Consider the following 72,089-nt stretch of genomic DNA (forward strand, 5'->3'; position numbering starts at 1 on the left):
TTTCTTGTCCACTTGCTTGCAGGTTGAAAGGACGGATCCAGGGGTCTACTGGAGAACCTTGGCCGGGGGTCCAAGAGGGCCTCATTGGTAGGGAGGGCTACCTTCGTCAGTGTAAAGTAGTGCAGGATATTGAGCAGCTTGTGCTGTTGCTCTCTCACTTCCTCCAGAGGGATCTGGAGGGAGTCTGCGATCCTGCCAAACAGTTTCTGGAAATGTTTGAAATCGTCGGCTGACATAGGGGGTGGAGGCATGCTAGTCTCACTGAGGGAAGAGGAAGAAAAACGGAGTGGTGGTGTAATCTCCTCCTGTTCTTCTTCATGGTCCTCTATTGGGAGTGGATCGGCCTCTGGTGGTCAAGAAACTGATGAAGATGGCAAGCATGGGTGTGTCCGGCTCTGTTCTATAGGAGGGTTTGGAAATTGTGCTCTGTACATGGCCCATGGACCCCAATATGGCCAATGTAGAGGGATTGGCAAGTACAGTTGCATCCATGGCGGGCCGTGGTTTGGTTCTAGTTTGTGAATAATGAGGATGTGTAGAGGACGCTTTTTGTGCCTGTTCTGAATATGAGGATGGGACTGAGTATTCCTCCTCCTCTTCCTCACTAGGGAAAGGTGGTACTGTCGTCAGAGGGGAAAGGGAGCAGTGCTGTGACTCTGGAGAAAAGGCATGAGTGGAGGGAGCTTATGTCTGGGTAGCGGTGAATCAGGCATATCAGATACCAGCACATCTTTAGGGTATCTGAACTCCTGTGGAGGAGGGAGGAGGAGCATCATCAACACTAATGGTTGTGTCGGTGCTGAGAGAGGTGTGCATTCTTTGGATCGGCCAGCAGATAAGAGTAGAAGGCTTGCCTGGTGCCAAGGGTCTTGTCAGTGCAGGAGGTCGTATTGGTGTCGACGGTTTACTTGGTGCCACAGGTTTGGTCGGGGCTGATTGGGATGTCGGTGCTAATAAAGATGTTGGTGGCCACGGTTTTGTTGATGCTGCGGCACCTAAGGTTGATTTGGTGGGGTGGTCGGTATCATTTTTTTAAGGTCTCTCACTGCCTTGCGGTCACCTGTGGGTCGATGTGTTTAGGGTCCTTAGACTCTCTTTAGCTCTGGTACCAGAGGTACTCAGATGGTCACGGGAGCTACGTCTCACCCCTGAAGATATAGAGAATACTGACCTTGCAGAGGACGGTGTTCCGTCAGGCGGTTCCTCAGAGAGCGATGTGGTAGCCCGTTTCTTCCTGCAGTTGCGGGAAAGAGAGGATTTCCTCTTAGAAGGATGCAGTAAGTGAGAGTCGCACGAGGGGAAGTGCCTGGACTGGATGGAGTCTGAGGCTGGTCACAAGGATCTCTCCATGAAAAGTCTCAGCCAGATGTCTCGGTCCTTTCAGGCCTGGGCAGCCAAGTTGTGACAGTGAGTGCACTTCTGTGCAATGTGTCCTTCCCCAAGGCAGCAGATACACTAAGGGTGTCTGTTGCTCATGGGGAAGACTGCATGGCATGAAAGGCACCTCTTAAACCCAGATGATCTGAGCATAAGTATGAGGGAAAGAGCTTTCTGATAGGGAAGGGCAGGAAGCAGGAAAATGCAATCTAAAAAAAAAATGTTTTTGCCAGAAGAGGATGGTTAAAGGAAATGATTAACTACTAACCTAACAGATAAGGGTGCTATCTAATAACTCAGAGGATAGAAGGGCTCTGCTCTGGATTCTGTCCCAGATCAAAGGTGGTTGAGAAGGTTGGACCGCACAGCACTATATAAAGATGCCCCTCACAGTGCGAGAAGGGGAGGAGCACATGTGCAGTCCAATGGCCACTGCTACTGAAGATCTCCAATCCCAGTTGTAAGGGCTGCTGCCGCACCTACAGTGGAACACCCATAGGGACATCATTTGAAGAAGAATCCTGGGTTTGGCAGGGGACCCTCCAGTCAGCAACACGGCTGAACGAGCCTGGCTGCTGGGGACAGGTTGAGGATGCTCCTGCTGCCAGCTTCATGTACCACCTTCATGAGGGATGGATGCCTGGGGAGGGCACTGTGCACAGCCTGCAAAGGAGGGTGGTGGTGGTGGCTCCTACCATGAACAGCGGAGACTGGAAGGGGGAAGGGGAAAGGTCAGTGCCCTGTATCGTGGGGGTCCCCCAACCTCTCACTGCAAAACAGCATGTCAACACCCCACTTCTGGCAACAGAGATGGTGGGGGCAACTCAGTGTACAAGGGGAGTCCCCAATATTCCCCGCTGCAAAATAGCAACACCTCTCCCCCCACCACCTGCAAGCCAGATGCTGAGGGAGGAAACCTTCCAGCTGTGCCCCTACTGCTGCCCTGACCCCAGCTTCTCTACCCCCCCCCCCCCAAAAAAATCCCTCTTCCATACCCTTCCCCCAAACTGCCCTCCACATATGTTCTCCATGCAGGCTCTGTCAGGCAGGCAAGTGGATGGGGCTATTTGCCCTGGAGCTATGCTGAAGGGCCTGGACTGGGAGGAGAGTGGAAAAAGGTACCCTATGAGTATTGACCCCCTACTGACTCCAGTCCTTGAGCGCATCCCCATCTGCTTTCCCTGTGCAGGCTCGATCAGGCAGGGCGAGTGGATGGGGATGCGTACCCTGAAGCTGCAGTGAAAGGCCAGGGTTGGGAGTGGAAAGATGCAGTGGGGCAGGGGGGTGCAATGCTCATACATGCCCCCCCCCCCCCAATCTCCATCTCTGGATGTGATGTCACAAATGTCGCTCTTACGGAGCGGCTATGTTGCTGTTACCAAGTGGAAAAATAGCAGTAAAGGAAAGTGTTCCCAGGGGAAATGTTGCTCGTTAGCGGCAGTTGCTCTTACAAGGTGTTGCTGCAAACGAGCTTCTACTGTAGTACACTTTATAGCCTTCCATTTTGAAAGAAAGTAATTTGAATTCTCGTCACTAATTTATAATTAAGGCACAAAATCTGAAACAGTACTGTAAATTACTAATGTTAAACATACATCAATAAATTAATATTTTATTGTTTAAAAATGCTGTCTTCTCTTCATTACATTTAGATTTGGTATATTTAAGTTACCTAACATTTTTGATTATATATTACTTATATAAGCAGCATTCCTTAACGCCTCAAATTTTAAAAAACACTATTTTGTATTTAGATGAACTGTCATTAATTCTGGTGTCTTTTTTGTCTAGTTTAATCTACTTGTCTTCTGAAGTCTCTACACTAATTTGCACTGACCAAAGAAGCCAATCAACTGCAATCTTGTTTGCTGTCTACCAGTCAACAAGTCTGTGGCTGCTTATAACAGTATCTAATATTTAGGCTTCTGGAGCAGCCATCCTCACCCCCATTTATTGCAAACACAATATTGCAAAAGGTCTTTAAAATAATGTTTGGACAATATGTTAATGAGTTGACAGGATCCACACAAGATTGCTGGCTCAAACTCTAGCATCAGCAACACTAATCATATAAGATATAAAAAGCATTACACACCTAGCTTCTAATGAATGTACTACCAGCATGTGATACCTGTTGCTAATAGAGCTTCTAGAATTAAATGCTAACATTGCTGCTAAAATGTAATGCTAAGTGTTCGTTGGGGTAGGAGGGAGTGATGAATGGCCAAAAGTGAGGGGAGCGTGGAAAAGGGAGGGAGGATAAAAAAGGGAAAGTGAGGAAGGTATAGAACAAGAAAGAGGAAACAGGAGAGAAAAAGGAAAAACAAACAACAAAATTGCAGGTAAACACAGAGGAAAAGAATCTCAGACACAGCAGGCATAATTAGCGGAGTTGTCACAACTTACACCAGGGCTGATTTTAACCTAATGTCTCAAACAAAAATAGTAGATCTAGAAGAGCTCAGACAAGTCCTGGAAAATAAAACGAGGGATAGCGAAGGGCAGAATAACCTGATTATAAAAAAACCTTCAAAATTATACTTTAATGTTGACGTTTTTGTTTGGGGTAATCAGTGGGTGACTGTCCCACTCCAACAAATTTCTGAAAAGAATCACTGAGTGCAAGTATATCTCAGGAGTCAAAGGACTAAGAAACTCAAGAACTACTGTGGTCACCACTTCACTAAATGACCAATTATTTCTAATTTATTTACATTAGCAGTCACTGGAAACAGTAATTTAACTCAAAGAACTCAGTTCCTTGAATTTAAAGATTAGCATTCATTCCAATCCAGTGTTTTATCAACTGGTGTGCAATAGCTCGACTCGGTGGCACAAAGAAAGAACGCTGGTTTCCTTTAATGAGAACGTCCACGACCTGCAATACATAGATTTTGTTTTGGTAAATTAATCTTATAAACACACGGAATCTATCATTTTATGAAAATAGGAATTTCCATACTGGAGTGATCTAGTGGTCTTCTCCAAGTCCAGTATGGAGGCCATTACCAGATGCATCAGAGGAAGGTGCAAGAAAAAAGAGGGAAGGCTTTTTAACCCATCAGGCAGCAAGTGAATTATGCCCTAAAGCTTTCAAGCTTATTATTCTAAAGTAACTGTGTACACTCTCACTAACCATACACATGACTAATCTTTTTGTGTAGCTGATTGCTAGGGCAGGAATCACCAGATGGCACTGTTACACTATCCGACAAGTTCTTTTTCTTTGCGTGTGAACAAGCTTTTAGTCTGGGGAAAAAATGTTGTGTTGTTTATTTTTCTGATACAGATTTTTAGGTAGCTGTGGTAAGCAGTAATGGAATTTGCTAATTAAATTCTTGAGGCAGAGTTGTTCCTGAAAAGCAGGTATTGGTGTTTGGGCTGAGATCCCTAGAAAAAGGGGTTACCCCACATGCTGTTTGTGACCACCTGTGTTCAAAACCTGCATATACTGTTTAAAATAAACAAGTTGCTCTAAGAATATACCCAGACTCCATGCCACTGATTTCTTCTTTAATGGGAAACTGACTTGCAAAGCCCCAACATTTGCTACTGCTCTGAAAGACGCGTGACACTATTAAGATCTTGGCCTAACGGTCCCTCAGGGCAATGAGCTGCAGAGATTATATGGTGTGTTTATTAAAAGCATTTCCTTTTATCAATTTTAAATTTGCTGTCTATTTTTGTGAATGGCTCCCTTGGTTTTGTATTATGAGAAACAGTAAAGAGGTGCTCCTGATTTATTTTCTCTATATCATTCATTAATTTATACCTCTGTCATGCCCTCTCTTATTTGTATTTTCCTTAAACTGAACAATCCTTTTCAATCTTTCCTCACATGGAAGACTTTTTGTGCCTCTAACCACTTTCACTGCTTGTCTTAGTACGACTTTGTATTCTGTTGTATCTTTTTTCTGATGGAATGACAGGACTTGAACATAGTCCAGTTGAGGGTGTATTGTTGATATATATAGTGGCATTATAATATTTTTATTATTATTTTCTATTTCATTCTTTTTTCTACCATTTGGAGTGTGGGGCATTGACCTCCAATGAGAACGGAGAAGGTATTTTCACTGAATTCTCTGCAAGAATGCCTTGGTCTTTTACAACGTGGTCACATTTAATTTAAAACCCAGAAATGTGTACATTAGTTAAAATTACTCCTTCCAATGTGCATTACCTTACAATTACAGTAAGACAGTCACATAGTACCATCACCTTATAAAATTGTGATTTACATGCTATGGACATATTTGCACTATTTTAAAACTAGTTTCTGGTAGATTCTTTATAATTAAGGATAAGATATTGTCATGGAAGTCATGGATCCTGTGACTTTCAGAGACTTCCGTGACATTTTCTGCTTCAGCCCTGTGCTCTAGGGTGGTGGGCGCCCCAGAGCTGTCAGTCCCTTCCCCTCCCCCCCCCCCGGCGGTTATTTTTAGTAAAAGGTCACAGTTTACTTTTACTAAAAATAACTGTGACAAAATCTTAACCTTATTTATAATACACAAATCTCTTACAACATGTAAAGCCAAATTCAGAACTGGTGTAAGGCTATGAAACTTCACTGAAAGTTTACATTTGCCCCATAATCTTTCAATCATCTTTTGAGAAATCTCTATTGTATTTAAAGTGTCCAGTTCATCCTACTTTCTGCTTTATGAAAATAATTGGCAAACAGATACCTGAAGTTAGGCTTCTAAATAAAAGTGGCTTGATTTTCAAAGGTGCTGAGCACCTGCACCTCCCCTTGACTTCCATAAAATTTGTGGGAGCTCAGCACTTCTGAAAATTAGGCCACTCTTATTCAGCGTCTACATACAGGTTTAAGAAGCTAATTTTAGACACTCCCTTTTGAAAAATGTGAAAATAAATTATTCTCCATTTTCATTACAAATTTAGACGGAGAAACAAAAAAAAGTAATGCACAGGAAGGCTAGGTTTAGGCCCTATGGTATAGTAGAATACTAATTTACTGAACTCTGATAACCCCAACTTGCCTATTCACTAAACTACAGCATGTTGCCTTGTAAAAATGGAGGTTTACATAGGATTTCAGTACATGGGGAGTGGAGCTGCATGCTTCACTCCTGCACAACTTAGGTAATACAGAAGACTGAAAACATCAAGGAAATTTACAGACTGAAGACAGGAGAATCCCAATATACTAAATTTCTGATTATTCAAACTGAAATGGAGATGAGTAGGTGATTCAGATAACTGGAGTACTGCTGTATTACTCAGGCTGAACTGGATGCATACATGTGTTTTTCAATAAACTTTATTTTAATTTCTATCATGAGCATACAGGATATAGCCCCCCTCCCCAGTCCAGTTTTAATATGCTAATAAAACACATGACTGCATAGCATATAAATGCTGCACTGATGCTACACACTGACTCCTCCTTCCTTCAGATAGTGAAGAATTCCATAATAAAAATAGAGCAGGGATCTGTAGGAGATGGAAGTGAAAGCAATATGAAGGTGGAAAAGAATGCACATATCTTTCCCCTTAACTTATTTCCATACTTTTAAGGTTTTAGGTGGAGGGATATGGCCTGATGCCACCTTCACTGTTGCTGAATGTAGTTTTTGTTTGTTATTTATACAAATTTATAGACGCACATTTGCTTTACTTGTATAAGACAATAAGGACCTGACAGCAAAGAACTTGCCGTTTAAAGTTTATATAACAATGTAAATGCTATCCGACAGAAAAGGTGGCAGAAGGAATTCAGCAACAACAACAAAAAAGCCTCATGTAATTTGTTTTATAGTTATGTTTAAAATTCCATCCATTGTGTTTTTCATTAGTTTTCTAGTTTTACCCATTTAGACTCTGATCCTTGAGTGTGCTGCACAGTACACAAAGCATGCCCATGCACAGTGAACTGGATGACTGGGGCCTACAACTGTGTGAAAAAAATATGCCAAAAAATAACAAATTCTCTTTTTTAATCTCTAAAAAAAAAAAAGTACAAGTATTTCTAAAAATTTTTTTAGAAAAAGCTCAAAAATGAATGCTACTTAACAGTTCTCTTATCTAGATCCAAACAAAACTCAAGGAAGTAATAGAAAGGTACTAGAATAACTAACAATAGATACTGTCCAAAGAGAAGCACTGAATAGTTAAGCATGGCAAGAATGTCTTAAATGGGCTTGCAGTGGGCACAGCATTCATCACGCAGTCTTTTATGAGTAGCTATCTTTCTCTGGCTATGTGTAATTTACAATTACAATGTAATCACTGTATGATGTGGTGCGTACAAACACCTATTCAACTTGCTGAAAAAGGGTGCATTCCTATTGTACACCAGAACCGATACAGTCACCGAACAATCAATGACAGAAAGAAATTAAATTGAACTTTACCTGTTCTCTAGTGAACCAACGGGCATCCTCTATTTCATTCTTGTTGACTCTAATTTCTGTAGACACTGCAACAGCTAAGCAACCAATCATTAGGGAGGAGGGCATTGGCCATGGTTGACAAGAGACATACTGAACATGGCCAATTTTGACTCCACTCTCCTCCTCTACTTCTCTTCGAACAGCATCTTCTATTGTTTCCCCTAATCAAAAAGGGGAAAGAACAAGCATCTGGTGAAAATTCTCCAAGCAAGGATTACATTCTGTGCTTTGAACTGACTCAAAAGATTTAAAATTGCCTTGAACAATTATCTACAGGGGTCCAATTCCCAGAATGGGACACAGATCTGAAGTATGAGAAGCAGAAGTGTAATAAAAGAAAGGCAGGCACTAAAGCAACATTTTCAAAATGAATAAAAGTAAAATAAAATAAATACTATAAAAATATCAGAATACCAGCATCGTAATGTGTATTTCCCATGTAAAGCTACCATTACTCCTTGAAATTACTATGCAAAATGTATAGAAAATATAACACACTTTACCTCAAATTAACTTTGAAACAAATAATCATTTGCTCACTATAACAGGTAAATAATTTTGTTAACTTTAATTTAAGGTTTGTACTATGACTAGAATAGTGGAATGTTACAGTTTAAAATTTAACTAAGCCTTTCAAAGTATGACAATCAACAGTAAAAAGATGGTGGATATTTAAATACACTCAAACACATGCCTACATTACCCACTCTGACACATTCTTCCTCTCTTCAAGGAGCTTCCTTTGCACCTCACAACATATAAAGAAACACAAAACAGACACTAAATTCCTCTAACTCAAATTGTAATGGAAAAATTTAACTCCACCCTCAGGAACATTAATATTTATACACTGTTGGCATATGTGCACTGGATAGGTTTATAATTTATTATTTGTACATGGGAAATGGCTGAAGTCAGTTAATTTTTTCCTTAATTTTCCTACCTTCTGGCTCTTATTTTTGAGCTGTCAGGTATGACTAAAACATGAATAAATGTCACCTTTATTCTGGAAGATCTCTAGCATAAAGAAATACACCACTCTTTTACCAAACTGAATGGTGACCAGTACCCCTTGGTACAGTAATATAAAACTCAGAATTCTAGCTCTATTATATCTTGACAGTTCCTCTTGCTACTTTTCTTTTGTGGATAATATCCAATTATTTTCTTCCATCTTTGCTTTAGATATGCAAGTGACATCTTCCCTGCCCGAATTAAATTATAACACAGGCATTACTGTTATATGAGATAACTCCTAACCTCTTCCTTAAATTCTGTGGTCAAAGGCTCCTTAAAGTAGATAACCCATGCATCAACATAGGGTCTTATCTGCAGATATTTCCAAAATTCCCTTCTCTGAAGTTTAAACTGGATCTGCAGTCACTGGAATTTCTCTCAGGCAGATCTTAATATACTGTGCATCTTTTGTGTTTTCTATTCTGACTAGTAAGAGGCTAGCCAATTAATGCAAAAGGTTGAGTTCAACCAACTAGGCGCTTAGCTGCCAGATAAGAGGCTGTCCTTTCAAAATTTACGTTTGTTCTCCAACACTTGATTGTTAAAAGGTTTCTCAAGTAAATAATTAGCTGATGGGTGAACCTGGAAGAGTTGGGAAGTTCATTGGTTGTTTATCCAAACTAGCCAAATCTCTTTGATAAGCAAAACTGGTATGAAGATAGCATGAAAATATGCTGGCTCATGAGATTTCCAATAATACAGTCTTTAATTCAGCCTGGAAATACTCTAACGGGTGTCCTTGTATTTCAGAACTTTATGTCCACTCAAAACCAAAAAGTGCAAAGAGGTACGATAATGCAAAATACAAGGGAAGGTGGGACAAGTGAGGAAGTGAAAAAAAAAATCTGAACTTTTTAAACCTCTAAAATAATATTTGAGTCAATTCTTATTTTATCTGAACCAGTTCATTCAACCATATAGCAGAAGTCAGTCACACAGAATTTTTGGACCTAGGTATGCATTATGGTCTCTTTAGTGAATAAGACATATTAGAGTAAGTGTTTCATGAAATAATTTTTGCCCCTTTTTTCCAAAACAAAGGAAAGTCAATACAGAAAACTATGTTTAAATCACAGTTGTGGATAGTGACAAAAACCAAGTAATTCAATATTAAGCCTCAATCTCTGTCCTTAACATGTGTAGCCAAGTGCCCTCCTTCTCCCGTGCTGTTCATTTGTACCAAAACCTCATAGTAGTGAATGAGTACAGTTTATTTGTACTAAATTCTCTAGACAATAAAGGAAAAGAGGTTTCAGCTGAAAGGGATGCCAACAAACTGAAAATCTCATTTCTGTCTGAAAATTTTGTACCCACTATAATTATGTTACTACCTGAGACTATTATTGCTGAAAACAGCCAGCAGAAAAAAAGTATCTTCACTTTACCTTGTGCATTTTACAAAGCTTTTTCAACTTTCACTGTTCCTCTGTACAGTCAATTAGGCCTTGATTCTGCAAAAACTTAAGCACATGCTAAATTTTAAGCATGAGTAGTCCTGCTGAGTTCAATTTCAGTTTCTTCCTGGCCAAAAATATCCTCATAAATACCATGAGGGGAACAGAAAAAAAATCCTTATATAGTTGCGTAAAGATTTTTTTTTTTAAACTTAGGGCATGGAATGCTCTATCATAAAATGGAATTTTTTGAAATTAACCTAAAAAAATATTCAAGTTGACAAATGTTCCTTTAAAAAAAAAAATCAACTGCCAATATGTAAGGTGTGTAGAATATTTATTATAAAACATGCCTAATAGATAATATACACATTTAGTTGACCTAATGTGGATCAAACTTCTGATATTCTTTTCAAAATACAGCACTATTTAAAATCAATTTGCATGATTGAATTTGCCTTTTGAAAAGCTCCAGGCAATTTCAAGGGTAAGCTGGGATAGAAATACAAAATGAATTGACATCAAAGCCATGAAGAAAATCTCACCAGGCTCTACAAATCCAGCAAGGCAGGTAAACATGCCAGGAGGAAACCTCTTCTGCCTGCCTAAAAGGCACTGGTTCCCATCTGGATGAAGGACTTGCATTATCACTACAGGATCTGGAATGCACGTGAAAGAAATACATTTAACTTTTTTGGGGCTTGAAATATAGTAAATTGCAGGCATGTATAATTCGTTGTTCAATATTCATGGTGGAAATACAGATATAGTACAGTTAAGAGCTTGAAAGTCCAATTCTGTAGATGCCCCAACGCAGGTATTATCAGGGTGTTTTTTTAACAAGATCTCTATTCACCTATTTTTGTAATACACAGGCCTAATGGGGGTACTTAACTAGCCAAGGTTTGAGAGCCAGGATATAAATTACCTGCAACTGTATGCAATTTGTAGAAGTACCCACAGCATTAACCTAGTTACACATCCAACAGAAAGCAATAATTTCAGCAGCAAGAATGATAAGCCATCACCTCTTCCTCAGTCACAGATCTACGGGATGTATTTCCAAATGAAAAGCACTATAAAAGAGCTAGATATTATTATTATAATGACCTAAATGTTGTCATGTTTTTTCATTTTTACCCTTTTATTTCCTTCTCTTGGTTTCTAGTTCTCATTTTCTCCTTTGGATTTTTTATCCATTTTCCCTCTTCTCTCCCTGTTTCTCTCTTTTTCTTTCTTTTAATTTTCTGTTTTGTTTTCTCCCTTCCATCAGTCATATCTACATTGAGCCTCCCCTTTTTCTATACCGGTCTTTGGTTATCTCTTTCCCTTCTTGGTTGCCTCTCCCTGATTTAAGCATCCTAATATCTATGTTTTCTTTTTGCCTTCCCTTTCTCTCTCTCTCTGCCTTGGTATTCATCCTACTTGCTTTATCTTCCCTGCCTCACTGATCCTTCTTCTTGTATTTTCCCCTCTGTTAGAATGACTGATTTATCAATCTCACTAGGCAAATGCTTATCAAAGATTGGTGTCTTATTCAAAAAGTACCTGCCATGGAGCACATTGTAGTATTTCGAGTCCTGCTGGCTACCAGCTTTTTTCAGAAAAAGGTACCACCAACAAATGCTGGCTCAGCAATCTTTCATTTAATCTTACCACTTTTCTTAGTGTGTTCTGCGGTAGACTGTAAAGAAAAAATTACTAATGATTTTAGTAAGTTGCACTGCAGTCCACAGAGCACAAGAGAAGAGTGGAGTAGGTAGGATTAATAAAAAGGTGAAGCAACAGACAAAAGGGGAGAGAGAAGGGCCAGACATACAACATACTATGATTGGGAGGGACACACTACAGAGTGAGGGGAAAGAAAAAGAGGTTAAAGGGTGAAGATACAAGAAAAAAGATGGTGAGACAATGGAATGAGAGGAAAGATGCAGTAACTCAAGCTTTTGAAAGGCTAAGGAGAGGAAGGATGGTCCAGTGATTAAGACAGTAGCTTAGGACCTGGGAGACTAGGGTTTAAGTCCCTGCTCTACCACAGACTTCTTGTGTGATTTTGGGCACGTCACTTAGCCTCTACGGGCCTTAGTTCTCCACCTGCAAAACAGGGATAATAGTACTTCCTTCCTCATAAAGGTGTTGTGAGGATCTAAAGACTGTGAGGTGCTTAGATACTAAGGTAATGGGGGCCATTTAACTAACTTAAATGGATTAAAAAAAGCATAAATTTCAAGAAAATAAATGTGGAAAATATATTCAACATCTACTAAGGGCCAACGGGGAAAGAGAGAAACTAAGAAGGAAAGAAAGGAAAAATATGATGACAAGGCAAAGGTAGGAAAGCTGTTTACTTGTTTAATTTACTTCAAATGTTTTATATTTCCCTGGCAGAAAGTCCACAACTCTGTAACTGGAAAGAAAGGACAGAATTCTCTCATTTGTTACCTATGGGCATGTATCTTTTTACATGACAAGGGTTTCAGGAGCAGGCAATTTCCCCCCTGAATTTTACCTGTTTGTTACAAAAGCTTGCTACTTAAAATAGTTTCTTTAGTCTTTGAAGTAAGTATCCTCTATATTGCACAGCTGTCCCTATTCTAGTTTACAGTACAGTTCTAAACATCTTTTTATAATTAAATGAAATAACCACCTTTTGCACAATATGTACAACATTCAGAATGCCAAGCAAAACAATTCTATAAATTAACCTTTACGGTAAAAAGATGCTAGATTATGGATTTTGGCACAAGCTTAAAACGACAAATTCTCAAACAACTTTCCAAGTGCAGATGTTACATGGATAACAAAAGAAAAGATTGCAGCTCTATGAGATCTCTTGCCAGGGTCACCATTTATCATGGATTTTCTAGAACTGTTGCAGTTTTTCTGGGGCAGACCTTTAAGCACTGATTGCTGAATCATTTTACTGTCTTAAAAATTATTTCAGACTGTAAGATGTAAGCGCATTGTGATGCCACACTGTAATGTTATCTGTATTGGAGTAACACCTAGAGTCTGAGGCCTTTTGTATGAAGCACTGAACAAGTATATAATACAAAGATAGTCCCTGCCTTGAAGGGTTTACAATCTAAGTACCAGACCACAGATAGCAGGTAGATAAAACAAACAGATGGCACAAGGAAATAATAGCATGAAACAAAGGCATGAAAAAGAGTACTCGCAGCAGAAACAGTTGCCTAAGCACCGCAGAACTTTTTTTGTAAGCAACATGGCAGACGAGTTTTTAAAAGGATTTGAAGAAGGATGATGAGGTGGCTTTGTGGATATCTATGGCAAGCCCTTCTTATGATGAAAGACAGCATGAGAGAAAGCTGAATGTTCTTGATGGAAAATTTAAAAAAATGGGACAACCAAAACTGGCATCTTTTGCAGAATGAAGGCTTGCATCAATGTCCCTATATCATCTAAGAGAAGACAGGTTGGGCAGGGTTAGGCCATGAAGACCCTTAAAAGTAAAGACAACTAGCTTATGACTGATGCAGTGGAGAAAGGGGAGCCAGTGGAGGAACAGAGAGAGATGCGTCATGTGGTCAAAGCAATGTCCCAGAAAAATGATTGTTGCATCATCATTTGGAACGGACGTAAGTGGGAATAGATAGGATTTGTCAAGGCCAGAGTGAAGGAGGATGCAATAAGCAAGACTTGAGATGACGAGGGCCTGGATGCTGCGTGGATGAAGAGGAGAATGTTAATAATGTTATGTTAATAATTTGCTTACATTGTTGTAACATAGGATTTTTAGTGCTCTGCACAGCAACACAACAGGCTGAAATTGAATTAAAACTTTGTTTTTTTTGTCATGCACAACTCAAAGAAAGACAGAGAAGCTTGGACTACTTTACCTTGAATAAAACTGACAGAGTGGGGTCTGGGGAGACAGTTGAAAAAAAGACTTGGAGGGACTGAGTGAAGAGGATGGGAGAATTAAAAGGGATTAAGGTACATGAATACAGTGAAGTAAGTAGTGAATAATAAGATAATGTGAATAAGATAATGGAGCAAACAAAAATCAAATAATCAATTTGTAAGCATCTAGAAGATAATAAGCTAAGTAACAGGCAACATGGATTTGTCAATAACAAATCATGTTAAACCAACCTAACATCCTTCTTTGACAGGGTAACAAGCCTTGTGGATGGGGGGGTAGCAACAGATGTGATATATCTTGATTTTAGTAAGGCTTTTGATACCGTTCTGATGCTGTATGATTGAATATGACCATTTATACCACTGTTATGCATTTGCAACAAATCTTGTACAAAGTATATCATTTAAGGTGTCAATGCAGAAGTTATGATTTGCTAAATAAGATTATCTTGTTTAAATCCATGTGAAGTTATGAATATTGGCTATGTATCCGTATCTCAAATGTGTTTGTTCCTGGGGTAACAACAACAAGGTAGCTTACATCCAGTCTCGCCAGCCCATTGTGAGTGGACTAGTCAAGCTTGATGGCCCATTAAGGATACTTCACTCTAACAGTGGGCCATAGAAGAAACTCATCCTGCCCAATAAGCCTTCCTGAGGATGTCTCAGCAAGTATATGGGTAATGGCTGCCCATGTGAGTCATCAAAGCATGTAAGGATATGTGATATGCTCATGTGACTCTGGACTCCATCTTGAGCCAGTAACTTTCCAGGCATATGGCAAAGAGTGTAAAAGACCCCTGAGATATCTCCATTTTGCCTTTCCTACCCTGATTCTCTGGTGTATGGACTTACAACAAAATGGAGCATTTTAAACTATGGACTGAGGACTTTCCAATCTTTTGGAAATTACCAGGGAGACTTTACAAACTAGCAGTCTATTCCAATCATTGTACAAACATAATATAAGGACTTTGCAACTATTTGTATGTATACGATCTATTAACCATTTTTAACTCCTGTCTTTTTTTCTTTTATTAATAAACCCTTAGATTTTAGTTACTAAAGGATTAGCAGCAGCATGATTATTGGGACAGATCTGAGTTATATATTTACCTGGCTATGTGGCTGACCTCTTGGGATTAGAGGAATCTATATGTGATTAAACTGATTTTAAGTAACCATTCATCATAGAGGCCAGTGTCTGGATGGTAAGACAATGGCTGGAATGCCCAAGGAGACTGCATCTGTGACTTCCTGTTAACCAGCATGGTGAGACAGAAGTTTACTTTTGTTACTGGCGTGGTATAATATAAGAATAGAATAACCACCAGTTTGGGGTGAGTCTGCCCTATTTCTCAGCAGTTTGTCCTGAACCTGGTATTCTCAGCTGTGACCCACTGAGGCATGCTGACAACTATCTCATCTGATGTTCTCATAAGCATACAAGAGAAATATAGCTTACACAAACCTACTATAAGGTGGGCACACAACTGACTGGAAAACTGTACTTAGAGAGTAGTTATCAATGGTTCATAATCTAGCTGGAAGAAAATATTGTGCTGGTTCCCGCAGGGATCTGTCCTGGGTCTGGTTCTAGTCAATTTCTTAATAAATGATTTGGATAATGGCACAGAAAGTATACGTGTAAAGTTTGTTGATGACACCAAGCTGGGAGGGGCTCGAGGACAGGATTGGAATAAGAAATGGTCTGAAATAAATAAGATGAAATTCAATAAGGACAAATGCAAAGTATTGCTCTTAGGAAAGAATAATCAGTTGCACAAATACCAAACGGGAAATGACTGGCTAAGGAGTATTGCAGAAAAGGATCTGGGGGCTATAGTGGATCACAAACTAAATGAGAGTCAAAAATGTAATACTGTTGCAAATAAAACAAACATCATTCTGTGATGTATAGCAGGAGTGCTGCAAAAAACACATTAGAAGTATTTTTTCCCCCCTCTGCTCAGCATTAATAAGTCCTCAACTGGAGTAGTGTGTCCAGTTCTGGGCATCACACTTTGGGGAAGATGTGAACAAACTGGAAAAAGTCCAGAGGAGAATAACGAAAATGATTAAAAGTCTAGAAACCATGATCTATGAGGAAAGACTGAAAAAACTGGGTTTGTTTAATCTGGAGAAGAGAAGACTGAGGAGGGCACATGATAAGTCTCAAATAGGTAAAAGAATGGTATAAAAAGGAAGGTGATACATTTTTCTCTTAATCCATTAAGGGCAGGACAAAAAGTATGGGTTTAAATTACAAGGAAGATTTAAATTAGACATTAGGAAAAATTTCCTAACTGTAGGGGCAGGTAAGCACTGGAACAAATTACCTAAGGAGTTTGTGGAATCTCTGTCATTGGAGGTTTTAAAGAACAAAGTTAGACAAACAACTATAAGGGATAGTCTAGATAATACTTAATCCTGCTTCAGTGCAGGGGATTGGACTAGATGGCCTATCAAGGTTCTTTCCAATCCTACATTTCTGATTCTATGATACAAGCCAGTCTTCTTCAGCCAATTGTTTATTTTTATGATATTCTTACCAACTCTTGGGTACGATGTATTGTGAACACCTTGAAGACTGGGACAGTCTTCTTTTAAGCAGGTCGTCTTGTAGCCTCCTTCTTCAATCTTGGTTGCACTGCCACATGTTGGACAGAATTGGTATCGGTTATGCCATGATAGAACAGATCTAGCCTGGGCTACTACTCCTTTAAAAGAATGCACCAAAATGATAGAGTCACATAAAATCAAATTACAAGCCTTCTAATCTTTTAAAATATATAGCACAACAAGAAAATTCTCGTAATTCAACAGGAAAATCAAACTAAAACCACCGTTTAAAATGTCTTCTTGATAATCTCATATTGTTCAAATTCCCTTATCTATTTTTCCTTGTAACTATGTTAATTTAAGGCCTGCATTGTCCTGAACCCTGTGCAGTCATTTACACTAGTGCAGGGCATAACAGTTTCAGGGTAACCGTACCTGTATTCCCCCTCCCGTGATCTCTAGATGGCACCCGCTTAAGGTTTCAGCTCCCGGCAAGCACCTCTTTTGGAGGGAGACCCGTGTCTCTCTCCCTCCTGACCAGGAGTTTTAAGACTATACAGCTCCCTGCCTTACACTGCAATATCCCAAGCAAGCCAGTCTGCCTAAAAGCCAGCGCCTGTGCTTTGCTGTCTCTTCAAGTGCTATAAACAGTGTATTTATTGCCAGCAGCTACAAATTATACCCGAGATTTTTTCTAGGCAAGCACATTTATCCTTAAGGTAAAAGCATTACAGAGAAAACATAAAGAAAACACTAAAGATATTAGGGAGTCACCCATCAGTCTTATAGACTTTCCAATCCTTCTGCAAGAATTGGGGCCCATCTTGGATATAAGGTCCTGTCTGTTTGCTGGTTCAGAAAGATGGTCCTGAATTAATTTAAACTCTGTCTTTTTATATTATAAGCTCTTTCTTTGTCTGTTGGTTTCTGAAAAACCCTGTCTGAACCAGTATATGAAAGCCTTCCCCAGAGGTAGTACTTCTCTGGTGGGGTGTTTATAATTAAGTGATTCGCCTTAATCGCTCCCTATTGTTTTTAGTTCCTGGTGGAGCAGTAGAACCCTCCCCACTTAGAGGTAAATTAAATCCGTGGGCCAGTGTTACATAAACCACTCATACACTTAATGCGACATGTTCCCCACAGATATTGCATACAGTTGCAATATTATTGTCTGGTTTTGCAGACATTAATATCTTTCAACTGTGTATGCAAATTTTTACACAACCAGTTGTAGCTAGTGAAAAAATCAGGTCATGGATCTCTAATTAAAACCCCTGGAAACAACGGTATTTGCCTGTACTAGTTGGCTGTCTTTTTTTAATTCAATCTTTCTATAAAAAATGTTGCACCTTTTATGTGAGGATCGCAACACATACTTCAAACAATTAAACAACAAAACTCTGCTATGTGGAAGATATATATTATTACAGCTTATTATGGGCATCACTGAAGCACACAAATTGGGTAGGGATTTGCTGAAGATCATGCAACTAATCAGTAGGAGAGGGGCAAATAGGAGCCAATACAGGAGCCCTTCCATGGCCCTGCTCCCACTTCCCATTTGCTCTTTTCTGACTAGACAATTGCTAAAAGTTACATTTTGGACATCTTACCAGCTTCTTTTTCAGGCAACTGCAGCAGTGCAGGCATTGGAGGATGAAGAAAATAACAGTCTTCATGCCTCTGTTTAAACTGTTCAGCAAAGGTAGCATCTATGCTGAGGGCAAACCAAGCAACCAGTCCATCTTCTTCATCTTCCTTCAGAATTCCTCCATTCAGAGTAGCCAACTGAAGTTCTACTCCAAGAAAAATCAAGGTGACTTTTTCAGTCTGGCTCATGTATTCCTTTACATCCTTGTGGCACAGCCTGCAAAGCCTGACTTCAGGCTGCTGGGAACCATCTTTCCCTCCACCCAAAGTGACCAATGGGTTTAAATTTGAGAAAAGGATGTATACCGTGGCTGGATGGTTTTGTTTTGTGTTTAACCATTTAGAATCTGTTCTTTTATCACTCCTTCTATCCAGAAGTGTCCTGCTAAAATAATTTTCATACTCTATTGTATCGTTTGGCAGGAAAAAAGGCTTCTGTCCACCCTTAACATTTGCTAGTAAATTAGCTATATGCTTATATCCCCAAAATTTAGCAATGTCTAGTGCAGTCTGGCTCGATTTATTGACAATGGACCTGTCACACCTATAAACAGAAAAGAAAAATGATGGTTACCATAGTGACTGTGATTCTGTAAGAGTCTTGCTGGAACATATTCTCACTGTGAGATACATCCACACTGCCATTGAACTTTGGGGACCTTTAGAAAAGTAGTCCCAATTGGGGCCATGTACGTACTCCTTCACAGCACTGAACATTTAGAAATGTGATGATAAAATGACCATATGTTCCCAACACCTTCATTCCCTCCTGCTCAATCCAAGAGTTGGAGTCTTAGATTCTGAGGCCAGAAGGGACCACTATGATCATTTAGTCTGACCTCCTGTATAACAGCCACAGAACTTCTTCAAAATAATTCCTATAGCATACCTTTTAGAAAAACATCCAAATATTATTTTAAAATTGCCAGGATGGAGAATCCACCATGACCCATGGTAAATTGTTCCAATAGTTAATAACCCTCATTGTTAAAAATGTACACCTTGTTTCCAGATTGAATTTGTCTAGACACTGGATCATGTTATGCCTTTCTCTGGTAGACTGAAACGCTCATTATCAAATATTTATTCCCTAGGTAGGCACTCATAGACAGTAATCAAGTCACCTTGTAACTTTCTCTCTGTTAATCTAAACAGATTGAGCTGCCTGAGTCTATAAAGACAGGTTTTTCTAATCCTTTAATCACTCTTGTGGCTCTTCTCTGAACCCTCTCTAATTTATCAACAACCTTCTTGAATTGGACACAGATTTCCAGCAGTGGTCACATCTATGCTCAATACAGAGGTAAAATAACTTCTCTACTCGTACTCGTGTCACAGGACAGTAGAACTCCGAGAAAATTTGTAACTACCTAATTAACTTTAATGCAATACAACATCAGAAATTAAGGGAGTCCTGGATCAAAACCCAGAAATTGCTCCAGGCCTAGAGAGAATAGATTCCCCTGCAGAAGGAGAAGAACTAAGGCAGATGGACCACATAGCCCTTTTATAGCTTTGGCTCTGAACGTTCAGTGCTGCAAGAGGGAGCTCCTGCAGCTGTAGAGGGCGATGCTTTCTAGAAGGATCCCAAAGATCAATGGTACTAAAAGGCATATTCCACAAGTGAGAATATGCAGAGGCAACAACATCAAAGAAGAATCAGGGAAATAGCCTGTTAGCAAAACATTTCTACTTTCAAGAAAATATTTTTGTTTGTAATCACTCTACTTTTCTGGCCTAATTCATTCAAAGAAGAAACATTTCAGCCTTAGTAGCATCACAATGGACTATCTTGGAAACAAGTGTGACACTTAAAAGAGGCAAAGATTCTGGAACCCTTTCTCAGAGGTCTGCAGAATGAGCATTTTAAAATCATATTTTGGGAGATGAGTTGATCCACAGAAATATCTTTCTCTTACAGAGCTGTCCACAGAATGAAAGAGCTGGAGAAACACTGCTGTAGGGCATATATTAAACTATTCATAAAAAAATGTTAGAATACCTGGGATTTCAGTGCAGATAATCTGTTTCAGACTAGGAGGAAAAGATCACAAGCATAAATAATATGAAACCAATCCATACTCCCATTCAATTTGACTTGTGAATTTTCCTTTTCCGATTAGGATTATTTGTTCATTCAGGGACAAATTCCACCCTCACATATGGACATGCAACACCAGTTCTCTCAACTGGGAGCTAAGCACATGCCCTAACAATCATCTTCTATGGGGAAAATCTGATCCTCACTTTGTAAAATGCTTCAAGTTTAAAATATTTTCTTATAAACCAATTTTAAAATCACCGAGCAACAGCATGCTGTGAATTCTTATATTGAAAATAGCAATTTTGGGAAACAGAAAGTTCTGAAATACTATGATTGGGAAGTCAGGAAAAGAATGCACTTGTTTTTGTAAATACAAACCCCGGTGGATGATGGACAACAGCATCACCATAAATCACAAAAAAAAATAGTAGATATTGGGTCAGATTCACCTGTATGTTTCAACTGCTTTGTGTTTCTCCATGAGCTATTTTCTGTTGGTACTGATGCTTGCTTATAACAATCAGTGGGGAATTTATAGCAAAGATTGGATTGGGAAATATTTTTTTAAACAATGTAAAACAAAATGATTTAATCTTGTAATTCTACTTCCCTGAAGCTTTCACTTTTCAAGAATCTCAGTTCTGAGTTTTAGCTCCTTAGCAAGAGATTGACAAAACTTCCCTAACTCCTAAGGTTTTTTACCCTTGAGGGTAATGGGGCAGAGTGAGAGGTAAGTCCCCTACTTATCATGTTTAGCACAAATGCTGCCCCTCTGAATATTTCAATAAACTCCTTTGACTGCATGGAAAGCAACTCTCAGAGAAAAAAAGCCAATTCAAGATGAAAATATGTGCCTCAGAAAAATGAAAATAAAAGTGGAAGAAAAAATACTTCATAGATTAGTAGACTTTAAGACCAGAAGGGGCCATTAAGATCATCCAGTCTAACACACAGACCAGAGTATTTCACCCCACGAGTCCTGCCTTAAGTCCATTAATTTGTGACTGAATTTGAGCATCTTTTAGAAAGACATCCAATCTTGATTCAGACTTCAAGTGATCGAGAATATACATCCAGGGTAGTCAATTATTTTTTGTCAAGGTCCAAATTTCTTGGTCAAGGTATAGTCAAGGTCCAAACTCCAGAGAAAATAATAAAAATGATAAGTAAATATTTGAGGACTGTTCAAAAGCCTCTGGCGGTCCAGATTTTGGCCCGCGATTCACCTATTGACTACCGTAAGCTACAACTTCTAGTAATCTGTTCCAGTGGTTAATTAGTCTCACTGTTATAAATTTGTCCCTTATTTCCAGTTTTATTTTTTCTAGCTTCAATTTCCAACCACTGGATCTTGTTGTGCCTTTGTCTGTTAGATTAAAGAGCCCCATCTTCTGCCTGAGTAGGTATCTGTAGATTACGATCAAGTTGCCTCTTACCCTTCTCTTCAATAAGATAAATAGACTGAACTCCCTTGAGGCTCAATGTAAGGTGTTTTTGCATGTTTCAAATAATCCTTGTAGCCTTAAAACTCCCTTTAATTTTTCAATATCTTTTTTGTGTGGAAACAAAACTGGATACAGAATTCCAGTAGTGGTTTCACCAATGTTTTATGCAGATGTAATATCAACTCCTTACTCTTCATTTATACCTCCAAGGATCATATTAGTCCAGGGGTGGGCAAACTACGGCCCATAGGCTGGATCCGGCCTACGGGATTGCCAGCCCCGAGCCCCTAACCCCCTGCCTTGAGCTCCCTCCCGCAGTCCACACCCCTCCTGTACCCCTGCCCTGAGCCCCCTCCTTCACTCCACACCCCTCCTGCACCCCAATCCCCTGCCCTGAGCCCCCTGCCACACCCCGCACCTCTCCTGCACCCCAACCCCCTGCCCTGAGCCCCTTCCTGCACACCGCACCCCATCCCACACCCTGCACTCAATCCCACACCCCAGCCCTACATTCATGGCCCTGCATGCAATTTCCCCACCCAGATGTGGCCCTCAGGCCAAAAAGTTTGCCCACCCCTGTATTAGTCCCTCTAGACATAGCATCACACTAGGAGCTCGTATTCAATTCATTATCTAACAAGACTCTAAGTCCTTTTCAGAATCACTGCTTTCCAGAATACAGTCCCATATCCTGTAAATATGATTTTCATTCTTTGTGACTTGATGTGATCTTGCATTTGGCTACATTAAAACACACTGTTTGTGCCCATCTTATCAATCAATCAATCAGTCCAGATTGCTCAGTATTAGTGATCTTGCCTGTCATTTTTTACCTCAAAGAAGGTATCCTGCAAACTCTAAGGCAGGTGTAAGGTTTCCCACCACCTGAGGTAATCCAGTAGTAGGAGAGGGTCACAGTCCATGATGGGCAACGAGGGTGTAATGAGTTAAAAAAAGATGTGGACTGACCACCACTGAGTTTGGCCAATTTGTGGCTGCCAAAAAGGTCCCTTGGGACTGTGGATGGCTTCTATAATTTGCACAAAGCTATCATATGACTTATTTAGCCAGGGACTGGATCAGGTATGGTTGGTTCCAGGAATGGGGGAACAAAAAGGTGACAAAGTCAACTTCGCTTCTCTCTGCTCTGACGCAAAGCACAGCTCAATTGCATTAGAAAATCTGTCCCTTACTCAGGCTTTAGTTTTGAGGGTTTTATACTTCATAGCATTCCAGTCCAGCTTTGTGTTGGATTTACAACAGTATGCCTGTGGTGTCCAAACAAGAGCTTTGAGGCAATCTATGTTCCTTCAATGCTCACAATGTTAGCAGCTATATCTAGCAGTACTGTGGTTGACTTCAAAGCAGACAACTCAACATACACGGTAGTCAGTCTTTGACATTGGTTTGGTGTGCTGACATGGTATGAAGATACTACGTGGTTTTCCTCTCTCCTTAGAAGCCACACTTAGAAGTAAGGCAGTGGTGCACGGAGGGAAGAGTTGAACCAGCTGAGAAATAAGTGCCATGTGACAAAACAAAGAAATTCAGCATTAAATAGTATTAAGATCCTCTAATAAAAAGTGTGGCACAGTGGTGCCCTAACTCGGTTGCCAGTGAGAACAGTCCTAGCACTGGAGTACTAAGAAATACAAGTAAAAGAAAATACCATAGAAGTACTGAGGTACTAGTCACTAACTGTGCCAAGAAAAGCACAGAAACAAAACTGTTTGCACTACAATACAAAGGCAAGTGCTGGATTAAGGTTAAGGCTTTGAGGAAAAAATAACTGGAATATTTAGATTTATTAAATTTAACATATTCAACTTATACATGCAAGGGGAGGTGTGCAATGGCCAGTTTAGGGCATGGCTCATGCTTTCCCTGTTACCACTACTCTCAGGAATGAAAATAACCTTAAGCGATAGGAGAGTTCCACCAGTCTGGCATGAAGAACTGAGTGAGACCCCAACACAGGAGGTAACTTCAGAGAAGAAAGATGTTCATATGGATCTGTATATAGTGGTCATTCAGAGACATTGATCAATGGGGCAGGAAGGACATAATTAGATCCTAAGTAAAGGATCCTCTAACTTTCTTACCCTTTTTCAAGAAGAATTTGTACAATCTCAAAGTGTCCATTTCTGGCAGCATACATCAAGGCTGTCCAACCATTCTCAGCAGCTTCATTGATAAGGGATGGAGAATGATTGCATAGCGCTGTCAATCTGATCTTGTCTCCAGTAGCAGCAAAACTGTGCAGCTGAGAAATCATTTGGTGCGTGGGGTTCCTTTCAGTGTTTGTCATTGTCTCAGCTATGTTAAAAAAAACAGAAATATGTCTGAACAAAATTTGGATTTTATATTATTTAAAAAAGAAAGGATAAAGAAAAAATATAATTTGTAGAACAACAAAACTCACCCACAATTATCACCAGGAAAAATGATACAATCGTAACAATGTCACGTGTAGTGTGAAATTTAAGAAAATCAATTAAATTCAATGTTGATAAATGTCAAGTAATGTACACTAGAAAATATATTCCAAACATACAAAATAATGGGGCCCAAATTAGCTGTTACAGCTGAAGAAAGAGATCTTGGAGTCATTGTGGATAATTCTCCGAAAACCTCTGCTCAACATGCAGCAGCAAGTCAAAAAAGCTAACAGAATGTTAAGAACCATTAGGAAAGGGATAGATAATAGAGTAAATATCATAACACCACTATATAAATCCATGGTACGCCCACACTTTGAATACTGCATAAGTTCTGGTTGCCTCATTTCAAAAAAGATATATTAGTATTGGAAAATATACACAGAAGGGCAACAAAAATGATCGGGGGGTATGCAATAGCTTCCATTTGAGGCGAGATTAACAAGACTGGACCTGTTCATTTTAGAAGAGATGACTAAGTGGGGATATGATAGAGGTCTATAAAATTCTGAATGGTGTGGAGACAGTGAATATGGAAGTGTTATTTACTCCTTCATATAACACAAGAACTAAGGGTAACCCAATGAAATTAATAGGCAGCACGTTTAAAACAAACATAAAGAAGTACTTCTTCATACAACCCAGGCAACCTGTGGAGCTCACTGCCAGGGGATGTTGTGAAGGCCAAAAGTATAACTAGTTCAAAAAAGAATTAGGTAAGGAGGAGGACAGATCCATCAACGGCTATTATCCATGATGGTCAGGTCAGGGATGCAACCTCATGCTCTGGGTGTCCCTAAGCCTCTGACTGCCAGAAGTTAGGACTGGATGACATGGGATGGATCACTTGATAAATTGCCCTGTTCTACTCATACCCTCTGAAGCATCTGGCACCGGCCACTGTTGAAAGACAGGATACTGTGCTAGATTGACCACTGGTCTGACCAAGTACGGCCATTAATTTCTAATGAAATTGTCATCACCAAGCAAGTTTCTTTATATCAAAACTCACATGACAAAATATCTTTCCTTACACATTTTCCTCCACGAAAGAAAACTAACTTTACGAGAGGCTTGAAGATACAGTGAATTGAAGGTAAACACAGGTGCTCAAGTAACAACAGACACCATCAAATACTTCGTAACTGTCTTGGAAGCTGAGACAGAAGACACAGTACTGAAGGGCCCCAGCCAGGAGTGACACCCCTGCTGGCACCACAGTCCCAGCAGCTGAGGTGGGAGGAGAGTCGGCTGTGGACTTGACCCCCTTCCCCCCCACAATCAGGCTATGAACGTCTGGCGTGGCCAAAGGAGCTGGCCCATGCAGCCAGGGCTGCGGACAGCTCTGCTGGCGGGGGAAGCAGGGCAGTTTGAGGTGGAGGGGGTATCCCAGGAGCCATACAGGAAGTGGGGGAAATGAGGGAGGGGTCTGGGGACTCACATGCACGGATGGTCATGGAAATGGAACCATTTCACTCAGAGGTGGTCCCCTTTATTTAGATGGTCAGAAAGGCACACTGACAGGTCAGTTTGGAAGCTTGCACAATCATTGCCTCGTTCTGAATATGCAGGACTTTCAAAGCACTAAATAGCTAATCCAGCAACTCTCACCAGTACTAAATTTATTATATATATAGTTTTATAGCCCCAAGAAAAAAAATAAAGTTTCAGCCTCAGATTTACCAATAAGGAATCTAGATTCTCTATATGTTAAATGAAAACAATAAAGTTCAGAATTGCATGTGGTCTCTAGTGTATATATATATGAAAATATATTTTAAGAAATACTTTAATTGCCATGTTAAAAGGCTCAATTCAATGACAGGCCACAGAGGATGCATCCTCCTGGATACCAATTGTGAAGTATAATGGAATAATACTAATAGGTTTAGCAGATAAAATAAAAAAAGAACAAGTTAAAAATCACTTAGAAAAGTTAGATGCCTGCAGGTCACCAGGGCCTGATGAAATGCATCCCATAATACTCAAGGAGCTAATAGAGGAGGTATCTGAGCCTCTAGCTATTATCTTTGGAAAATCATGGGAGACGGGAGAGATTCCAGAAGACTGGAAAAGGGCAAATATAGTGCCCATCTATAAAAAGGGAAATAAAAACAACCCAGGAAACTACAGAGCAGTTAGTTTAACTTCTGTGCCAGGGAAGATAATGGAGCAAGTAATTAAGGAAATCATCTGCAAACACTTGGAAGGTGGTAAGGTGATAGTGAATAGCCAGCATGGATTTGTAAAGAACAAATTGTGTCAAACCAATCTGATAGCTTTCTTTGATAGGATAACAAGTCTTGTGGATAAGGGAGAAGCTGTGGATGTGGTATACCTAGATTTTAGTAAGGCATTTGATACAGTCTCGCATGATATTCTTATCGATAAACTAGGCAAATACAATTTAGATGGGGCTACTATAAGGTGGGTGCATAACTGGCTGGATAACCGTACTCAGAGAGTTATTAATGGTTCAAAATCCTGCTGGAAAGGCATAACAAGTGGGGTTCCGCAGGGGTCTGTTTTGGGACCGGCTCTGTTCAATATCTTCATTAACGACTTAGATATTGGCATAGAAAGTATGCTTATTAGGTTTGCAGATGATACCAAACTAGGAGGGATTGCAACTGCTTTGGAGGACAGGGTCATAATTCAAAACGATCTGGACAATTTGGAGAAATGGTCTGAGTTAAACAGGATGAAGTTTAACAAAGACAAATGCAAAGTGCTCCACTTAGGAAGGAAAAATCAGTTTCACACATACAGAATGGGAAGAGACTGTCTAGGAAGGAGTACGGCAGAAAGGGATCTAGGGGTTATAGTGGACCACAAGCTAAATATGAGTTAACAGTGTGATGCTGTTGCAAAAAAAGCAAACATGATTCTGGGATGTATTAACAGGTATGTTGTGAGCAAGACACGAGAAGTCATTCTTCCGCTCTACTCTGCACTGGTTAGGTCTCAACTGGAGTATTGTGTCCAGTTCTGGGCACCGCATTTCAAGAAAGATGTGGAGAAATTGGAGAGGGTCCAGAGAAGAGCAACAAAAATGATTAAAGGTCTTGAGAAGATGACCTGTGAAGGAAGGCTGAAAGAATTGGGTTTGTTTAGTTTGGAAAAGAGAAGACTGAGAGGGGACATGATAGCAGTTTTCAGGTATCTAAAAGGGTGTCATAAGGAGGAGGGAGAAAACTTGTTCACCTTAGCCTCTAAGGATAGAACAAGAAGCAATGGGCTTAAACTGCAGCAAGGGAGGTTTAGGTTGGACATTAGGAAAAAGTTCCTGTCAGGGTGGTTAAACACTGGAATAAATTGCCTAGGGAGATTGTGGAATCTCCATCTCTGGAGATATTTAAGAGTAGGTTAGATAAATGTCTATTAGGGATGGTCTAGACAGTATTTGGTCCTGCCATGAGGGCAGGGGACTGGACTCGATGACCTCTCGAGATCCCTTCCAGTCCTAGAATCTATAAAAATAAACCACCCTGGACCAAGGCTTAGAATCAAAGGACTGGAAGGGACCTCAAGAGGTCATCGAGTCCAGTCTGCTTCACAAACTGTGATGCTTACTAATTTCATTTTGCTAGTGTGCCACACAATATGAAAAAAAAAAAAAAAAAGGAATACTCTCAGAAAAAATATACTTGAGATAAACTTTTTACCAAGTCTAAAAAATATATTTCAAAAACATTAAAGATGAAAATATTGACACATGTACTTTTCAGGAAAGAGAACAAAATCAAAATTGTGTATTGTGATCAATCTATGTGGTTTTTTAAAAACATTTCTGGGAACGTTTCTATAAAAACAATTTCTATTAAACTGTAGATTTCTCCCATTTTCACACCTTGCCAGCCATGTTGTACAGGCCAACGACATGGGAATAGAAGGTGCTAAACCCCCCAACCTTACTCTTAAAGAAGGAAGACAGGACTTGGGCTTCCTTCCATGAGGGATGGACAGAGCAGGTTGAGAACCACGGGGATAGAGTATCGGGGGTAGCCGTGTTAGTCTGTATCTACAAAAACAACAAGGACTCTGGTGGCATCATTTCCACCCCACCATCAACCTCAGCCTGGACCAGTCCACACAAGAGATCCACTTCCTGGACACTACAGTGCAAATAAGTGATGGTCACATAAACACCACCCTATACCGGAAACCTACTGACCGCTATACATACCTACATGCCTCCAGCTTCCATCCAAGACACATCACACGATCCATTGTCTACAGCCAAGCCCTAAGATACAACCGAATTTGCTCCAACCCCTCAGACAGAGACAAACACCTACAAGATCTTTATCAAGCATTCGTAAAACTACAATACCCACCTGGGGAAGTGAGGAAACAGATTGACAGAGCAAGATGGGTACCCAGAAATCACCTACTACAGGACAGGCCCAAGAAGGACAATAACAGAACATCACAGGCCATCACATACAACCCCCAGCTAAAACCTCTCCAGCGCATTATCCACGATCTACAACCTATCCTGGAAAATGATCCCTCACTCTCACAGACCTTGGGAGGCAGGCCAGTCCTCGCTTACAGACAACCCCCCAACCTGAAGCAAATACTCACCAGCAACTACACACCACACCACAGAAACACCAACTCAGGAACCAATCCCTGTAGCAAACCTCGTTGCCTACTCTGTCCCCATATCTACTCTGGCGACACCATCAGAGGACCCAACCACATCAGCCACACCATCAAGGGCTCATTCACCTGCACATCTACTAATGTTATATATGCCATCAAGTGCCAGCAATGCCCCTCTGCCATGTACATCGGCCAAACCGGACAGTCCCTCCGCAAAAGAATAAATGGACACAAATCGGACATCAGAAACGGTAACATACATAAGCCAGTAAGTGAACACTTCAATCTCCTTGGTCATTCTATTACAGATTTAAAAGTCACTATCATTGAACAAAAAAACTTCAGAAACAGACTTCAAAGAGAAACAGCAGAACTAAAATTCATTTGCAAATTTAACACCATTAATCTGGGCTTGAATAGGGACTGGGAGTGGCTGGCTCATTACAGAAGCAACTTTTCCTCTCCTGGAATTGACTCCTCCTCATCTATTATTGGGAGTGGACTACATCCACCCTGATTGAATTGGCCCTGTCAACACTGGTTCTCCACTTGCGAAGTAACTCCCTGCTCTCCATGTGTCAGTATATAATGCCTGCATCTGTAACTTTCACTCTACGCATCCGAAGAAGTGAGGTTTTTACCCACGAAAGCTTATGCCCAAATAAATCTGTTAGTCTTTAAGATGCCACCAGACTCCTTGTTGTTTTTACGGGGATAGAGTCTGTCCTGGTCTTTTTAAAGCTGCTCTGGACAGGTGACAGCCGCACCTCGCTGGCACCTGCGTGACAACCGGTTTTTCAACAGGGCAGGAAAACCCACGTGCCCGCGCTGCACCAGCCAGGTTTCCGTTAGGCAGTTTCTGGTCTGATAACCGCTAAGGTGGAACCGTCCGGCTACGAGCCCCCAGGAGCCTGAGGAGGGGGCGCGCCGGGCCTGCAGCGGCGCGAAGGGCCGCACTGCTGAGAGACGAGCGGCGGCTCACATGAAGGCGGGGCTGGGACGGTGGGAGCCTCAGTCCCCCCAGCACGGGCGGGAGAGCAGAGGGGCCGGTTCGGGGCGCTGGACAAACCCCGCTCCCCGGGGCGCTGCCGTTACCGTTATGGAGGAGACGGCCGCAGGCGGAAGAGAAACAAATCTCACCACCATCCGCTTCCGGTCGGGCAGAACAGAAGCGCCCGCACTTCCGGCGGCTCCCGCGTTGCATCCTGGGAACCGCAATTGGCTCCGGCTGGCTCGTTGCTTGCGCCCCGCGCGCCCGGTTGCCTAGCGGCGGCAGGCCCCGGGTCCGTTTCAGTCGCAGCTCGGGCGCCCCGAGCTTGGTTAGTGCAGGGCCCGGGTGCGGAAGCCTGGCTGCCCCGAGCCCGGTCCTCCCATGTGCCCTGCCAGCTGGCGAGAACACGCCGGCCGGGTGTCCATAGCGCCTGGCTCAACCCACGGGCTTCAGCTCTGTGCCTTGCTCCGCCCGCACTAGCAGGTGCTGGGCACTGGGGCCTGGGTCCGCACAGGAACTTAGAGGTTGCAACACTGAGCATTATGCTTAGAAAACATCAGAGGAACAGCCCTGTTAGCTGCAAAGCCTGAGTTGGGAGCCTCGGCTCCCCCCATACAATGAGTGGGGAGAGCTGGGCACCTAATTATTAGGGTTGCCAATTTTGTTTGGATGTATTCCTGGAGATTTAACCATGTGACATAATCTTTAATTCCTGGAGGGTTGGCAACCCTACTAAGAATGGGATTAACAGAAACCAGTATGCTAGGTGTGGAGCTGCCTCAACTAGCCAATGGGAGATGCTGACGAGAGGGGTGCGTAACAAGCCCTTCCTCTTGCACTGAGCTAGGCACCTAAGTTGCAGCTGGCAGGAGGTGCTTGTCTCTGCTAGTCACCCACAGACTGGGAACCCTTCTATTGAAGTCAGATGATTTAGGCACCTAAGGCATTTCTTGTGAGAATGAGATGCTTGCCTTGCTCCACACAAAATGGCTAGAGGCGTGAGGAGGTGATGCTGCTGCCCACCTTATAACTTTTAGACTAGTGATTAGAGCACTCCCCTGGGACCTGGGAGACCAGGTCAATTCTCCCTTGTCTTATGAGAAGAAAATAGGTAGGAAACTCCTCTTCTAATCCTAAAAGAGTGCTGTAACCACTGAGCTATGGATTATTCTGATGAGGCCCCCTCATTCTCTCCTGTTAAAACTGTTCCACTATGTACAAATAATGAAAAAGTCGCTGGTGCAGGAGGACTGGACCCTGCATCTCACACCTTGCAAGTGGTCATGCTAACCCCAAATGTACAGATTCATATTCTCTCTTTAATGACTCTCTTTGGCCTAATGACTCTTAAATATTTATCCCAGGAGCAACAGCTTCACCAGGAAAGTTTGAGAGCGCCCAACGTTAGAATAGCCATAGCTCCATGGTTAGAGTATTCACCTGAGAGGTGGAGAGAGAGCTCTTCAATTCCATCCTCCTATCAGTCAGAGAGGGAATTTGAACTCAGGTTTTTCTCATCCCAGATGACTGCTTTAACCACAAGGCTGAAAGTGGTAAGGTGGATACCATCTTCTCCTCTGGTTAGATTTTGAATGGGATCTGATCTGGTATGTGGCCCCTAAACATGCCAGCTGGATTGGGCCCCATGGATGAGACTCCTCTGCCTATTTTTCCTTGTCCCTGGATTGCAGTGGGACTTAATGGGGAGATAGGGATCCGGACACCTAGAGTGAGACAGCAGTGCACATGCTCAGGGGCAAATATGTAGGCACCTCGGGAATTTTTACAATGGAAATTTAGGTGCCAAGTGAGTTTAGGCACTTACAGGATTAGGTGGCAGCTGAGCAGGGATTTTGTCAATTGCAGTGGTGTCTAAAACTGATTTAGGCACCTTGCTTCACATTACAGAGGGCTAGATGTAAAAGCAAAGTTTATTCTTAAATAATACTGCTCTGTAATTAACTCAATTATGTCCAATTCTATGTGAATTATTTAAATAGTCAATGTTAATGGTTAAATGTTACATGCTTCATTATAAATGATTTAGTGAACATATTAAGTAGTTCAAAATTTATGTGTTTATTAAGTATTTACAAATGCCCTATAGGCTTTCAAGTCCCTGCGGAGTATATTTGGAAGTTGTGCATGGGTCTGACTTGCCCATTAGGGTCATTGATATATAAGCACCCAGGATGAAACTCCTCACAGAAAGAGCTGGAATGCCTTGCAATAAGTGCACTCAGTCAATAAGGGAATTGTGTGGGTTAAAGCACTCTCCTTTGTCAGACAGCTGAAGCTCTGAGTTCCTTTGTGTTGAAAAGCAGTTGTGCAAAAGGAGAGTAAGCACGTGACTGGGCCATACGGTCTTGATGAGCAGCCTTGAAATAAGGATTCTCCAGGTGTAAAACTCTCAGACTAAGGGTATGTCTACACTAGGAAATTAGGTTGAATTTATAGAAGTCGATCTTTAGAAAGTGATTTTATACAGTCGATTGTGTATGTCCCCACTAAGCGCAGTAGGTCGGCGGAGTGCATCCTCAGTACCGTGGCTAGCATCGACTCACGGAGTGGTGCACTGTGGGTAGCTATCCCACATCCCCGCTGCCCATTGGAATTCTTGGTTAAGCGCCCAATGCCTGATGGGGCAAAAATATTGTTGCGGGTTGTTTTGGGTACATGTCGTCAGTCTCCCCTCTCCCCCCTCCTTGAAAGCAACGGCAAACAATCATTCTGTGCCTTTTTTCCTGGGTTACCCATGTAGACGCCATAGCACTGCAAGCATGGAGCCCACTCAGCTCACCGCTGCTGTTGTGAGCATTGTAAACACCTCATGCGTTATCCTGCGGTATGTGCAGAACCTGGCTAGGAAACGCCAGCACGAAGACTATCGTGAGGAGGACATGGACACAGACGTTCCTGAAAGCACGGGATGTGGCAATGGGGACAGCATGGCGGCAGCTTGATACAGTGGAACGCCAATTCTGGGCCCGGCAAACAAGCACAGACTGGTGGGACCGCCTAGTGTTGCGAGTTTGGGATGATTCCCAGAAGCTGTGCAACTTTCGCATCCGTAAGGCCACTTTCATGGAACTGTGTGAGTTGCTTTCCCCCGCCCTGAAGTGCAGGAATATCAAGATGAGACCTGCCCTGACAGTTGAGAAGCGAGTGGCGATAGCCCTGTGGAAGCTTGCATCGCCTGACTGCTACCGATCAGTCGGGAATCAATTCGGAGTGGGCAAATCTACTGTGGGAGCTGCTGTGATCTAAGTAGCCAAGGCAATCACTAACCTTCTGCTAGCAAGGGTAGTGACTCTGGGAAATGTGCAGGTCATAGTGGATGGCTTTGCTGCAATGGGGTTCCCTAACTGTGGTGGGGCGAGAGACAGAATACATATCCCTACCTTGGCACTAACCACCTTGCCAACCAGTACATAAACCACAAGAGGTACTTTTCAATGGTGCTGTAAGCACTGGTGGATCATAAGGGACGTTTCTCTGACATCAACATGGCCAGGAAAAGTGCATGACGCTCGCATCTTTAGGAACTCCGGGCTGTTTGAGCAGCTGCAAGAAGGGACTTACTTCCCAGACCAGAAAATTACTGTTGGGGATGTTGAAATGCCAATAGTTATCCTTGGTGATCCAGCCTACCCCTTGCTCGTGAAGCCATACACAGGCAGCCTGGACAGTAGTAAGGAGCAGTTCAACTATAGGCTGAGCAAGTGCAGAATGGTGGTAGAATGTGCCTTTGGACCTTTAAAAGCTTGCTGGCGTGGTTTGCTGAGTAGGTTAGACCTTAGCACAACCAATATTCCCATTGTTATTGCTGCTTGTGGTGTGCTCCATAATATCTGAGAGAGTAAGGGGGAGATGTTTATGGCGGGGTGGGAGGTTGAGGCAAATCGCCTGGCGGCCAATTTTGAACAGCCAGACACCAGGGTGATTAGAAGAACACAGCTAGGCGTGCTGCACATCAGAGAAGCTTTGAAAACCAGTTTCATGACTGGCCAGGCTACGGTGTGACAGTTGTGTGTTTCTCCTTGATGCAAAACCTCCCCCTTTGTTGAATTTACTTCCCTGTAAGCCAATCCCCCTCCCCACTGGCAAAGGAAATAAAGTCCCTATTGATTTGAATCCATGCATTCTTTATTTATTAAAAAAAGTGAGATCACTGACAAGGTAGCCTGGGTGGGGTGGGGAAGGACAAGGCCACATTGCTTATTGTAGCCACACTACAAATCAAAACTGTTTGAATGACAGCCTTCTGTTGCTTGGGCCATCCTCTGGAGTGGAGTAGCTGGGTGCCCGGAGCCTCCCCCACCCCACATTCTTGGGCATCTGGGTGAGGAGAATATGGAACTTGGGGAGGAGGGCAGGAGGTTATACAATGGATGCAGCCGCAGTCTGTGCTCTTGTTGCCTTTCCTGCAGCTCCACCAGATGCCTGATCATGTCTGTTTGCTCCCCCATTAGCCTCAGGATCTGCTCCTGTGTGTTCTGATCACATTCACTGAATGCTTTCCTGGCCTCTGCCACCAAATGCCTCCATGCATTCAGCTGTGCCCTATCAGTGCAGGAGGACTGCGTGAGCTGGGAAAACGTCATCACGAGTGCATTTTTTTCTCCTAATTTGCGATAACCTCAGGGATGGAGATGATACAGGGAGCATAGAAACATTTGCACCTGCAGGGGGGATAAAAAGGGAGAGTAAAATTTAAGAAGTTACATTTCTGAGAACAAAAGGGAGACTCTTTCACAGTGAATCAAGCAATTCACAGAAGACAGCACATGTGCTTTAGGTACAAGGTCACATTTTGCCTTTTATATTGAGCGCCTGCCGGTATGGTGACACATCACACACAGCTGGGCAACAGAATTTGGTTTCCAGGTAGCCATGATAAGCCAAAGGGTACGCAGGGTTGGCTTCTTCTGCCTTCATAACATGTGGGAATGGTTTCAAACTGCAGTGCTCTCCTTTCCCATAGCAAGCAATGCCAGTTGGGTTTGCTGTTTAAAAGGAGGGGCTGCGGTTTTGGGTTGGATGTGCAGCACACCCCTCCCGCCACCGCGTGGCTATTCTCCGGGATGATCCCTTTTAGCCAAGTGCAAACAGCCCAGCATGAACGGGGTCCTTTTACTGTTCCCTTATAAAAATTCTCCTATTTTAACTAGGTGACCATGAATGAGATCACTCTCTTGAGGCTGACACAGAAAGATAAAGACCGAATGTTGCATGAATGCGACCAAAACCCAGGACCATTTGCTGCCATGCTTTGTGTTGCAATGATTCCAGACTACTTGTTACTGGCTTGGCATGGTAAAGTGTCCTACCGTGGAGGACAAAATAAGGCAGCCCTCCCCAGAAACCTTCTGCAAAGGCTTTCAGAGTACCTCCAGGAGAGCTTCATGGAGATGCCCCTGGAGGATTCCCGCTCCATCCCCAGACACGTTAACAGACTTTTCCAGTAGCTGTACTGGCTGCTAATGCATCCCAATTCTTCAGAGCAAATCAAACATTAAACACAATTGCTTTTAACCCCTGTAGTGTAGTTACAAATGTGCACTCACCAGAGGTGCCTTCTCCGCCTTCAGGGTCCGGGAACCCATCTTGGGAGGGTATTGGCTCCAGGGTGATGAAAAGGTCCTGGCTGCCGGGGAGAATGGATTCTCCGCTTGCCTGCTGCGCATTCTCTTCCTCATCCACAAAATCCTCCTCCATGTTGCGTGAAACTCCCCCCTTGCAGGTGTCCACAGACAGTCATGGGATACTGGTAGGGTCCCCCCTAGAATGGCATGCAGCTGATCATGGAAGCGGCATGTATGGGGCTCTGACCCGGAGTGACTGTTTGCCTCCTTTGTCTTGTGGTAGGTTTGCCTGAGCTCCTTAACTTTCATGCGGCACTGCTGCGTGTCCCTGTTTTAGCCTCTCTCCACCATGCCCTGTGCGATTTTGGCATATATATTAGCATTTCTTCTTTTTGATCAGAGTTCTGCCTGCACAGATTCTTCTCCCCATACAGCAATCAGATCCAGTGTCTCCCATTTGCTCCATGCTGGAGCTTGTTTGTGATTCTGGAGTACAGCAGTCGATTTTAAGAGCCCTTTAGGTCAATGGAACGGGGTTGGTTGTGTAGCCGCATTGCTTATAAAAATAGACCTAACGCGGCTAAGTTCGACCTAACCTCGTAGTGTAGACCAGGGCTAAGGTAGAAAGAGGATATTGTGCATTAGGCAGAGATATGGTTGATACCCCGGAGAGAAAGAGAGGTGCAAGACTTCTGGGCAAAAACGTGTTACCTGATGTTTCTACAGGATGGAGTTGCTGTGTGCTGTCTGTTACCACTACTGTTCAAGGGAACAGGACTTGTACACTTTATAAATAAAATTACATTATGAAAATATCTGACTCTGCATCACTGATTTATGGTCCAACCCAGAAACTGTTTTGCAAGGCACTGAATTCTGCTACTGGTCAGTAAAGTGGCATCAGTATCAAGCAAATACTATAGCTTGGAATATTAGGCACAGTTTAATAGGCTTTAAGTTGTTAATGTTCCTTTTGGCTATACCTTTATTATCCCACACACGTGGCAACTTGAAATAGCATTTGTGATGGGAGTATAGCTAAACGAACTCATACCTCAACACTCAATAACCTGTGAGAGACTACATTTCTCTTGCTCTTAAAATGGCTGATTTATGTTCTCTTAGGGTACAAACAAACACACAAAAATCACTCATGTCAATGGTAATTTTATCTGCGTCTTGAATTTATTTTACTATGTGTTTTAGGATTTTTCTTCTTGCATGTGCATGCTAATATACCTATATATGTTAAACTACCCCAGTATCAGTTTATTTCTGAATAAATACTTATAATTTGTTACTTTGGTTATGTCTACACTATGCAGCTTTTAGCGACATGGCTGTGTCGCTACAGCCGTGCTGCTAAAAGGCACACAGTGTAGCCACTGTCTGTCAGCAGAAGAGAGCTCTCCTCCTGACAAAAAACTTCCACCCCCAACAAGCGGCGTTTCCGCGTTTGCTTTGTCGGCAGGAGAGTGCTCTTCCCGACAAAGCGCTGTTCACACCAGCGCTTGTCATCAGCAAAACTTTTGTCTTTTGGGGGTGTGTGTGTTTTTTTTAACACTTCTGAAAGACAAAAGTTTTGTCGTTCAGTTGCCAGTTTAGACAAACTGCCTTAGTGCCATATTCTGGCCCCCTGGGCAAAGCCTTAATAAATAGGCTTCGGGCTATAGATCTGCGTAGAAGCTGCATCTATGAAATCCTCCTCGCAAAGGGTATGGAATGCTCCTCAGAATCTGCTAGGCCCCATGAACCTCCTCCCTGATTTATAAAGGTTGGGTCTGCAATTATATCTCCCACGGTCTACCTGAACTCCTCTATTCTGTCTTGCTGAAGAGAACTGCTGTGGAACAGTTCCCCTGAATGACCTCTCCATGGTCAAATCTCCTCCCCCCGTAGAAAGGAACTGTGGCAATTGTACAGTCATTAAGGGCCTTCCTTACTGATATAGGGGTAGGTAGCAGGATTTGGGTCTTAAATCATAAGCTTTTGGGGGGGGGGGCGGGGGGAGATTTTGCTGTTAGTTATGACCAGTATCTTAGCTGTTGTAAGATTCTATGTACCACAGTAATGCTATATAGATAATGATATTTCATTTTGTTGTGTATTTAATAAATTAGCCACCATGACACAGGAATGTGCCTGAAATGGAGCAAAATTAACATCACTTGAAAGATTTTTGTGGGCATGTTGAGGTTAATTGATACAATAAATTCATCATTGAGTTGTACACATTTCATGTCAGTTACTTGGCTTGATTTCTTCTTCTGAATATTTAGACTAAATAGCACTTCGGTGTCTTTATTGTATTTTAATCCATTTAGAGTAAAGTATTACAAAACTGACTGTAGCACTTCAGTTACCATATTCAAATTGAGTCACTATATTTAGTCCAAATACTTACCCATGTGAAGCTCTGATTCCCCACTTCTTTTTACATTTGACTCTCTTTGTTTATATTTGTATGAGTTTTAACGAGGGTTTAAAAATGTTATTTAATCATGTGTTTAGGCTTTAAAATAATAATTTTATTACTTTTATTAGATATGGACCTGAACAGGAAAATCAAAACTACCCACACACCCTAATGAATTTTTAGGGGAGGTCAGATTAAAATCTCTGGCTACACACCCATCTCTACACTTTTGGTTCTGTGTTGTATTCAAACCAGAAGGGGTCTCTTTCCTGGGTCTGATCGGACATGTCCTATGCTGGTAGAAATATTGAAAAAATAGCTTGTTTGATTTTATCTATTACAAATCCTAGAGCCTACACTTAATCCAGATGTAATCTGCATCCTCCTATCACTAGTTGTTAATATTTTCAGGCAGTTTTAAGTACTGTATGTATGTCTTTGAATGCATACAAAAGCAGAGTACATTTTTTCTCATTTTCTTAATATGTATTTTTTGATTTCCTATACTTTAAATTTGACTTGATTGTGATCGCAACACCTAATCTTTCACCTGGAGAGAGACAAAGCAGTTCTTTTCAAGAGCGGTGAGTGCTCAGTGTATTCTTTAAACTGGCTGGCAGGGAATGTTGCCCAGGCAATGCAGTCAGTGACCCTCTACTGAGTGAAGAGCAACAGAGGGTCCTGTGGCACCTTTAAGACTAACAGAAGTATTGGGAGCATAAGCTTTCGTGGGTAAGAACCTCACTTCTTCAGATGCAAGTAATGGAAATTTCCAGAGGCAGGTATAAATCAGTATGGAGATAACGAGGTTAGTTCAATCAGGGAGGGTGAGGTGCTCTGCTAGCAGTTGAGGTGTGAACACCAAGGGAGGAGAAACTGCTTCTGTAGTTGGATAGCCATTCACAGTCTTTGTTTAATCCTGATCTGATGGTGTCAAATTTGCAAATGAACTGGAGCTCAGCAGTTTCTCTTTGGAGTCTGGTCCTGAAGTTTTTTTGCTGTAAGATGGCTACCTTTACATCTGCTATTGTGTGGCCAGGGAGGTTGAAGTGTTCTCCTACAGGTTTTTGTATATTGCCATTCCTGATATCTGACTTGTGTCCATTTATCCTCTTGCGTAGTGACTGTCCAGTTTGGCCAATGTACATAGCAGAGGGGCATTGCTGGCACATGATGGCATATATAACATTGGTGGACATGCAGGTGAATGAGCCGGTGATGTTGTAGCTGATCTGGTTAGGTCCGGTGATGGTGTTGCTGGTGTAGATATGTGGGCAGAGTTGGCATCGAGGTTTGTTGCATGGGTTGGTTCCTGAGTTAGAGTTGTTATGGTGCGGTGTGTGGTTGCTGGTGAGAATATGCTTCAGGTTGGCGGGTTGTCTGTGGGCGAGGACTGGCCTGCCTCCCAAGGTCTGTGAAAGTGAGGGATCATTGTCCAGGATGGGTTGTAGATCACTGATGATGCGGTGGAGAGGTTTAAGCTGAGGACTGTAGGTGATGGCCAGTGGAGTTCTGTTGGTTTCTTTTTTGGGCCTGTCTTGTAGCAGGAGGTTTCTGGGTACACGTCTGGCTCTGTTGATTTGTTTCTTTATTTCCTTGTGTGGGTATCGTAGTTTTGAGAATGCTTGGTGAAGATCTTGTAGGTGTTGGTCTCTGAAGGGTTGGAGCAGATGCGGTTGTACCTCAGCTCTTGGCTGTAGACGATGGATCGTGTGGTGTGTCCGGGGTGGAAGCTGGAGGCATGAAGGTAGGCGTAGCGGTTGGTGGGTTTTCGGTATAGGGTGGTATTAACGTGGCCATCGCTTATTTGTAAAGTGGTGTGTAGGAAGTAGACCTCCCGTGTAGATTGGTCCAGGCTGAGGTTGATGGTGGGGTGGAAGCTGTTGAAATCATGATGGAATTCTTCCAGGGTCTCCTTCCCATGGGTCCAGATGATTAAGATGTCATCAGTGTAGCGTAGGTAGAGAAGGGGCGTGAGTGGATGAGAGCTGAGGAAGCGTTGTTCCAGGTCAGCCATAAAAATGTTGGCATATTGTGGGGCCATGCGGGTGCCCATAGCGGTGCCACTGGTCTGGAGGTATATATTGTCACCAAATTTGAAATAATTGTGCGTGAGGATAAACTCACAGAGCTCAGCAACAAGTTGTGCTGTGTTGCTTTTTACAGATTCAGACTAACACGGCTACCCCTCTGATACTCTACTGAGTGAGTATCTGCAATGCACATTAATTCCTTCCACCCAGTGGTTGAGAGCTCTGCGTCTTCTACACTCTGCAATGCATGGAATCCATGCCTGTTGCACTGTAGGGACAGATGATTTAATATTTAAAACCACAGGGCTTTTGCCTTGCTATGTATTTTCTATTTCTATGTACTGGTTAATTTATTATTAGAGAATAGTAATGTGTTTCTGAATCACAGAAGTAAATGTCGGAATGTATATCTGGAAATAACTTTTTAAAAGAGATTTCTTCATGCTGATTGAAGGGTACCTGGCATGCTGAGAGTTTCACTGTATTATCTTCCAGTACTCCAGAGTCAGACAAATTATGGAGAGAAAGCTTGTCCTCTGCTAGTGCAGTGAGGAAATACACACAAGTGGGTAGAACACATTTGTTTTATAAATAAGACAGTTTTTTCAATAAATTGTGTGATGTATCTGATTACGTAGATTCAGAGTTGGTATTAGAAGAAGCATGAAATGTGATATTTATTGTCTAACAAAAAATAGAGGAAAAGATGAATAAATCACATCCTAGCCTGAATAAAGTCTCAGAGTTGGAGTCAGATTACAGACAAAAATAATTTCTTTTGAAGTTATTCAGACTCATTCTGAAACAGCAGCAAAATCATCGAAGGTTTGCCAGTTCCTCATTTGGGCCTGTATTGCATTCTTATTACCTCATTTTAACATCTTTTACAGCAACTCATTTTCCCCAAGGGTTACCACACTAGGTGAAGGCTAAAAGGCAGCTTTCATTATAAGTTGTTCATTGAAAGTGAAGAAAAGTAATAACGGTGGATCTGGGAAAGGAGTATGTTGCCAAACATTTTGGTTTTTGTACAGTGCATTATAATGGATTAATCTTTTAACACTTTGGCTTCAGCTCAGAACTGTAAGGCATACCTAGGGATTTAAGGCTGTATGAGGCAGGTGGAAATCAGTATGATCGGACTGGGATTCTTGAATAGCAATTGTAATGCCCCAGAATAATCCTCTCGGTGTTTCTAACCATGACTGTGCTATAATCAAAGTAGACACAGTCCCCACAGACTCCATCCTAAGAACTGATGCTTGCTGGCATAGGACATGTAGGGCCTCATCCAAAGCCCACTGAAGACAACAGGAATCTTTTTACTGAGTTCAGATTAGGTCCTTAGAGATTTTCAGTTAGTTCACTGGAAGACCTTTTAGCAAAGTTGGATGTATTCAATAAAGCTTCTTATTCCCTCAGTCAACTAAGTGGTATTAATGGAAGGCTTTTTGTTAGCTTTGACACAACCATGACATTCTATTCTTGACAAGATAGAATGAATCAAATATCATTTGAGTTGGTTATTTCTTTGTTTCCTTATATGAAAGGCATTGCTGTGTTGAAACCTTGGCCTTTTTACTGTCTTATCTATTTAATAATGATAAATATATTTGACTTCTATAGGCACAACATTTTAGGCAGGGCTGGTCACTTCTAATCTTCCTAAAAAGAGTGAGATTAATAAATAGTTTGAATGGAGCATAAAACAAAAATATTAACCCCAAAACTTGCACATATTTGATTGAATTGTTATTTTAAAGGAAGTAGGTAAAAGTGCTGAAGTTTAAATGTAATTAGAGGATCAGCATCTGGCATGAAAGTTGGTAAAAGGAAAACCCATTAGTGAACTATGAGCCATTAGTCATGATGTTTGAGAAAAACTCAGCATTTTGAATATGTCTATCTACTTCTGAAATATTCAGATTTAGAAAAACTGCAACACCAATGAAATATCTGTAATTTTTGCATGACTATTGGCTACAAAGTTCCAATCGTATGGGGGTATCCAGTATTGTAACATCAGCCAAAAATTAGAGAGAAGGTAGATACTAAAGCTTCCTTCCCCTTCCTTAATGCCTGAACAAGCTCCCTTCCTAATACTCTCCCTCCCCCCCCAAATACCATCTCTTTTCTCTGGGTACTTGTTGGGTTACCATAGTCTACCTACTTCCCCAAAGTGGCACCTCTGTCATTACAGTATTAATCATATCAGTAACCTACATAAATTATTAGAATACTCAATATTTGCAGTATCACACACAAAACTATATTAAAAGATTATTAAGGTTGCAAAGTCAAGCACTCAACCATTAGGAAATGCCAGAATTAAGATTGCCTGTACAACCTTAACTTGGCCCTTTGTTGTGTGTTCACATTATGATGCAGTCTTTAATTACTTGACTATTTTTTCCAAAGGACCCCTGCCATATGGACCCTGCTCTGACGATGAGTCAGGACTGTGTTGTGAAAAAAAGCTGTTGTCTTTAAGACTCTTGCTTCATTTATTGTAGAAGTTGTAGAGTGTGTATGTAGTATAATAATGGGCAGGGGACTGCAGAGAGAGAAGTCTCATGGTTAAGGCTGTCAAATGCTGGCTCAGAAGTGGATTCTGTCCCTCTCTCTGACACAGATTTCCTTTGTGATGCTAGGCAAATCCACTTAAAGCCTCCACAGACTCCTCATGCAGTCATCCCCTCTCTAGTTCCTTTTCCAAGGCTCACCCCTCCCTGGTTTCTTGTCCTAGACTCTTTACTCAGCCAGTCCCAGTCCCCACCCCAGCTCCTTGTCAGATCTCTGTCACCTTCCCACTCCTGGTAGTGTTCTCCCCCTACTTGCTCAGCCAGTTCCCATATTCCCATCCCTGGCTCCCAGTCTTATAAGTATCCTTGGCCAGCCAGTCCCAGTCTCCCTTCATCCCCCCCCCCAGCTCCCAGTCTCCCCTGCAAGCTCCCAGTCAGTTTCTCTTGTCCCTCCCCAGTTTTCTCAGGCTGTGTCCCAATCTTCTCCTTCACCCCCTCCCCATCCAGCTCTTGTCCCCTGTGCATTTGAGTCAGGTAGGTCCCTGATGGTGTGTGGAGGAGGAAAGTGGGGGTACTGATAGCAGAGGAGGGACAGTCTTCCTGCTCTTAATTCTAGTGCCTGGCCCCATCCTGGCCTGAAGCAACTGGGAGCACCAATTACAGGGAAAGTCCAGCTTTGTCCCTGTAGCGCTGGGTTAGAGCATACTCACTCTGTGGGGATGGCACATGTAGTCTGGTTGCACATAGGAAGTGTTAGGGGCTGGAGGATGCTTAGTGTGCATGGATTCTTTGGAGAGTTTAGCTGCTAAACTCTGCGAAGTCTCTGTGTGTGTGTGTGCATACTGAGATTTTTTTCAAAGGCATAACTTGACCAAAATTGGGCAGATTTTCACAGAAACAGCGAGATGCACATTCTTAACAGGAGGTCCACCTCCTTCCATCCTTGCTCCAAAACATGGGGGCACTAAAGCTTCTCGAAGAAAAATGTCACAACATTACAAAACATTTTTCCTTAGTTTCATTCTTATAAATGGCTGAACTGTTTTGGCTGAAGCTTTCAAAAAATACTCAGCCTGAGACAGACACCCAGGATGGAAAAAAAAATTTAGCCCAAGCAGTTAAAGTTGGGGAAATCTATAAGCAACTGAAAACATGGAAAGTGCTAGAGAATATTGATAATAAATGAGGAAGTGCTAAAATTGTAACTTGTAATTGTACTAGATATAAAAGAGTAACATTATACTTTGAAGTAGGAGAAAAGAACTACTAGCAGGTCTCAAAAATGGAGTTATAGTGGACAATAAAAATAAGCCTTCAAAATTAAAAGAAATGTGACTAAAAAGCAAAAATTAGTCTTCAGAGCTAACAATGTAAGGTTTACTTGTGAATGTTATGCGGTTTTATAATTTATCATCATATACTATTATTACTCATTTAATAGAGACTTTATTTACTTATATCTATCCACTCGTATTGCGTTCGTCATCATATTATCAGATTTTTATTGTAACTTTGATTTACTGGCTGGTTGAATTAATGTGTTACTTGTATCTTTTTTAAGCTGCTGGTGGAGTTCACATGTTAGTTGTATATCAGTATTGCACGCCAGCAGGTGGTCATCATTATGTTATCATACATTTAAATAACTGTTAGTGCCTAGAACTTTTTGTATGGGTAACTTTTTTGTTCAATCTAAATAAATACATAATAAGTTATCAAATTCAGAGGGTTGTCATACATTCTAGTGCTCCTTCACAATGTATGCACATTTGCCTCATGCAATCTCAACTGTTAGGTGTTTTATGATGGAAATTAGCTGTCTTTTTATAGTGTTTTAAAGTGATTTTCATTATTTAACTGTTGCCTATTATATTACTGTTGCCACAGGACTCTTATGAAATACTCCTAAGCGTATTCAGTATGATGATTTAACCCGTAGTCCCTGTCACTTTCTAGAACACCATTCAAGGCTTCACTGTGAGCTGCCTTATGTGCTTGTGCAGGGTAGTATGGTTACTTAATCCCCCGTATTGGATGTGTGTCAGTCCCCAGTACTCTCTGTACCAAGAGTGCTGGAACAATTTTTATAGTGGGGGTGCTGAGAGTCATTTAACCAAACTGTAAACCTTGTATATGATGGAAACCACTTCAAACCATGGGGTGCAGTTGCACCCCCAGCACCCCTAGTTCTAGCAACTATGTTCTGTACCAAGGTTAGCTACCTTCTAGTTGCACACTCATGGTAGGTGGTAACTTCACAGGCACCCTTCCCCTGTTAGCCCCCTCTTGCAGGCTCCTTACAAGTTCCACACAGTCTAATTTGTGGCTAACAGTGCCCCCACCTGGGACTAGTTTAATAACAGAAATGGTTCAAACAATCATCAGAGTCCCAACACAAACATAACACAAAAGTTCACACTCAGACCTGTTTTTTCTGCCACACACAGAGCTCTTCTTCTGTCCCAGTCTGCTTCACCAAAAATTGCCAGTCTCAGCCTTTCCTGACTGGAGTTCAGCTCTGAGCCCTAATTTACATCTACCCTGTTTCCAACCTGGGATGCAGACCCTGGACTAGGCTTAATAGGCTGCTGACTGGAACAGCCAGAGTGGTTGCAACAATGCAGAAATTTGGCTTAGTCTAATCTTCACAGTGTGACTGTAGAGCAGCAATGTGGATGGTCAAGCATGTGGTGGAGGAGGACACAATTAGATGGGAGGGTGGACTGCAACACCTTGCTATCCTTGATGATGCAGCAGTTAGATTTCTGAACAATCTATATATCAACTTGTGACTCATACAAAATAAGTGGTCTTTTATCAGGGCCGGTGCAAAGATATTTTGTGCCCTAGGCGAAACTTCCAACTTGTGCCCCCCACCCCCTGCACATCCGGTTCATTGACGGCAAATCCCAACGAGCCTTTATAGACCCCAGGGGCCAGCCGTGCCCAGGGGCTGCTCCCCAGACCAGGTTTCCCCCTCCCCACTCCCTGAATTCCCCTGGAGGGTGCACAGTCGTCCACCCCCACGAGCCCTCCCCACCCCGGCGGCCCCTACCCTGAGTCCACTCACTGGCTTTGCTGGGCTTGGGCCGCTGCAGCAGCGCGACAGGGAGAATCTGCCTTCTGGAGGCACCGGAGAGGCAGAGCGTCCCGCTTGCGGCGGCGGCGAGCCCCAGCCATGGAGGAGCTGGCGCGGCGCAGGGGGGCAGCAGACCTGCAAAAGGTGGCCTGGCACCCCCCGGGGGCTCCTGCAGGCTGCAGCAGATGCATGTGGGCGGCAGCCCCCATGCACCCCCTGGCTTGCCGCACTCGGGCTTTGCTGCTCCCAGGCATGTGAGCCGCCACTGGGGCGCAGGACCCTGACCCTGCTCTGGGAGGGGCAGAGGCAGCTCACACGCCCGGCGCGCGCTCCCCCGCAGTGGCTCTTGCAGCGGATGCATGCGGGCAGCAGCCCCCCATGCGCCCCCCGGCTTCCCCCTCGCTGTGCTCGGGCTCTGTGGCTCCTGGGAGTGTGAGCCGCTGCCCCTCCCGGAGCAGGCTCAGGGTCCGCGCCCCAGCGGCGGCTCACATGCCTGGGAGCTGCAGAGCCCGAGCGCAGTGAACGGGGAGGTGGGGGGTGCACAGGGGCCAGCGCCCGCATGCATCTGCTGCAGCCTGCAGGAGCCCCCCGGGGGGGGGGTGCCAGGCCACAGCCTGGGCAGGAGGGGCGGGGGACGCGGCTGCTCCCCGCTAGCGGCACTGCAGGGCTGCTGCCCCCCCCCCCCCAGCGCCGGCTCCTCCATGGCTGGGGCTCGCCGCCCCCGCAAGCCGACGCTCTGGCTCTCCAGTGCCTCCGGAAGGCGGCTCCTCCCTGCTGAGCCAGGACACCACTTTTTGGTGCCCCAACCCCTTGGCGCCCTAGGCGACCGCCTAGTTTGCCTAGTGGTTGCACCGGCCCTGTCTCTTATTCAGGGTTTGTATTAATTCCGAAATCTTGCTGTAAAAGAGTTAGAATAGAATAGGATTACAATTACATTGTATTGTAATGCATATGCACAAGGGAACATAATTGTGCCTGTGACAATAGTCCTTGATGGTCAAACCAAGGCTCTCTGGATCTAAAAGTGTGAGCCTCTCCTGCTAGAGCAAAAGGACCAGCTCTGCTAGCTTGGAGATCGTAGCTGATTCAGAACCTCTATATGTGATCTAGCCACTAGAGGTGGACAAAAAACCCAAACAAACCCACACTATTTGCATAGCACTGTTAACTTTTGTATTTCTAGACTTAAATTTGCTCAGCTAAGCAATCAGAATACTGCCCTAATACAGTTTATGCATGTACTATGTAAACCTAAAACAGTATTTCATTGTTCTCTATATTGCCTTAATACATAACATAGGCTAAATTTTCAAAGAAGAGTACAGTGAGTGCAATTACAAATGTATGCTAATATATTATGCCTGCATTGGTGCATACAGGCTGACATTGGAGACAAAAATGGGAAATTGTGCATGCAAATGAGTAGTTCCCGGATTTGTTCATGCACATATCAAGTTGTATGGGTGCAAAAGATGCAACGGCATTTAAAAAAAATTTCCTGAGAAGCATATGGATGTGATATAATAGATATACAATGGAATCCACTATAGTGTCCTTTTTAAAAAAAATGCTTCTGTATGATACAGTATGGTTAAGCCAGTGTTGCTGGGGAAATCAGAAGTTAATTTTCATACTTCATCTGACAAAAATATCTTTAATGCTGCACAGATTTTAATAATTGTACTTAATTTCCTTGTTTCAATTGAAGTCCCTTCTCCTCCCCACAAACATGGAGGATGGTTGAATACAGTGCCGTCCTTAGGCATACGCAGCATATGCAGCTGCGTAGGGCACCTGAAAATTTGGGGCACCACTGGATCTTAGTGTCCACCCGCCTGCCTTTTCCTATCCCTGTTCTGACCCTTCCTGCAGGCTCCCACAGCTGGCTGCTGCAGCCTGGTGACTCTTACTCCAGAGGGGATCTAGTAACTTAAAAGTGAAAAGCCTTCCAGCCCTATTAGCACAATATTGAAACTGTTAAAGAGCCATTCAAGTGATAATGAAGCCATTTAACAGGCATTTGCCAACCTCCAGGTATATACTGTCAGCTTCTGAATTTACTGACAAAACAGTTATGCATTACTGTAATATTTACTCAGAACATGTTAGTCTGCAGGACCTTAGTTTAAAATTTGCTTTAAAAATATTTCATTAGTGAGTTGGTGAAGATTATAAAATCACATCTCTAAAAAATCCTTGCATAGATTTTTAGATGCATAATCATCTTTAGCCTTAAATGCTTGCATCTTCAGACATAGTTTTTAAAATAAATCCTTCAAAAGACCACCCTTATCTAAAATACACATTTTAATTACTATAGTAAAAAAAAACTTGCTTCCAAAGTCTTCCTGTCCATCCTTTTCTCCCTTCACTCCCCGCTCCCCTGGTGAAGAGAGCCCTCAAAGGGACAACACCCCTTTCGTTCCAGATAGCTGGAGTTTCCTTTTCTTTACTTCTGACTATCTGATGAACTAGTTTTAAGAGAACCCTCCAGCAAAATCAGTACCTAGTAAGATATAAAATCCTTTGTTATGCCTAAAAATCTTTGGAAACATTTTTTAAAGTTGGTGAAATTTCATAAATATGTCTAAACCTCTGTGACTGATTAATTTAAAATAATGTCTGTTTCAGTGAGTTAAATATGTAGTAGTCTGGAATGATTACTTTATGAAGGCTTGAGTACATTTAAAATATAAAATCAACTTAGGAATACTGATTAAGAAAAGGTAAAACAGAAGAGCTGCATCATGTATTCCATAATATTTAATGTTGTATTCAGCAAGACAGCTGACTCGCCCTTACTACAAAGTTTTTGCAAATAAATCTCTGACAAACTTCAGGGCATATCAAAAAACCTGTGACTGACATTTTTTATTCCCAAGTTTAGTGCTTTTAATTAGGTACCTTCTGCATGTCCAGTCTTCACCCATCTGGCATGCAGTGGAAAACATGCTTCATTTTCTTTAGAAAGAAATTGCAGAAGAGTGTGTTTTTCAAATGTCATTTGCTTCATTTGGGTTCAGGGATTTGGCTGGAAGGGGGTGAGCAGGGTGGGGGAGGGAAGAGAAGAGGGAGACAGTGGGGGAAAGGGCGGGGCCTGGTTTGAGTGGGGCAGGGTCTGGGGCGGAGCAAGAGTGGAGTATGGGTGGGGCCACAGGCAGAAGAGGTGGGCTGGGGAGCTAGCCTCCCCAAGCTGCAGTTTCACCCAGCGCCCATGACAGCAGGTAAGAGCGGGTCAGCTCCCGCACATCCAGCACACGTTCCTTAGGCAGGGGCCGTATTCACAGAGCGGAATGTGCCAGCGCCGAGCATTCTGCGTGAGGGAGAGGGTAAGGGGGTCTCTGTGGGGAACTGTGACTCTCTGCTGTCATGAGGTGGGCCGGGCATCTCGGTATACTTTGCTGCCTCGTCCCTTCCCCCCGGGCTGTGAGCCCAGGCTGCCATCGGGCATAAGGGCACCAGTTTAATAATACTGCGTAGGGCCCCATGAATCCTAAGGACTTCAAGAAGGGAAGATCTACTTTTCGGGTGTTTGTGTGTAAAAAGTATATTTTCCTTCGTGATGACAATGAATGTGCCAAGTTTGAACTTTTAAAACAAAACTAATTCTTCATTTTAGCAGAATATTGCCTGTATCAGAACTCAGGATAGACGGTAGCAGGGGAACTATTAATCTCAAACTCAGTTTAGGTGGGTAAGAAGCATTTCAGCCTAACTTTTAAATACAGTGCAGTCCTTGCATGAATTGTTCAGTGTTACATTAGCATTAAAAAGTTTAACAATCCAAGGATATGGCCTGAGAAATAATAAAAATCCTACTATATCCTCCTAATATATTTGTTTGCTTCTATCAGGGCTGGCTTTAGTCACGTCTTATTTCTATAATTTAAGGGTTATTTATGGCCTTACTTTACTCTTCAAAAGTTTTTGTTATTTATTTATTTATTTATTTACAAACACCCAAGAACCACATAAAATTACAAGTACCAGAAAATGGGCTTTTAAATATGTTTTTTCTGTTTAATCATCTGCAAAAATAACAGGAGAGACAAAGATTGTCACATAGCTGCTGCCAGTGGAATCTGGAACAATGAGTGATGTTTAAAAGGTTTGAAAAAAATCAATATAGATGATGCTTGTTCCTTATTGATTAGGCCAGTTTAACTATACAATATTGGTGTTCAAAAACTAGTCAGCTGGAAACCAAATTAATATCAACAGCAGATGGCAGTGCTAGCAAAGCCTGTGTGTCTATGTGTAATCAGCCAGGACTGGGAATATGACAGCTCAAGCCAGAAATGAGTTAATTTATTTTGCATAGAGCCAAAATCATGTGACATCTTAGTAAATGACTAACTAGACTCTAGTTACAGCAGTTGTTTCAAAAGTTATTCAATGCTGAAAATGTACACTGATAAGGAAAGTATATGCACCTAACAAGACTCTTATCCCGAGTTCTTTCAACAGGTTGTTGTTGATCAGCTGTATCTATAAAATAAAAAGCTTGGTTCCTTACTTGCTTTTAAAGTATAATTGGATTTTTAACTCTGAAAGGAAGTATCAAAAATAATCATAGCTGGGGCTCTGAAATTTGGGTCTCAGAGCCCTGGGTCCAACCTAAGCCTGAATGTTTACACTGCTGTTTTTAAACCTGTAAGTGAGCCCCAGGAGCTTGAGTCAGTTGACCTGAGCTCTGAGACATGCTGACCTGGGCTTTTTTTGTATGTGTGTGTGCGCGCGCAATGTACATGTACCATCTGTCTACAGCCTTGGTTCATTACATGCACGGGAATTACTAATATATTTCTGTTTTAATTTATATATGTATTTTTCTTGCTTCTCTATGCACACACAAGGTGTAAACTAGGAATAATTTGATCAAGTTACACCACTGTGAGTAGAATTAACACCCTCTGGCATGCACTGGGCAGTTCATTCCTCTCAGACCTGATGTCTCATGCTGTCTGCTGACACAGGCAGACATCCCTTTTATAAGTTACAACCAAGAGGACAAATTCCTTTTTAAAAAAAGGAAAGCTGATTCTCTAATGTTATCAACCAACTCCAGAAGCCAGAGGTCTAGCAATGGACTAATAGTTTCTATGCCTTGATCTAGCCCTATCTTAGTAATTGGTAATAGAGTATGGTAAGAGAAGTGTAACAACTGTAAACTATATAAGAGGAATAGTTTCTAAATTGAAAATCTTTCAAGGTAGTTTTCCACAAGGTGTCAGCAGGTTTTTAAAGTTTAATATTCATCTTGAATTCAGTTTCACATACGTTTTGTTAAAAATTATTATGAATGGTAAACAAACAGTATAATAGGTCCCTGATGGTTTGTATGTGATTGCCATTTATAGAAGTAAAATGAGAAGCCAGGCAAGTCACCATTTCATAAAGAGGCTTAGGTCATCTTCAAATCTAAGCTACTGGCCTCAAAAAGTCTGACTTTATCAAGTTTGGCCTGTGGCAATCTACGTTTTAAATTAAAGCACAGCTCATTCCAAATCAATATAATGAATTGATTTGTACACATTTCAAGTAGAACTGCTTTCTTTGGATTTTGAGTATTGAATGTGCACTGCAGTTAAAGCATCTTTTCTGCATAATTAAATCTATATTTGTTGGCTTTTTCATTGAGTTGAAATGGAGTTTAAAAGGCAGAAATGTAAGGTAAAGCAAAAATTATGCACCCCCATTATTTAGTCTCTCTTTAAAGCACTGATGTAATATTTTTTCTTCTGTAAAAAATAAAAGCTGGAAAAGGAGTATCCTGTGTTTTGATTTAATTTGCTAGAACTCTTAACTGTTTCAAGTCTGGATGCAATGGAGCAGAGAGCCTCTTTCAATGGAATTGCCAGGGTGCCCAAAGGACATTTTGTTATTCTGGTGCTCAGCATCTTTCAGGTCAGGCTCCTTTGAGTAGTGATGCCTTTGCTTAGAAATGGAGCACTGTGTGGTAATGTGATACAATTTTTACACAGTACTATGGGATAAACAATGGATGGTAAAGGGATGACTTCTCTTTTAGGGGTTATGGAAAGATTTAGGTATTGATCTCCTGTAGGGGTGAAAGGGATAATAGGATCAGATGATATGGGTGACTATGAATTGGTATGAACCAAAATCAGTGGTCAGTATTATAAGAACTTTGCTAAGGCAAAACCTGGATAAGTGTCTGATCTGTTAATAAACTTATGAATCTGACTCCTTCAGCATTATTATTTGTGTTTAGTAATGCCCACAGGACCCAGTCAGAACTGGGTCCCCACTGTGCAACACAGTAAAAAACACATTTTTAGAGATGGCACCTGCCCTGAAGAGCTTATAATTTAAAAAGACAAAGAACAGGCAAAGGAAGGTGGAGCAGGATACTACATGGCACATATGTAGTTAGTTGACTTTTATCAAGTTTGTTTTCCCTGTCCCCCAGGAGACAAGAAACATTAAGGTTGGGGAAAAAGGGAAACAGTTAAAAAAACCAATATACATATATATTTGATATATCTTAACTAATGAGACACTGACCATCTGTAATTAGTATCACTATCTCAAACACCTACTCACACACAATATGATGTCTACACTGTCTGAGCCTTTGTACTAGAATCTGTTTTTCACAGGAAACACTAAAATATATTCTGTTTTTAAAATGTCTGCTTGTTTGTTTAGCTAAAACCAAACAGACACAAAAGCTATAGGAAAGCTTTTTCTGCTTTAATTGTTACTATGAGGAGCCCTTTTAGAAGATGGTGAAAAAAAAATTAGGGTAAAATAAGTTAATGTATTCTGTGAATATCTCTAGCTGTGTTTAAAACAGGTAAGGATTTTTAAGTTATGCATTTGCACTGATTGGAACAAGAATGTAGGAATGTTCTAAGCAAGGTGAGGTACTTGGTAAATAATATTTGTATAAACACTGATTACTAAATATTTGTTTTATAGACCATTACACTGTATTGCTATATAGCAGAGAAACATATCAGATGCCTGATAGACACTGGAAATAAAAAAGCTTCATGTGGAAGTGTAAGAATTTTTCCTATAAGCAAAAAGAGGTTAACTGCTAGATCCTCTACATTACAGTGTAGACACAGTGGTTTGAACACTTGCTTTGCTCAATTGCAAAACTGGCCTGCATCACTTTCAGAATTATAATAAGCACAGGAGAGAAACTCACCATTTTGTTGCATGTAAACCAGTATCTAGTTATACACTAATACCAAAGCAGTAATTTTTAGGATGTTAGTATAAATAGATTTTGTTGAACTATTGTTCCCACATTATACCAGAAAACCAACCATTTCCATCGCTGGTATTACATATGGATAAAGACTACCTCATTGTTTCTTAATACCATGCAAAGGGTTCAGTGGACATTAAGATTTATGTGCAAAGTTGACCTCAGTAGAAGTAAATCAGCATAACTCCACTGACTTCAATGGAGCTATAGCAATTTACACTAGCTTAAAATCTGGCCCATTCTCTTCAAATGCCGTGCATCTGGTGGTGTGGTTGCTTACCTATGAAACCAAGTACACATTAACTACAGTATAGTACAGGAACCTGATCAGTTAGTTATTTGGGGAAGAAAGATTTACTCAAAACAAAGGCTTTCCTCACTGTGGACACAGTTGAGCTGTCGGTTCAAGAACAAAATAGGCAGTAAAGGATGAAATGATTACTTATGTAGAAGGGAAACCAGACTGCACAGAATTCATGGTATGAATCTTTTGAAGGATTGCTAATCTTTGCATAAAGAATTATCCTGGTCATGCCAAAGTCTGTTTATTGGAACCCTGTATTCAGACCGATATCTTCATTTACTGTCATTCTGGGTACCTAGCACTGCTGAAAATAAGGCATCTGTGGCATAAGCCTCAGTAGTGTAAACTAAAGGTGCAACATGGCCATTTAATGTGATTATTCATTGTTAACTAAAAAATACCAGGAGGCATTCTTCCCTTTGTTATGATAGCTGTACATCACAGTGACTGTATACAGAGGCTTTAAAAGCTTCTCCACCAGTGAGGGAGAATTTCTTTGGCTCAAGCTCAACATAGGACAACTTTAAGCTATTCCACACAGTCCTCCTTGCTTTAGGGGAATAGCTACAGACAGTGATACCATAACACATTCCGGTGTGGCCATTCTGGGCAGCTTTGGGTTGCAGGACTGCTGTAACTTACAGCAGCTCTATGGGCTGCCTCCGCTAATGGCCCCTGACCAGGTTGAGGGTGTAAAGGTGGCTTGAAGCCACCTTTCCTTCACCACCACCTGGGCTCTGTCTGCACTGCCCCTCTGAGGCACCACACACAATCTCACTAAATGATTAGTTTTAGAATTAGTATTGCTTGTTTAGTAAGTATAGTTTCTCTTTTGCACCTTATTTTCCTTCTCTAAGATGAATTTATATGCTCCTATGATTAACTAGCTTTGTATTCCAGATGTGTCAGAAAATCCAAGCCAGCTGATTCTTGTTTCACCTATTAGGAGAATCACATTCCACAATTCTACTGTGCAAGCTACAAAAAAATTGGTCTTCAGGCATATTGTAGCATGTCCTCACTGAGTGTTCTGGGCTTTGAGATGAAAAGTGACTAAGAAAGCACTTCTTTGATTATAGATGAGCAAATATTGTGTTAATGTGGAAATGGAATCTGTGACCTCCATTACAGTAGCATTCTTACCAAAGCACACACTATCTGTGCATTAATACCATTACGACCAGCTACTTATATTAAAGTGTTGCTGCCTTAATTAAAAATTCCTCTTCTAAATGTGCTCAACTATTGTATGGCATGAACTATAGTAGAGCTATAACACATAAGTAAAGACACAAATATGTTAAATAAAAGCTCAGTGCTGCTATGTGCATTTTGCCCTGCAGTCTTGCCAACAGAGTCCTCTTGAATACCTAGAAAAATAAATATACCACTAGAGGGTGCACACTGGCCAGGTATTGCAGAAAAGAACAAACATTGCTCTTTGGATTTTTGTAAGGAGCTGAGAGAACCATGTCTGAGGAACCCTAAATGTTTAACATTTCAAGGGGCATTCAAAGGTTTCTAGAGAATTTTTCTGAGCATCTGTCTGAGCCTACAGCAGAGTATACTCGGGGCAACTTTAATGTTAGCTTTCTTTCACAGTTTCTTCTGAAAAACAAGTTGTCATTGTGTTCATTCTTGCAAATCTAAAATATGTTTGAAACTCTTTAAGATTGTAGAGTCAATAAAGAGTTCAATTTACACTTTGATAGTTTCAGGTATTGCTCCTTCTTACAATCTGCACCTTGTAGGATTATTGGCTGAACTACAAGTAATCACTGAAAGTTCACCTACCTTTCATATTATACCATTGACCTAAGTAAGCTTTAACAAGAACTTCACTTCCCCTGGGGAGTAGAGATTAAGTGCACCATAGAAGCAGGGAGCATTTGGTAGCATTGGGAATCAAAGGATATAATAATTGAGGCAGAAGATTATGTACCATGAAAATTTCTGCTTTGAAATTTTCAAGTACTGAGAAGATTGGATTGTTCAGTCTAGTTCTTTTAATCTATTGGGTGAGCTCCAGACCCTGTGTGCTGCACAAAAAGTCAGGAGACCTGTAAAGAGGCCCTAAAAGCCCCATGTCCAGTTGTAATTGTGGGGGATAGCCATTAGGCTGCCGTCTGAAAACATTCTTGCAAGGCCTAGCAATGGGAGCCTGCCAGGGGTGGGGCTGCCGCACACAGAACTGCTATGATTCCAAGTAGTGCTGTGGCCTATAGAGCAGCCGGAGGAGGTTTCTGTAACTTAAACAGGCCCCTGAAGGCTATCTCCAGCCCCAGAGCACCCCAGGATCATGTCTTAAAGCTACCTTAGCCTTGTCTTCCCTCCAGCTGTGCATTCAGTGTCGCACCTCTTAGGGTGTGTCTACATTGCAGCTGGGAGCATGTTTGTACTCAGATGGCTAGCCCAAGCTGCTGCTTGTGCTACTCCCAGCTACGCTGCTATTTTTCATGCACTAAATTAAGCAGAGCTAGCATGCTCTGTGAGGCATACTCATAACAGCAGTGTAGACACTCTTAGAAGGGCACCATAGAATCTCATCATAAGCTCTAGGCTTTAATTATATCTATTTTCCAAAATAGATACATTAAAAATAACCCACTTTTCATTCTTCTGACATACTGGTCTGGATTCAGAGGAGTAGGTAACAAATAGATGTTAATTTTGCCAACAATTCCAGCTTACCAAGTATAATGCTTACTACCATGAATATTCCAAGTGACTTCAATGGGACTTCATCTGATAGTAAATGTTCAGAGGATTGTGCTCTTAATGATGAAGAACCAGATTTTCAAAAGAGCTCAGATCCCAAAAACTCCCATTGTCTGATCTTTTAATTAGGGTTGCTAGGTGTCTTTTTTTTTTTTTTAAATCAGAACACCCAGTTGAAAAGGGACCCTGGTGGCTCTGGTGTGCTGACCAGGCTGTTAAAAGTCCGGTTGGCACGGGGCTGGCAGGCTCCTTACCCAGCTCCACATGGCTCCCGGAAGCGGTGCCATGTCCCTCGGCTCCTAGGCGGAGGGACAGCCACGGGGGACTCCGTGCGCTGCCCCTGCCCTGGGCACTGGCTCTGTAGCTCCCATTGGCCGGGAACTGCAGCACTCAGAGCCCCTGGTTGCCCCTGCACCTAGGAGCCAAGGGACAATGTCGCGGCTTCCAGGAGCCACCTGAGTGAGGTAAGCACCGTTCGGAGACTGCACCGCCTCCCACATTCCAACCTCCTGCCCCAGGGGTTAGTAGAACTTGATTTAGCAGACTCTGGCTTTGTTAACCTAGGGCTTGATCCCCTTCCGCTCCCAAACTCCTTCTTGGAGCCCACACCCCAAACCCCTGCTTGTGCCCCAGCCCCCTGCCACAGCTCAGAACCCCATCCCGCATTCCAAACCCCTCACCCCAGAGCCTGCACCCCCAGGCCAGTGCCCAACCCACTGCCTCAGCCCACAGCCCCCTCTCACACCCTGAATCCCTCTTTTCTGGCCCTTCCTCAGAGCCTGCACTCCCATCCTGCACCCCAACTCCTGCCCCAGCCTGGTGAAAATGAGCAAGCAAGGATGGGGAAGAGCAAGCAACAGAGGGAGGGGGGATGGAGTGAGCAGGAGCTGGGGCCTCGGAAAAGGGGCAGGGCAGAGGCAGGGCCTCAGGGCAGCGGGTTTGGTTTTGTGCGATTAGAAAGTTGGCAGCCCTACTTTTAAGGTATAAGGTTGTCTAAGCAGGGAAGTCTATTGCACAGATTTATCAAATTGTAATACACAAGCTTAGGTACTGTGATCCTTTTAAATATTTATCTGAACTTAATTTGTGTTCCAGAAACATCTGTTTTATTAAAAAAAACACAGTAAAAAGGTAATCCTCCCCAATTATCTGCTTTGAACCTTTAATGAATAAGAATGTTGCTAATTGATTAAAATATAAATTACAAAAAGAAAAATCTTTGTTAATTGTTTGATAAATCTGGCCCTAAATGTCATGTTGCATCACAGTGGTTTTTATCATGTTGGCTTATGGAAGGCATTTTCCTTCTTAAGTTTTTTATTTTTGTTACAGATCACTGACAGTGTCAGTTTTGTATTTTCTTTATCTTTTGACTACTAAAATTATTGTTGGTAGAAATAAATAAAGTAGGTACCCTAAGCCAGCCCTAGGATGTGTGAATTCTGTGGTTTTTTGTAATATTTTACTATATTGAGTTATACCTATCTCATAGAACTGGAAGGGACCCTGAAAGGTCATTGAGTCCAGCCCCCTGCCTTCACTAGCAGGACCAAGTACTGATTTTTCCCCAGATCCCTAAGTGGCCCCCTCAAGGACTGAACTCACAACCTTGGGTTTAATAGGCCAATGCTCAAACCACTGAGCTCTTCCTCTCTAGCCCAACCCTCTTGTGGGGCAAGTACACCCCATCACCCTTTGGGTGAGAGGGAAGGGTGTTATAGCCCCCTGGCTGAGGCCAGAGTCAATATTGCTGCCCTCATTTGCAGGGTTACATGGCCTACTGACCAGAGTCAATATGGCTGCCCTCTTAGTCAGAGCTGTGTGGCCAAACGATCACTGGAGAAGTGAGCCACCACCCTGGGGTGGGTGGCAACCAGGGTAAGGAGACCCAGGCCCTCCCTGATCCACCAGATCCCAACCCAGAGCCCTGATAGCAGCACACAGATTCACTCTAGGACAGTGGGGATCCATCTGAAACACACTGCCTTTGTCTTAGTTCCACAACTGAAACTATGTCTAGTTCCCCTGGTTTACTTCCTACCCAGTTTTCCAGCAATAATGTCCACAAGCCTTCTGGGATCATTGGCTTGCAAACCTCCTGATGACTCCATCCCCCTCTTGGGCTTCAGCAGGCAGCCACATATCCACCTGGGTCTTGGCATGCTTGGCCTCTGCAATCTGGGACTCCAGCAACTCCCAGGAGGGCACCAGCAATGTGCATCCTCTCTCCTCAGCAGTCCATCCCAACTAAGCTGGGCTACTCTCTTTTTATACTGAGGCTCCAGTTTGAGCATGCCCAGCAGTGACAAGGTGGGGGGTTCCTCCACCCACAATGTAGGGTTAACCCTTTCTTCTCCAGTGTGGGGCAAGTACACCCGTCACAAAGCCATTTTCCTATAGTACTCATAGTTGTCTAAAATAGCAGGACTGGGTGCATCAGCTGTAAAATTTTCCTCTTAGAGTATGTCTATACTGCAATGCAAGCCTTGGGTTAGTAGAACTTGAGTTAGCAGACCCTGGGTTTGTTAACCTAGGACTTGAGCATCTACACTCATTTGTAACCCTAGATTATGAATTATTGAACCCTGTGTCTCAACCTTGGACTCCAGCCTCTACATGGCATTATGCAGGCTTGAGTCCAACCACCCATATCCCAGATTTCCTAGCGACCTCTCAAAATGTGGCTGCTCTAGCCCTTTGTTCGTGGTGCAATGTGAGAAAACTTGAGTGTCCAGAGAACAAAGAAAGTCAGCCCATGGGATTGTGGAATACTTTTGGTGCTTTCCCAGAGCATGAGTCCAGAGGGGCTGTGTCTACACTGCAAAGCAATATGGCTTGAACCCTTGTCCCAGCTTGACTTAGGCATGGACCCTCCATGCCTGTGGGGTCCTGGGACCCTGGGTCCAAGCCATGAGTTAGTACAATTTGTGTGTAGGTGGAAGGAGGGTTAGACTTGAGCCTGAGTTCAAACCCTGGGCTTACACTGCATTGTAGACATACTCTTAGCCTAGAAGGCTGAAATGAGGGAGAGAAGCAGGAACCAAACTGGGGCCCAATTATCCTCTCCCACAGAGAAACCTACAAGACGGGATAATCTAAGGGAGAAAATATCTATGGAAAAACACTGCCCCAACTTTGTCCTGTCCTGCCTATCCCTAAATCCATCAGGCCCCTGGGAATCAGTGGGAGTTACTGATGCCCTTTCCTACTCACTGGCTCTGGCCCATGACTGGCCTCTCTTGTCTCCAGTTCCTAGGCAGGTTGGTTCCATGGGAGCCCTGGTACCAGGCCTTCCCTGGAGAGGGTGCTGTAAAAAAATTTAACAGACCAGCAGACTTTATTATCTTTTTTGACTAGTTTCTGTAGGGCCCCACCTCTTCCTTGCACTTCAACCTCTGGTCAGCTCAGTTTACACTCCCTTCCTCTGCGTGAAGCCCACACTGCACAGAGATCTCGCCAGAGTCTAAGGAAGAGGGATGATACTGTGGAGTTGGCCGTCTTCACCTTCCACGCTGAAAGGGTTCACTATCTGGCTCTGGGGAATGGATGGAGGAATGAGTGGTGGGAGCCTTCTAACAGGGATAAATAAAAGGGGATTAAAGTCAGGGGCTTGGTGGACTGCAGGAGTTTGGTGGATCAGCAGTTGTTATTGGGGGTTATAAAATATCTGCTTATCTTAGTTCTTCTTCTCCAGATACAGCTTGGTGGCTGTCGCTTTGCTGAAGAAGTAAATGCTGCCCATTTGACTTCCAAAGCCAAAGTGCATTGAAAGAACCAGAGAAGAAACTGAGAATTTAGAATGGTTATATTTTTTTGGGGTGGGATGGGGGGGAGTTCATGCTGAGAACTCAGTTGGGGAAGAGGGAGTGTTACACTGCCATGTGTGTTAGACATAAAGTCATGATTCAACTGCAGTTTTATGTCACACTTAAGAATAAATGATTAGGGACTCAATTCAAGATGTTTGAACATTCTGACAGACAGAAATGACGTACACTGCTCAGAAAAAAACAAAAATTATAACAATATGATTTCACATTTAATTTTTAAAAAGTTCATACAATAGGAATATTCTTATGATAATCAATTAACTACATTTGTAAGTTACCGTTAAATAACCCACATGAGAATTTAGTGGTATAAAAGATGCTGTAACATCCCTGAAGAAGGAATCCCTCTATTCACCCACAGAAAGGAGGGCCATGGTGAAAGCTTCCCCTTACTGCGCCTAAACTCTGAGCTGAAGGCACCAGCTCCAGGGCTGAGAAAGTGATTTATTTCCCAAGTGTATTAATTCTTTGTCCGTGCTACCGAGACTGCCAGCAGTTGTAACTCACACCAATCATGGTGGATTTCTTGATATGGAATGGACACCTGCATCACCAAATTCATTTAATATAAAACCCCAACCATACACTGGATGGTAGTGACATTTAGTCATTATCACTCTCAAGTGGATTTGAACTTGTCACCTAGAGGAGAAAAGCAGTAGATGCAATTACCCAGCTTTCTGAGCCATTCAGTTCCTTCTCTTTTGTAACTGCTCCTGTTTCAAACTACAGGCTTTTATTAAACAGTCAGTTAAGGACTATTAATAATACACACCATTTTATCAAGTGTACAGAGCACAGTTTTGGGGAGGGGCATAGGGAAGATCAAAGCAGGACACACATTTTCAACATTAAAAAAATGATTGAAGTAGAATCAAGAAAATTCCTCTTCGCTGTGACATTGTTTATTTCCTGCTCATTGATTTGAGAGGTCAGAGGGAGAAAGTGTTTCTTGTTCTCTTCTGAAAAGAATCAGTGGCTGTCCTCTTACAGTCTCTTTCTTTTTTTTTTTTTCTTAAAGTTATGATTTGTGTTGAAGTGCTTTAGAGGATGCGGAATAACAGAAAATGGAGAACAGCTGTCAGGCAAGTTATTTAGGGAAAATAAGAGGAGGGAGGAACACCTGGATACCCTTCTTCTCCCCAGCTTTTATTCATAACCCCCTTTCTGCCTTTCATCTGGTCACATCTGTTTCTCACCATTGGAGTTTCTCTCACTCCTGCCATTGAATCCTTGTGCAGAGCTTTCAGGGGCAGGCAGTAGATGACAGAGTGGGGAAAGACTGGCACGGCAGCTAAAAAGGCCTGGAAAACTGAAGGGCCCCCTGCTGAGGCCCTTATACACTGCATTGGTGTTTAGGAACTGTCTGAGAACAGTAAGTGGTAGAATTCCATTGGTGCAAGAGCAATGTAGAGATTATATAATGGACCCTAAGCTGCTTCGCCTCACAAGCCTTGCTATAAGTGGTGTGGAGGACAGACTGGGGTCAGGACTAGCAGGAGGACCAGTGTCTAAGCACTCTGGGGATTTGGACTGCTGCACAGCTCATAGGCAGACCTAGGAGGCTGCCATAAGTAAAGGTGATCTAAAACCATCCTTTCCTTCTTATCCTTGGGCAGCCTCTCTCAAGAGGCTAGTACAGAGTCTAGACCAAAGGGGTCAGCCCACATGGGGGCAAAATATGAGAAGGGTGAGGAGTTTGCACAAAATCTATGACTCCATTCTTACATAAATACTATCAGACCTGCACCTGGCAGGAAAGTGTGTCACTCAGCAGGGCACGTGACTGCTTTGCCAAATGGCTGAACAACCTGAGACTGGACTCTATGTGTCTGGGTTAGAAGAAACTCCAAGACAGAAAACTCTTTGTTATATTTCTGATGTTTAGTTATGAGTAGTTCTTTTCCTGGTACCTTAAAATTCTCCCTGAGAAAAGGGCATGACTCAGATGGTGTGGGGCTTCTTTGGCTGAGCTGCTGTGCCAATACAAAGTAGGATGGTTTGAGAACACTGTCTGTTGCATTACTGTACTTCATGCAGAAAATCCCATTTACAATAGTGTGCTGCCTGTATACGACAACACATTTTGTTTTTAATGCACCTGTTAGAAACATGTGACTCATCACAACACACCATTTGTAAACCAATAGATATCACCATGTGCTAACAAGTCAAGTTAGCGTTTGCAAGATGATGGTGTAACAGATAAATTACTAGTGTGAAAATTGCATTGGAATGGAATGGAATATAGCAGTGACAACCAGTACAGCAAAAGTCATTTCAGTAACAAGTAAAGGCCATCTGGCCTACATACCTGCCCTTTTATAGCCTATTTTAATTCCACCTTTCTACTTTTTCAATCTCTGCCTTCTACAGAAATCCATACATGTCTCTTGACCTCATTTACACTAATTTATTTACTCTCCAAAAGCACTAACAGCTTTACTCTGCAAGATACTAAACAGCCCATAACCAATAAGTTGAGGGTGGTTAGCACCTGGCAGGATCAGACCTCAAGTATTCTGCTGAGAGCTGGTAAGCATCTGCTGTGTTGCACTGCAGAGGAAGATGTATTTCACCGATGGGTGAAGTGATCCCTAAATATCCTTTTCCAACCTCACAGGGCTGTTGTCAGGATAAATTAGCAAACTATTCTGAAATGTTTTGAGATCTTTGGGTGTAATGTGTTATACAAGTGCAAGGTATTATTATGATTGCTATTAATAAGAATTATTAATGCTAATAAGTAGGCAAAGAATTTTGGTGAATGAGTTTGATATAATTTCACTGTGTTAAAAGCTATTAAGATGTGATGCCATAGCTCCTTGAAAGAGTAACACAATTTACAAGGCTATATGTAAAAAAATAGGTAACAACATCTTTACTAAATACATTAAATATCCATTTTATTTTTAAAATGTACATATTACACATGATTTGCCTAAAACTAAAGGGTCATTCACTGATTGCTCATAATTTTTATTAACCATGAATATGGTCAAAATATCTAAGGTGCATTATGATTAATGAGGAGAAGCAGGTGAACAATTTTTGACCTTTGGCCCCCTTCACCAAACCTGCTACTACCAACAGCTTTAACATTTTTGTATTAAACGACCCATTGCAAACTTGTTACAGCACAATTTAAATGTAATGCTATTATAAATGAACTCTGCATTAAGAGTGGAAACTGGAATGGAGCCAACCTTTCCTCACAGATCCTGAGTGTCAAGGTTTCAGATGGAACCTGCATTCTCCAGTCCTAGGCTGCCAGTTGCCTCACGTAAAGCAGTAGTTATGCTTTCTTTGGCGGGAGTGAGAACTCGCCTTTCTGTGTAGGTTTGCCCCCAGAAAACATGGGTGTTCTTTGCAGTTGTAACGGTTCATTGTTTCTCCTCTCTGTAAGAATAAAATAAAGCAGAATAGAACATCTCAAAGAGCATGAACAAAGGGGGAACACAAAGGAGCTTTTAAGTGGTTTTTATTTTACAGAAGCACAGGTGCACAAAAGACAAAATTTGCCGCTGGCACAGGTAGTCGATCGCATTGAGTTCAGCAGAGTTAGACCAACAAAACATGTTACCTGAAGTGTTAGTATGTATAGTAGACACAAAGTTTTTTCTCATAGTTAAAACCTAGGCAAACTAGGGGTATGAGGGTATATTATGGTTATCATTGCAGTTATATTTCATTATACACAATGATGTAGATGGGAGTTCTGCATGTGCAGGGAAAACTGGCTTGGGCCTATATTGTGCTATTAGGTATTTGTTAATTCGCAAAAGAGAGCATTACCAAACTGGATTACATGAGGGCAGCCAAAGAGTTTCAGTAGCTTTTTATCTTCCAAACAGGTAATAACTAGATTCCAGACTATGTAATATAGCCAGTCTTTGAACTAGGGTTGCCAACTTTCTAATCGCACAAAACCAAACACCCTTGCCCTGCCCCTTCTCTGAGGCCCCTCCCCCGCTCACTCCATCTCCTCTCCTTCCATCACTTGCTCTCCCCCACCCTCACTCACTTTCACTGAGCTGGGGCAGGGGGTTGGGGTACTGGAGGGGGGTTCAGGCTCTGGGGTGGGGTCGGGGATTGGTTTGGAGTGCAGGAGGAGGCTCAGTATGGGGCTGTAGTATGGGGTTGGGGCATGGGAAGGGATTCGGGGTGCGGGCTCTGGGAGGGAGTTTGGGTGCAGGAGGGGGCTCAGGGATGGGGTAGGGGGTTGAGGTGCGGGCTCTGGGAGGGAGTTACGGTACAGGAGGGGGTTCTGACCTGGTTCAGGGAGTTGGGGTCTGGGTGGGGGTGTGGGGTGCGGGCTCTGAGAGGGAGTTTGGGTGCGGGAGGGGGCTCAGAGATGGCGTATGGGGGTCAGGATGCGGGCTTCAGCCGGGCAGTACTTACCTTAGGTGGCTCCCAGAAGTGGCTGGCATGTCTGACTCTTAGGCGGAGGGGCCAGAGAGCTCTGCGCAGACGCCGCCCCCACAGCTCCCATTGGCTGCAGTTCCCGGCCAGTGGGAGCTGTGGAGCTGGCGGTCAGGGCAGGGGCCGCGCATGGGGCCCCCATGGGCGCCCCTGTGCCTAGGAGCTGGACATGCTGCCGCTTCCAGGAGCTGTGCGGAGGCAGGGCAGGCAGGGAGCCTGCCTTAGCTCTGCTGTACTGCCAACCGGACTTTTAGTGGCCCGGTTAGCAGTGCTGACCGGAGCTGCCAGGGTCCCTTTTCGACCAGGCGTTCCAGTTGAAAACCGGATGCCTGGCAACCCTACTTTGAACATTCTGAAAGTTTTAAAGTGCTTTCATAAAGGGCCACATATTTACACAGCTTGAAGGCAAGAATAACCCAAAGCATACAAAGGGAGGCCTCAAGGTGCACAGATGGGAAGACTTATATGGTATATTCCCTCTATCATCATGTAGCTGCCTCTTTTCCATGCAGCCTCTGTGCAGGAGTTCTGTTTGTGTGCCCAATGTGCCGGTCACTAGCTAGCAGAGTGGAGAAGTCAAGGGAATGGCTGCTCCACATGGCATGTTTCCCTCACAGGATAACAGAACTTGCAGTCCCCTTAGCAGCACCAATTCCCTCTCAACTTTGACAGGTTGTGGAAGGTCTTTGGTGAGTCTGTGGTGGACAGCATGGAAGTGGAAGGATTTCTGTATTGGGCTTGAGAGCTGCAATGTTCCCTGTGCATATTCCTGGCCTTGAAGGACTCGGTTCTTGCCATGCATTGTTCCTTCAGTTCTCTCCCCATCCCCCTTAGGATAAGATAATTTTGACTAGAACTATTCTGACTTTTACTATCCTGTAAGTTTATACTTCTTGGCCATTAGGAGGAAATTCCAGATCACAGTGCAACCAGAATGGTATATGGCACAGGAGGAGGAAGGACAGGTTTCAGAAAGGTCATATTGCACCCCTTGTGCATAATGGAGTACAGCTTGACAGGACCTTCTTTATTCCACTGTGAAGCAGCATTTAGGGGTTTTGGCAGTGGCCATTCCACCTCTGGAGGGGATCATGTTGTTGAAGGGAGAGGAAGGAATGTTATGGGATTTGGGCACCTAACTCCTTTATGTCCTTTTGAAAATCCTAGCCTAAGTCATTTAAATCAAGTAGTCAAACACTTGAGCACTATACAGAGATACTGGTGATGTTTAATTGACTAGTGATCAGGGGTGGTTCTAGGGGCAGGCGAGCAGAGTGGTTGTCCTGGGTGCCAACTTCCAGGGTGTTCCAGACTGCTGTGCTATTCATCTTTATTTTATTTTGTGTGTGTGTGTGTTTTCTGCCCCGATGGTCTGGTTGTTTTCTGTTTTGCTGATGATTGGTTGGATTTTTTTGGTTGCCCCCAGGGAAGAGGGCACCAAAAATGTTTTCCACCTTGGCCAGCAAAATGGATAGGGTAGTTCTTGCCTGTGATATACAGATGGTCAGACTAGGTGAGCCAATGATCTCTACTGACCTTAAACTCTAGGCTCATCCTTTCAGGCTTGAAGGTCCCAGATGGACTTGGTTACACTTTGAACCCGTGTTCCTAAATAATAGAGGAGAGAAGAAACAGACAACAATTCATTCATAGATATTGCTAGAGCACTTTGGTCATTCAAGGAGATCCTGCTTCTTTTAATTCTTGACAAATGTACTGTGGTTTGTTGTCTCTTTCATGTCATCAATTCCATTTCTTATGAATTCCAGTCATACCACCCTTTTGTCCCAATTCTCCAACCCATAAGTACTTGACCTGTACTTTATGAGTAGTCCTTTGACAGCTCTTGCATAGGTAAGTATTGCTCAGTGGGAGTAATGGTTGGAGAATCTTTTCCTTTATCTACACTATGACACAAAACTATTGCTGCTACTGAAGCAGCTTTTAAAATATAGTTGTTTCCATATAAACATAAGTTCTTAAGATTTGTTTTCTGAATATCTTCAGAAAATGCAATAGTTTACTGAACTTTCAGATTCTCCATCACATTCTCATTCTTTTCTAAGATGGAGCTAACAGTGGCTTTTTTTTTGTCCTGACCTCTAATTCACTGATACACCTTCTCCTCATAGTAATTTAAGGCACTCACTGCGAACAAAAGATGCTTTGCCATGTGTTGAATCTGTCAAGCCTTTAACTAGTTTCTCCTCAGGTGTCCATTGAAGAGGAAGCAGGTTTTGAACAAATGTGTCTCGGGGACTATTTGTTAGCTAATTTTTCATCTGAGTTTCTAGCTGCACCAGCAAACTGAGTAAGGAAAAAAGAAAGTGATTTTTAAGACAATCCTTTCTCAAATGGAATCAGCAATATAGTGCTTGCTATAGATGGTTTGTGATAAATTATTTTCACCAGTTATCTTTTGCTTTGCTTTGTTACCTATACATTTATTTAAGATAGTCAGCAACACAATATAACTAAAGATTCAGGCACAGCTCTTTAAAAGCAGATTTTTCTGTCATCTCTTGGAGACTTAATTCTGAGGCTGCTGCTGTTTCTGCCACTGGAAGACTCAGTGATTTTGAAACACTCTCTGGTAACAAAAACAACAAGGAGTCTGGTGGCACCTTAAAGGCGCCACCGGACTCCTTGTTGTTTTTGTGGATACAGACTAACACGGCTACCCCCTGATCTCTGGTAATAAAGGACATTCATCAAGAATTGAGTGTATCTATCGCTACTGAAGTTGCAACATGTAGTAAAAATCACCAAAAAGTCTTTGTTTCAGATGATCACGTTAAGAGCTATAAAATTCAGGACACCTTTGCTAATGCCTTTAAAAATGGTCAAAATAGTTTAGCTAAAGCAGCATTTTTTACTCTCCTACTGGGGCTGGCTTGAGAGCACCTGCACATCAGCCACACAGAAGTACAAATAACTCCAGGGGGAGGCACAACCCAGGAATCAGAGGGCTATGGGCTAAAATGTGCCTATGATGCTGCTTGGCCCCTGGGCCCTGCCTATGGTGCCCTAGCTGTGAGTTTGCTACAGAGGTCCTGAAGAGTGTGAGTTCCATAGGTTTCTTGGAAGGACAGAGTATGAGGTGTGACTGCTGTAAGCTGTGGTTCCCTGCTTGGCCATGTATTGTAGAGTGTGCACCTACAAAGAGTCCAATCCATGAATTTGGCTCTCCCTTTCTTTCACTCTCTGCTGAGGTTATTGACAAGGGTGTCAAATGTGAAAATTGTTTTTTTTTCATAACATGGATATCTGTATGCTAGGAACTGGACCAAGACCACCATCTCATTTAACATAAGCCACCAGACAGCCAACACGTAATAACAATATTTGGTTGCTACTGACCATTGCCCAGTGGATTCTAGGTTCCATTTTGTCCTTTAAGACTAAATTATAATTTCTGGCATGATATCAAGATTTCCATGGATGAGTTCCCACTCTTTCCTTAATCTCCTATCCAGATTAAGTCAATCCAGGGTCTTAGGGTCACCATTTCAGGTTTTTGAATAGTGCTCTACATCCAGAATAAGAAAGGAGAATTTAAGATTGTTCTAAGTTTAATAAACGGACCCAATTCTACGTGACTTAGTTCATTTTATATGGTCTGCTGTCATATCTTCTCATTTTTTCCAGCAAATCCAATGTGCAATAAAGCATCAAGACCTATCATTTCTAGAGATGGTTCTGTGACGGGTTGGATCACAGAAACCCCCTTGGCAACTGCCAACCGATGTGCCAAGACTACTTCTGCCCTTGCTTTCCTGCCCTGGCAGCTTAGGACTTCAGCTCCCTGTCTTGCTGAGCCAGACACGCCCGTCTGCTCCAACACAGACCCAGGGTCTGAACCATGTGCCCCAAAGCTGCAGACTTAACCTGAAAGCAGTTTACAGAAGTGTTCCTGTCTTTAACACTCAGATGCCCAACTCCCAATGGGGTCTAAACCGCAAATAAATCCGTTTTACCCTATATGAAGCTTATACAGGGTAAACTCATAAATTGTTCACCCTCTATAACACTGATAGAGAGATATGCACAGCTGTTTGCCCCCCCCACCCCCCAGGTATTAATACATACTCTGGGTTAATTAATAAGTAAAAAGTGATTTTATTAAATACCAAAAGTAGGATTTAAGTGGGTCCAAGTAGTAACAGACAGAACAAAGTGAATTACCAAGTGAAATAAAATAAAACACGCAAATCTAAGCCTAATACAGTAATACAACTGAGTACAGATAAAATCTAACCCTGAGAGATGTTTCAATAAGTCTCTTTCACAGACTGGACGCCTTCCTAGTCTGGGCACAATCCTTTCCCCTGGTACAGCGCTTGTTCCAGCTCAGGTGGTAGCTAGAGGATTCCTCATGATGGCTCTCCTCTCTTTTCTGTTCCACCCATTTATATATCTTTTGCATAAGGCGGGAATCCTGTGTCCCTCTCTGGGTTCCCACCCCCTCCTCCTCAATGGAAAAGCACCAGGTTAAAGATGGATTCCAGTTCAGGTGACATGATCACATGTCACTGTAAGATTTCATTACCCACTTGACAGCACACACATATATAGGGAGACTTACAGGTAAAACAGAGCCATCTGCAGACAATTGTCCTGATTAATGGGAGTCATCAGGATTCCAAACCACCATTAATGGCTCACACTTTGCATAATTACATTAGGTCCTCAGAGTTATATTTCATATTTCTAGTTTCAGATACGAGAGTGGTACATTTATACAAATAGGATGACCACACTCAGTATATTATAAGCTTTGTAATGATACCTTACAAGAGACCTTTTGCACGAAGCATATTCCAGTTACATTATATTTAAACTCATTAGCATATTTTCATAAAATCATATAGAGTGCAACATCACAGGTTCCTCAAGGACAAAGTTGGGATGTGTGTGGAAATTTGCACTTCTGCTGCTCCTGTTGTACCTGTTCTGTGGATGATTCATCTCCAGGGCTGTCAGCCCAGCACCTTTCACAAACTCTAAGATACACTTATTTATTTAGCTATATTTCAGAAGCTTTAACAAGCGACTTAACTCTGTGTTTTGACTTTAATAAAAGGGTTTCCCCTTTTTCTCTTGGGTTTTCTTAACTCTGTCAGTGAAGATACAAGTGAGATTTGAGCTTTCCATGTCACGGGTCCCCTTGCACATTGAAACTAAGTTACTGAGGCAGAAGCAGTTATATTTCAGGGATGCAGTGTCACAGTGCTATTATGAAATCTTTCTCATTATAGACCTGTGACTATGAACCAACAGTCTTGCTTCTTGGAGTCAGGTGATTTTAAGGAAGAGTTTATATAGGCCTAGCTCTTCAATGAAATGGGAAGCAACATCAGTCTGTTGCAACTTCAAATCAGACACTGAACTACAAGGCACAGCCTTGAAACCACATTGAATTTTAAATAAAGAATAAAAACAAGTGAAAACAAATACAAATTTGGGCCCTGATTGAGGAAAGCACTTAAATACCTGTTTAGCTTTAAGCATGTGCTTAAGTGCTTTCTTGAAGTGAGGACTAAGCTGAGAAAACTATAGCCTCTTGCCAAACAAACTTTTTTCATAGTCTTCTAACTGACTTCATATATTGTTCAGAACACTCTGAGTTAATAAAAAAAGTTGTCTTATGAGAACACCTCCCTGTAGTAATGTCTATGATGTACTATTGCCAAGTTTAAATTATTTAGAATAGAAATCCTGTACAGAGGTAATAAAACTACCTGTAATAAATTCAGGGACAATATAAAACATTTTATGTTCAGTTCAGGAAGATAGTATTTCTGATAATTTTTCTGAGAAAATGAGAAAAGAATAAGATGAATTGAAGAATGGGAAGGGTTTGGACTTTGGAAAGACAGAATTTCCTTTGGACTGTCTGGAGTCTGATTCAAAGTTCCTTCAGTATACCAGTTCATTTTACTATTGTATATTTCCATTTTTGCTTATGAATATATAATGAGCTTTATAGTTTGTACTTCTTATTTTGCTAACATGTAGCGATTAATATCTACCATATAAGAAGTGTTGGGGAAGGCTAACCTATACAGTTGTTTTACCATTCTTGACATATCTCTGTATATGTATTGGGTGGTAGATCTTTTAGAGAAATTGATGGTGTTACAATTCCAATACACATTACCATTTTGTAAAGAACTCAGGTTGAAATGAACGTACTTCTTGAGACAAAAACGTGTCATCTTGAGGCTAGTGAAACTGATATAAGTGTTGTGCATCGTATGTGAAGTAGCAGCTTAATATGCAACAAGTACGTATTTCTTGAACAATGGGACAGTTTCATTTTTTCAATCTAATGGATAAAATGCTTACTATTATAGGCTTTTTGCCAACTTTTTCAATCTAAATATGTTATCTACCTTCATAAACAGGAGATTTGGGAGAGAAGAAAGTGCAGAGCCCAATTGATGCTCATGCTTTATGGATTGCAAAGATGAAGTAGGAGATATAAAAAGATTAAAATTAAAAAGGAGGTAGATTCCTGAAAGCAAACAAAGGCATACAAAAAAATGCAAAAAGCTTTCAAGGTTAAACTCAGTGCTAATTCCTAAAGCTAAATGGGCTTAAAGCCCCTTTTATTTTGAATCACCATCACTTGTAAAGACTGTCATACAGACAGGCTTTGGTTAATTGTGAATATTGATGCAGGTATTCTCACAAGGAAAGATGGATTAAATAAAAAAGCCAACAGCGTATTAACATTTTACTTCTTATTTAGTGTTAGATCAAAATGATTTTTTCCTTGAATTTTTGCAGTGTTCAGCAATAACACCGGCTTTTAAAAAAAAATATTCTGGGTTTTGAATAACTGGCTTTAATTTACTGTCTTACCAGTTATGTACAGATACCTTAACAATTTATGAAGGACTATACTGCTAGATTTCAGAGATTTTATTTGGTATTAAAAATATTGATACCCTTTTAAAGGTAAGAATTGTAATCAGAATAGAATAAGAATGCCATACCATTTAGTGCAATTCTAGACAGGCTTGGATTTAGGGGAGCAAGGAGCAAAAGGTTAGAACTACGGTTGCCAAGCTAAAGTGTGTGATTTACAGAAACAATCACTACCCTATTCACTGGATCTGAGTTTTAGTATCATCAGAGCTCCTCTTTTCTGAACATCCATAATTCAAAAAATTAAATAATTTATTGAATTATATGCAATACTTCACAAAGAGCTGAAAAATATCCAATTGTAAATATGTCAGCATAAAAATCAGCATAAGTATTAGCATGCATAGCACATTATTGATAAAACACAAATAGCTTTAGAACACTTCTGAAAAATTCTCAGTTTGTAGTTGGCATTCATAACAGTGAATTGTTACACAAAGGAATAGATTTCAGTTGTGAATTCCTTGCACACCCCAATGGGAGTTTTGGGTGTGCAAAGAATACAAGATCACGGTGACATTTTTATCAGCGTATAATGAATGTATCTTCTACCCTGCACTATTATGAATCATAACATGTATTTGCTGTAGAAATGGACAGAGGATATAAACATTTATTCAGACAGTTGTCTCGTAATATTTGTTTTGTTTGTACTGATTAACCAGAAACAATAATTGCTGGATTAACTTTCTTCATTGTGGCACTTGTAATAATTGACAGTGAATTCAAATTAAGCATCTTGTCTGTTGGCCAATGTTGTACCCATTATTCTATGTATATACGTATTAAACTATAAGTGTCTGTTTAATCCCTTTCTAACTTCTCCTGTATCTAGTATATTTATAATAATAACTTGTATTGCAGTGGCACTATTCACACAACTATAAATTAAAGTCTGTGGATATTTCAATGGTAAATATTTATTTTCATAGGTTTATAATTTAGCTGTAAAAATGTCTCTGGAAATAAATTTGGCATTGAAGACATAGGCTTGGGAACAATGTTTTTTCAGAAATGAGTCAGCTCATCCATTAAGGATTTTGAAGTCCTTTGTTTGAAATGGAATGGCTTCAGATGCTAAAACAATCTGCCATTTTACCACAGTAAAACAGGAGGAAAAGGTATGTTTTCTATGTTAAGGTGTCTTCTTAGTTTGCATTTCTAAAAGTAAAAT

The 72,089-nt window shown here is 42.0% G+C and overlaps 1 protein-coding gene across 3 annotated transcripts; it reads right to left on the reverse strand.

Annotated features, from left to right (window-relative positions):
• Positions 1–1,179: 1,179 nt before the first annotated feature.
• On the reverse strand, positions 1,180–29,998 carry NUDT12 (nudix hydrolase 12). Of its 3 annotated transcripts, none has more exons than XM_065406417.1 (7): positions 29,935–29,998; positions 23,896–24,109; positions 18,268–18,848; positions 16,645–16,812; positions 10,753–10,866; positions 7,758–7,957; positions 1,180–1,234 (listed from the first exon to the last, which is right to left on the reverse strand). In XM_065406417.1, exons 2-7 carry the CDS (start codon positions 24,099–24,101, stop codon positions 1,205–1,207), a joined length of 1,299 nt encoding a protein of 432 aa, XP_065262489.1. In that variant the 5' UTR covers positions 24,102–24,109; positions 29,935–29,998; the 3' UTR covers positions 1,180–1,204. The 3 variants fall into 3 exon arrangements, with proteins under 3 accessions (XP_065262489.1, XP_065262487.1, XP_065262488.1); XM_065406415.1 differs by lacking the exon at positions 1,180–1,234 and adding an exon at positions 4,042–4,255; XM_065406416.1 differs by lacking the exons at positions 1,180–1,234; positions 29,935–29,998 and adding exons at positions 4,042–4,255; positions 29,822–29,878.
• Positions 29,999–72,089: the final 42,091 nt, after the last annotated feature.

Source organism: Emys orbicularis, chromosome 6, assembly GCF_028017835.1.
Source record: "Emys orbicularis isolate rEmyOrb1 chromosome 6, rEmyOrb1.hap1, whole genome shotgun sequence".
Lineage (NCBI taxonomy): Eukaryota > Metazoa > Chordata > Testudines > Emydidae > Emys > Emys orbicularis.

Excerpts from the sequence above, each read along its gene's own strand:
- NUDT12 (XM_065406415.1), bottom strand. The coding sequence starts at position 24,101 with ATGACAAACACTGAAAGGAACCCCACGCACCAAATGATTTCTCAGCTG. Across the intron at positions 16,813-18,267 it reads GTTGCCTGAAAAAGAAGCTG|GAGTAGTAGCCCAGGCTAGA; the intron begins GTAAGATGTCCA and ends ATTCTTTTAAAG. Across the intron at positions 10,867-16,644 it reads TACATCGTACCCAAGAGTTG|ATCCTGTAGTGATAATGCAA; the intron begins GTAAGAATATCA and ends CGTGCATTCCAG.